Here is a 72,089-nt window from a genome sequence, read left to right as displayed (position 1 = left end):
ATATACCATTTTAGTAATCTTCACTTGCATAGTGCTTAGTGGTACATTCGGTGATTAGCGTAGGTGCTTTGCGAAGTGCTTAGGTTAGTTAGACCACCGCTTATGCGCTTGCTCTAGGTTTAGGCCTAGTGTTTAGTGAGGTTTGCACATCTCTTACCACTCGGTGCTTGTGTGCACCATTGTTGTACATCGGAGGGGCTTGTAGTCTTACGAGATCACACCAACCGCATTTATGGTGTGGCCACCACCGTGTACCGAAGGGAACAAGGCCCATGGCAGTTTGATCGGAAGCTTGATAGTGAAGACAGCGGGAAGCGGTCCGAAAGGCACACCGGAGACCCACTTGCGCGTGGGGAATGCCCGGGGCTATCCATGGAGTTACCCGACTGGGAGCTTGGCCCTTGCGAGGGGCTCTAACGAGGACTAGGGGGAAGCTTGCACGCTTCTCGATACCTTACTCTTTGGCTTCGCATTTACAATGCAATCTTGGTTTGTTCTTTACTTTCCTAGCTTAGTGATAGGCTAGTTGATAGGTTTGGAACCTAGGTTGCATAACTTCTTTTTATGGTAGAGATAGCAACACACTAGCAAAATCGTAGTTGCACATTTAGATAGTTTATTTTTTGCATAGGTTTTTGCTAAGGATAGAAAAAGAGGCCATAGTTTAGAGTTAGAGTTTTAAGATGCCTAATTCACCCCCTCTCTTAGGTGTCACAGTCCATTACAAGTGGTATGAGAGCCGGTTGGCTCAATTTGGACCTTTGGCTTCTCCGCCATTGAGCCGACGCTATTTAGAGTGGTTGGGATGGATACCTCTAGGCCTCCGCACTTTGACGGCACTAACTTCCCCTACTATAATGTTAGAATGGCTTGCCACCTTGAGACGGTAGATTTGGGTGTTTGGAGAGTCACTCATGACGGGATGAAACCCATTAAGAATCTCGATAAACCCACAAAGAGTGAAGAAAAAGAAATTTATTTCAATGCTAGAGCTAAAAATTGCTTGTTTGAATCTTTTAGCAAGGATGTGTTTAACCAAGTGTTCACTTTAAATACGGCATATGAAATTTGGTTAAAACTCCAAGAGCTCCATGACGGCACAACTAATGTCCGTGAGCAAAAACATTGTCTAGCTAAACAAAATTGTGATTCCTTTAAAATGAATGATGATGAGCTTGTTCGTGATATGTATTCTCGTTTGAATCTAATTATCAATGAGCTCCATTCAATAGGATTAACGAAGCTAGATGATGTGGACATCGTGAGGAAGATCATCTCCATGCTACCACAAAAGAAATATGCAAGCATCATCACCATTCTTCACAACATGGAGGACTTGAGCACCATGAACCCAGCCATAGTCATTGACAAGATAGTGGCATTTGAAATGTCATGGAAGATGGGTCAAGAAGAAGCCTCGTCATCAAGCAAAGGCAAAGCTCTCACATGTAGTGAGAAAAAGAAGATGAAGGGCAAGCAAGTTGAGACAAGCTTAAGCTCAAGCTCCTCAAGTGAAGATGAAGAAGAAGATGGGGATGATGATGAAGAAGAAGATTCAAGTGATGATGATCAATCTTCCTCCTCCACCTCTGATCTTGATGAAGAATCAATCAAACTTATCAACAAGGTGGAGAAGATGATCCAAAGGCTCAATGTCAAGGGTGTGCCCATCTAAATTCAAGATTTCATCTTCACCAATCAAAGAAGTGAGCAAAGAAAGAAAGGATGCTATGGATGTGGCGAGTTGGGGCACTTTGTGGAAGTTTGTCCAAACAAGCCCACACCCAAGACAAAGAAGAAGACGTGCAAGGACAAAGCCCTCACATCAATAAGGTCATGGGATGATTCTTCAAGTGAAGAAGAAGACCATCACAACAGACGAGGCTAGAAGCACTCATCATCAAGCTCTTCTCGTGTGTGCCTTATGGCACGGGGTAACAAAAGCTCATCCTCTAGTGAGAGTGATAGTGATGATGAAATGTCTTCTCTTAATGAACTTGTGCAAGAAAATCTTAAATATGCTAAGGCTTGCACTAGCCAACAAAAGAAGCTAAAAATATTGCAAGAAAAGCTAGATAGTTCACAAGAAGCATATAAAACCTTGCTTGAACAATATAAGACATTTGCTAATCTCAATATTGAACTATCTACTAAAATTGAGCAACTTGAGGCTAGTGCAACAACAAATGCATGCACAATCAATGATGAGCAACTTGTAAAGAAAAATGAAAAATTAAAAGAAAAGTTAGCTAGCTCACAAGATGCTTATAAAAGTTTGCTTGCTAAAATGGAAACCATGTGCAAACATTGTGATGAGCTAACTAATAAAGTTGCTAATCTTGAAGCCGTCGGTACAACCCTCACCAAGGCACCTAAAAAGAAAAGTTCTATTTTTGACATGCCTAAAAAGGATGCTTCTACTTCTTGCAATGATTTTTGTTTAGACTCACCCTTGTGCAACCAAGTTTGTGTTGAGAAAGTTGTTGTAGATACATACACACAAGAGGTCTCAATGGAGAATGAGCAACTCAAGCAAGAAGTGGCTCACCTTACCAAGGACTTGACTCAAGTAAAAGGCAAAATGGAGCAAGCCCAACATCATCAAGATAACACCGTTAAGGGAGTGAAGAAGCTTGATGAAGGACAAACAGTGGTTTGCTACGTGTGCCACAAGGAAGGCCATAAGTCCTATGAGTGCAAGGTGAAGAATGAGGGAGGAGCTAAGAAGAAAGAGAAAAATAAAAAGGAAACAAGCAAGCTCTCCAACACCTACACAAACAAGGTGGACAAAAAGGCCTCCACACCTTATCTCTTGAAGAAGAAGAAAAATGACAAGGTGGTGGCCATCAAGGTGAACAAGCAAGTCAACAATGGGGCCAAACGCATTTGGGTGCCAAAGGAGATCATTTCCAACATTAAGAGCACCAAGAAGATTTGGATCCCAAAAGGAAAGTGAGAAGTCCGATGTACATTGAAAAATTTGGAGACTTGGCAAAGTATGGGTGCATTCGATGGGGTGCATCATTATGGACAAGGTAATTGCCAAGTGGGTTAGTGAATACTATGAACCCAAATTACCCTTCCCATGTTATGTAACTAGATTCAATTCTTGCAATTTCAATTAGCATCTAGTTCCTTTTCATGCCTAGGTTTGCATTTGCATGTTTAATCTTTTGTCTTGCATACACTAGGTATATATTGTGGTAGGCTTGCTCGGTTTCACTCTTAACCCTTGGAGCAAAGCTACATGGTTTAAATTGTTTAGAAGCACATCACATAGCTTGTTTTACAATTGTTCATCTAATATGTGCCAAAGTCCAAATTGTAGATAATTTCTCCTGAATATTACTTTCAAAAATAATTCTCACATTCATATGATGTCATCTTTCAAGTGGTATTTTTATTCTAAAATCAATGTGCATGTCTCCTACAAGTATTCCATACTTGTGTGCATAAATTTAGGGGGAGGTTACTCTACAAGTTGGATGCCTTGAGATTAACACCTTTTCAAGCTTATCATGTGTGTAGTAGTCTCATTGCAAGGAAAATGTAGTCCCCGGAGTTAAGCATCACACTTCAAATATCCACCACCTATTGCAAGTGGTATAAATCAAATTGGTTTCCACATATGGTATTTCTAAACTGATATCATCATGTTGATTTCACTTTGGTATTTATATGCTTTCTCCATGCATTATATTGATTAAACTCCCTTGAGCACTAATTTGCCAATTATGCATAAACTACATTCTCCATCATTTGTATGCATATATTTATGGGGAGCTTAGTCTATGTAATGTGAGAGTCAAATTTTGTGACCTATTTCACCCCACATACAAAAGATTACAAAGTTTGATCCTCCCTTGTGCTACTGTCTTCCTTTTTGATGTTTTATTCCAAAGGGGAAAAATTTGTATGACCAAAAGCAAGCCCGATCATAATAATTTACAAGTGGTAATGGTCCAAGAAAGGAAGGATAGTGGATTATGGAGTTAGGGGAAGGCTTAAATCCATAATGCCACATGGGAACATTTACAAGGGCAAGATAAGTTTCCAAAGATATTTATATGTGGTATCTTTTAGCATCATAGAACCTTGCCCTTTCCATTACATCCTAGCAAGTAAATAGTTTTTAAATTCCAAAATTTTTATTATTTGCTTGCTTTGGTCATGTTGTCATCAATCACCAAGAAGGGGGAGATTCTAAGGAAAATGGACCCTAGGCCCATTTACTTTGGATTTTGGTATTTGATGACCAACACAACCAAATTGGACTAATGAATTTGCAAGTAATTGTTTTGTAGTTTACTTGGGTGCAAGCTGTGACTTAGACGAAGGCGACATGTTGATCCCACAATCAACACCATAAGACCCTAGAAGCACAAGAGAAGACCCAAGATATCAAGCAAAGTCCAAGCATGAAGATGGGAACCAAGCCGAATGCAAGATTGCGAAGAAATGAGCTCGGTAGAGGTGATCGGACGTGGCCCTATGAGGACCGAACATGTTCGATCAGTTGCTCGGCAATAGCAGGCGTCAACAGTAGCGACCGGACGCTAAGCGAGACAGTGACCGGACGCACAGATTTCACTATTCATCATCAACGGCAATGTTCTCAGCGTGACCGGACGCGACGGCAGGACGACCGGACGCACTAAGAAGTAGCATCCGATCATGTCCAGAAAGGTTCCAGAGTGGCACCAGCGTGACCGGATGCGTCCGATCGAGTGAGACCGGACTCGGCCCAGAGTCTGATCAACGCGTGCACTCCAACGGTCGACAGGACCGGACACGTCCGATCGGGATGTGATTAGCGTCCGGTCACTAGCAAAAAGTTGGGTCTCGGGTCCAATGGCTAGTTCTCACATGTGGGGCTATAAATAGACCCTCCTAACCAGCCATTTGAGGAGTGGAGAGCTAAGGAAACATACCAAGGGTGTTGATGCACCATTTTAGTAATCTCCACTTGCATAGTGCTTAGTGGTACATTCGGTGATTAGCGTAGATGCTTTGCGAAGTGCTTAGGTTAGTTAGACCACTGCTTATGTGCTTGCTCTAGGTTTAGGCCTAGTGTTTAGTGAGGTTTGCACATCTCTTACCACTTGGTGCTTGCGCGCACTGTTGTTGTATATCAGAGGGGCTTGTAGTCTTGCGAGATCACACCAACCGCGTTTGTGGTGTGGCCGCCATCGTGTACCAAAGGGAACAAGGCCCATGGTGGTTTGGCCGGAAGCTTGATAGTGAAGATGGCGAGGAGCAGTCCGGGAGAGGCTTGCCGGAAGGCACACCAGAGATCCACTTACGCGTGGGGAAGGCCTAGGGCTATCCACGGAGTTACCTGACTAGGGGCTTGGCCCTTGCGAGGGATTCCTTGTGAGGGGTTCTAACGAGGACTAGGGGGAAGCTTGCACGCTTCTCTATACCTCGGTAAAAATACTAGAGTCATCGATGGGAGTTTGCATATCTCTACCTTACTCTTTAGCTTCCGTATTTACATTGCAATCTTGGTTTGTCCTTTATTTTCCTAGGTTAGTGATAGGCTAGTTGATAGGCTTGGAACCTAGGTTGTGTAACTCCTTTTTGCGGTAGAGATAGCCACACACTAGCAAAACCGTAGTTGCACATTTAGATAATTTATCTTTTGCATAGGTTTTTGCTAAGGATAGAAAAAGAGGCCATAGTTTAGAATTAGAGTTTTCAGTTGCTTGATTCACCTCCTCTCTTAGGTGTCATGGTCCCTTACAACCCACTCTGGAACCTTTGACATTGTATAGAAGGACAAGCTAAGCCTTTGAAGGTTATGTGGAGGAGGAGACCAACAACTCAAGAAGTCACAAGTAGGGCTTATTATCAACTTAGTATCATCGATAGAAGAGACATAAAGAGAGCAGAGATTGGTGAGCTTTCCCAATGAATCGATGAGAAAACCGATCTTAAGTTTCTCACAAGGGCCATGTGCTTTCACAATGTGTTTTGCCCAGATGAGATCTAGATCCATTAGATTTGTTAGTTCACCAAGGTCCCTTATATTGTCTATGGAATTCTCTGCGATATTGAAGAATCCCAAAGCACGTAGGCTAACCATTTTCCTATTCCATCTAGAAGCTTCACATCAATAGGAATATTCAGATGACGTAACGACTTTAGATGAGGAACATCCACTACTACACTCGCACCTTTCACAGCCACATCATAACCCCCATCATAGTCCAATTTTGGGCTCGGCAGTAAGCTGTCGGCAGTGATGATCATATCCCTCACCGTCGCTATCTGAGACTGATTGCATTGTACACTAACACCGCCGTATTGGCTTATGATCCGTCCGTGTTAATGTCCTTACTTCCGTCACATTAGAGCATGACCTGGCTATGTGGGTGTACACTAACACCGCCGTATTAGCTTACGATCCATCTACGATCAGGTCCTTATTTCTGTCACATTGGAGCACGACTCGCCTGTGAGGGTATACACTTACACCGCTGTGTTGGCTTATGATCCGTCCATGATTAGGTCATTGTTTCCGTTGTGTTGTACCATGACCCACCTATGTGGGTGTACACTAACACCGCCGTTTTAGCCAATGACCAGGATCACAGTCGCCTTGCATAATGAGCCAATTGTGTGCAGTACGTGTTCACTGTCGCTTTGGCGGCCGACGCGTCTATGTCTAGGTGGACATCACCGTCACTTCACTGTATGAATCATCTAGTCATAGGTAATGATCACTGTCGTGTTGTAGTATGATCCGCCTCTGAAGATCTTTTAGTCAGCGTTGGGTTACAAAGCCATTCGGCGGTGATACACTATTGACCCCTGCCGCATGAGATAGATAGCGGCGATGATGAAAAAACAACCAATGGCCTTTACATCCAACGGTCACAGAATTGAATCCAGTTTTCATAATTTATTTACTAATTCAGTTAGGCCTTAATAACTTACTAAACACAACATACAAATATAATCATTACACACCATTCATCATGTCCACAACGAAGAGTACTTTTTTATAATAACAAGTGACACTAACATAACAACTGTGTCAACTCAAGAATTAATACAAGCGGTACATAGATAGGAGAATAAAGGTTCTGCTCCATATAGACTTACATAATGAAAACGAGGTAGATGTGCTCTGCTCCTTTAGATTGGCACTCCTGCTTGCAAGGCAAAGCTTCCTTCAGCTTGGTAGCCAGTGCACCATGGAACCCCTCTTCTTCCTCCCTTAGCCATTGTAGGAAAATTGTTCAAAAGCACTTAGACTCCACAACCTGCACAAAACAGCAGCATTAATAATATTCAACATTCAAGTGCTTTAGTTACCAAGGCAAAATTAGACTGTATATAAAATCAAAAAAACTCCCTACCTGAAGAAAGAATAGTATATGCAACTTTACTGTTCTCCTACTGACTCCATGAACAAGGGAACATAACGAAGATAGTGAGGTCTCTCCGGACATAACCTCTAGGTAGGTCTAGGATATCGCACGACCTGGGCAGGGAGGACAAGAACTTTTTGAGGTTCAGGTCATATGCGATCAGTGTTCTATCCTCGCCAATAGGGAAAATCAAATTCCATTCTAGGTGAACTGCAATCACTCTGTAGTCTGCATCACAAACATCGTAACCAAATTGAATATTGTCCCATCCAAATATCTCTAGTGTGGTCACTATATGCTTTAATGTCCAGTTATCAGCACCATAGTCTTCTATGATCCAGAATAAAAGCTGATCCTTCCTGAACATACTAGCAGTACATATACACAACTGGCCCTGAGCTTCGTGGATAGAGATTGCTTCACCACGTGGCCTACAAATTTTCTTCCATGCCTTTCCCTGCATATCAACAGCAACTATCTGGGACAACTCCAGCCACTACATAGAACCATTAAGGAACACACTTGTCGCATATGTACATACAACACCCTTACCTCATTCAGATTCCTCAAACATCCATGCTTCACTCTTAGATGAGTAGATGCTCACACCTACGGACTCACCCATCCTCTTCTTCCCATGTTCAATCACATGGAAGTGTGAGGAGACTATCGGATCGAACCCCAAGTGAGCTGAACCAAAAGAATGGTTGTTATCCAGTAGTAACCACCATTTGTTAGTCACCAGATTATAGAGAACATAGCGAAACCCAACGCACCAGCAGAGGATGAGCCTGCGACAACAATCTGAGATCACAACATCCTTAATGGGGAAGGGCAAGAATCTCAAGGAGGGGTATTCACCGTTGATGCTAGAGAAGTTGCGTTCGCCTTTCCAGCTGTGATAGAAGAATCTAGCGATAAACTGGGGCAGCTTCTTACAATACTCGGATTCGAAGATGAGGTGGTTCTAGGAGCGATAGACACACTTGTAGCTGCACAAGGAGCGGGCGGTGAGGCATTGGAGGATGAGGTCGAAGACATGGTCTATGAGGACGGCCACTTTGTTCCTCTTGTTGGGGGCCTCCTCCTCCATCTTGAGTTCTTGACTAGGATCTGGTGGAGTGGGGCCAACGATGGAAGTGGTGGCATTGTCACCTTGTTAGCTCCTTAGTAAATAGATGGAAGCTTGCTTTGTACTCAGATGAGTGAAGAGGGAAAAAATCCAAGAAAGATGGAGGGAAGTGTGAAAGCATTACTATTGCCTTTGGATCTTGTGGGATTGAGCTGGAGCAGCCACGATGGTGATGAGTACCAGCCTAGTCACCGGTGGACCTATGCGGGCCTTTGATGGTGCAGCGTACTGGCACAGGGTACTAGCTTGTCAACAGTGAGTGGCGGCTTGCACCCCGCTAAGTAGGGGCAGTCACGCAATTCAGCACTGGGGAGCAAGGAGCGGCGATGAGGAACAAAAAGCTATGGGCGAGGAGAAAGACACAGGGTGGGGATCATGCTTTGTAAGCAACCGTTTTAGACACAGGAATGGAAATTGTGTACAACTTTGTAAAAACACACGGGACTCCACGTGCGGGCTTGGAAATTGACGAAAGTGTTACCATCTAGACCGTATGTATGCAGGCGGTGGTGAAGGCTACTGGTGGTGGTGAATGGGTCCTACAAAGATGTTCCAGGAGCCATCGTGCCACTTGTGCCTCAGACGACAATCGTTCTACCCGATTGTAAACCGTCACTCGTTCTACCCGATTGTAACTAGAAAAATGTTAGATTAAGTATGAAATAAACTAGAACTGAGTCCAACATTCAAAAGTAAATCTTGAGATTTCATTAATATCTTATACTATACATATAATCTACGGGTATAGGAAATATGGCATTACAATGATCCTCATAACTTGCTTTGCTTTGGATAAGGGTAATTTGCATCTATATCCTTAATACGTTCAATAAATGATTGATCTAGATGCAACAACATTCTTCCATTTGCATCTATCTCCTTAAGCCATACCTGACTAAATAGGAGAATGGAGATGGGGAATAGCCTCACAAAACTTCCTCTAACATCCCCCTAGGAGCAGTGGGAAGAAGAGGAGAAGCAAAGCAATGAGGATATCTATTCCCACATCTAGATTGCATTCGTGAGCCAGAAGCTTGGGCCCTTGCTCTAGTGAAAGCTCCGAAAGATCCACCGGTGCCAGGGCCCTTGCTCTAATGAAAGCGCTCCATGGTTTTGATTCTGCATGCTCTAACCATGGATGGCGATCAATATTGGGACCATACCATGGAGGCGTTCCTCCCTACCTTCATGAAACATCCTCTAACACCTAGGACGAGTAGACATAGCCACGCCCAGGTGATAGCAGAAGCTGATCATGAAGGCCTTCTCCCAACAGTGCTAGAGTAGATGGAGGTCTAGGGTAGCCATGGCGATGGGAGACTAGGAGCAACTGAAGGGTTTCTCTGGTTTGTCCGATGGTAAGGAAGGAAGAAGGTTGGGATCAGAGCATGCTTAAGAAGCTCGTCTTACCTTTGCTTAAATAGACTCACCACAAGACTCGAGCGGGGAAGGAACCATCAAGATCTGTGACTCGATGGTGCGACAAAGATGATGGGAAGTGGAAAACGAGACGGTTTACATTCACTTGAACATTTCATACTTCATCTACTAAAGGCTAGTCTCAGTGGGACTTTTATTTTCATTAAATAGGCCATGTCTCCCACGCTGTCTTAGTGGAGCATGCTTCTCCCAGAATGCTTCTCCCATAAGTTAAGATGACTTATAATAGACTATATGTACAATGGTTGTCCTTTTAAGTGTCTCATAGTAACTCACAATTCCTTAATTAATCCATAGAATAAAAATAGGAATGTGAGTTGTGGGCTTGGAAACTGACACAAAAGTGTTACCATCCACACCATCTACAGACGACGATGAAGGCTACCGACAGTGGTGAATGGGTCCTTCGAAGATGTTAGCACCTAATAATGACGGTTGTGTCATACGGTGTCATATGTCTCAAAGGTGCACAAATGGTACATCCACCACGGCCGCGATCGGGGGCTGAAAGTAGACGACGAGGTCATCTCGATCGTGAAAGGACAATCATGGTGGGAACCCTAGCTCTAGCCCACATAGGCCCCCACATCGAAGATGTTGCTCCATTGTTGCCCCCGCATGTAGGCACCCCTACATAGACGATGGCGACTACTGCCTGGTTGAGGGCATCGAAGCGGCGGCTGTTTTCCGCCGACAACTGGGCGGCGACATGGGCGTTGTCGTCGACATCCTAGCAAAGGAGGATCGCCTTTGTCGTCTACTAGGCTAGGTCATCATTGGCCCAACGCAACTCCGCCGCCTTGGTCGACGCAGTGTTGAGCTGCTCCTCGATGGCTAAAAAAGGTGATAAGAAAACCCTACAATAGAATACATGACGTTGCATCGCACGAAGTGAAAGAGCAAGATTGTGCCCAATATGACTTACCAGCGAGCCACACCTAGGCCTCGGCAGCCGCATCCTCTACCATGGCTGTTTCACGCTCTGACATAGGCAAAGCTACACCGGTGGGTCGTTCTGCTCATGAATTCTGTGGGCGGTAGGCCTTGCCAACCACATCATGGCTTAATGGCGCCCACCCATGAGCAGTCGTGTGCCACGGAATGTGGGTGCGTAAATCAAAATGGTATGGAAAAGATGGGAATGCTTAAGGCTTACTTGGTTCTCGCCGGTGCGTGGGCAACCGTCGCTCCACCTTTCCTCCGATCGCTTCACCTACCTTAGGTGTCCATCGTGGTTATAAATACGCTAGAGGGGTATGACGAGGGTGGCATTCGCTTTAGGTCACTGGCTCTACTAGTTCCTCATTCTTGTTCTTATGTGCTTGCAGCCTCTTCTCCGCTCGCCGAGATGGATCGCGACAAGCGTCCTCAAGAGGAGTCACAAGAGGCCAGAGGGCCACCACCACGGGCAAGGATAAGTTTCTTGCAATGTTTTGAGATTATGATTGACCTATGCTGATTGGTGATGTTTCCAGGGCAATTTCCCATGCCACATCCAGAGGAGCCACCAATGCCCCCTGTGCCATGACCCCACCAATGGTAGGGTCAAGTTCATCCTTGTCATCATTGTCTTGCTCGGATGACCAATGAGAGTTCCGTGTGCTCGTCTGTGCGGCGGACGAGGCCCGCCAGTGCTACTTCGACACCAACCATGGCTGGAGCGCTGCCTAGACGCTATCAGGGTGGTGCTTGTCACCTCAGAGAGGAAGACTGCCACCACGTAAGCAGTGACCGCCGATGCCTAGGCCTATATCATGGGTGAGGGTTCTCTCTATCTTATCGTCCTATCTAACATCCGTAGCTTCTGATCTTCTCATCGTCTTGTTGCCAGCGCTGGAGGAGCAGCTAGCAGCCTCTCTCCATGAGATGGAGGAAGCCCGCCTCTAGGAGTATCTCTTGATGGAGGACTTGGAGAGGGCTATGGTGGTGGGAATCTAGTAGGGAGCTGGCGTCGCCCACACCGCCATGCAACTCCACACCGACCAGGACTTCCGTCGGGTGGAGCCCAGGTTCCCAGGTGACGTCGAGCAAGCAGAGCGAGCTGAGCTGGTGGCTGACTTCACTGTCGCCGCCATCGTCATGGCCGCTGTGAGTCTGGAGGACATCCTCCACGGCAGTGGCCAAGGGCCTTAGTTTGTACCTAGGGCCTTTTTATAAAGAAATCTTCTTAGCCCATGTTTCTTGATTTCTTTTCATTTGTGGAGCATTGTCTTGCTGTGCTTGCTAATGATCTGATCGTTCGAATGCCATAGTCGTGCAACCTTGCCTAGGGATCGACCCCCGAGGCTTAGCCTAGTGCAACTCAGTTTTAGTGACCGAAGTGTCGTAGGATAGATTTGGCGGCATCGCACCCTCCGTCAACCTCTTTTCTTTAGGTCGACCTACCCAAGGGGAATGGCCTAAAGTCCGAGTATGACTCCATGGAATAGAGTATTGGATGGCCGCATCACTGCTCATGATAGTCCCATTGCGTCATAGGTCTCAGCGTAGAGGAGGTTGAGACTGCTCTTGCCATCCATGAAGACACGAGATAGGTGGGTCTTGTCGATGATTGGGTCGAAGACAAGAGGGAAATGTCCTAGCTGCGGAATGTGGTCGAGGTGATCCTTTCTGTTGAAAGTGATAGCAGCCTTCGACCATTTCAGGAAAGCTGGGATGACATCACCCAAGGTGGCTATGTTGACCTCCCTGTCCATGAGCTTTTGTCGGCATTTGGACTCATGTGCCACTGTCCCACCAATGATCATGAGGCACCCTTTTGGGTCAGGATGTGCATCCCTCTTTCCCTCATTGCCGGCGGATCCGAACAGCGCGCCCATGCCGGTTGCCTTGTAGTCGCCCTTGAAATAACGTTTGATGAGGTCGCACTCTTCAAGGGTGTGTTTGACCAGGTAGCCATGGTTGCGTCACGGCAACTTGACTATCTTATCAAAACTGACATGGTTGAGCTTGCCAGTCTTCTACTTGTGCGGTGCTTATGGACCCTGTCGACCACCGTGATGCCTCTAGCTGTCCTTCTTGCCTCTCCCTTGCTGATTATGGTCCTTAGCCTCATACGTAGTTTGTTGTGTCCGAGCTCATGGATGAGTGCTTCATTGGTTGTGCCGAAGATGAATGCTCCAATCATGTCCGCATCCACAATGTCGTGAAGCTCATTGCACTGCTTGGAAAAGCGATGGATGTACTCATTGAGATTTTCTCCCACTATCTACTGGTAGGCTTTGAGATCCTAGGAGTGGAAAAGAGGCGTGAGAGGTGCAAGGATGAAGACAAAGCACTTCTTGGCAATGAGGACAGATACACTAGCTCATGAGTGTATGGATTCAAGAGTGTGTGGATTGAGCCCAAGAGGTGCATCTAGACCTTGGTTAAATAGGTCAACCTTGAAGATGGAGAAGTGTAAGTAATGGTGATGCAACTATGTTGTGGGTATTTGGGAAATAACTCACGCTGACTTCACCGCTGAAAGGCCAAATAGTCGTGGGGGGCCGATGGCCATAACACGTATCATAGTCGGCTCGGCTTTTCATATGACTGAGAAAATACAACTGCCGCATCTATTGTTAACCCATCGATGGTAGAAGTTTTGACTGTCAATTTCCTTCCGTAGGTGTAACACCCTAAAATTTGATTCTCTTGAAATAGAGCTAAAATGATTTAATTTTATATTTTTATGCTCATGAAAACATGGGGAAATAATAAATTTTCATTAGATTAAAATTTATCTTAAGGTAGAAATGTGTTTGTTGCATTCATGCCGGTCGCACCTTGTGTTTCTATGTGCAAAATGTGTTTTTTTAAATACGTTTAGGAGACGAATATCTATCTCTAGGAATTTTCCAGCTTCTTTCTAGAATTTAATTCCTACCTCCTTCACCCTAATCTTTATGTTCCAAGTTTCCAACAATATTTTCATGATCTCCAAATACTTTATTTGGGTTCATCATGTTCCATAGTGTCTCTAGAAAATTTCCCAAATTTTCGGAGGTCTCGGAGTATTTTTTGTGGCTTAAATATTAATTCTGGACTTTTCTAGAATTATTTTATTTATGAAATTAATTAATTCTAAAAATAAATAATATATCTCATTTTCCAACCAACTCTCAAAGCCCATGTGTAATAATCCTAATAAATCTCAAAGGTCCATGCATTTATTTACTAATGGGCTTTAATGATTATTTAGGTCCATTAGTAAATGGAAGGGTGCAACATTAATTAGTACCATATTGCTAGTTGATGTAGATATGAGGAGTTTTTCTCCTTATAAATATGTACCAACCCCTTGGGCAAAGCACATTAAAACTACCGTAAGGGGAACCCCTAGTTTAGTAAATCCCCCGTGTAGTAAATTAGACTTTCTCTTCCATCTCTTGGCGTCGCTGTCGCCGCCGTGCTGCCCAACGCTGTAGGCCCACCGTCGACCACAAGAAGGCCCTAGGTGAGTTCACCATCTTCTCCTCTTATTCCCTGTGCTCTCGGCTCGTCAAACCGTGGCCTCTAGGGCCCAAACCAAGTGCTCTGGGGAGTTTCTCGTCGCCGGTAATGGAGCTCTATCGCGCCGGTTTTCTTCTCCGGTTGGTGACTCTCTCTCCCCCTCCTTTCTAATCTAGGCCATCCAAATTCAATCCAACGGTCCAAGATCGCCCGTACCCCTTCACCGGGTTTATTTGCAAAAGAGCCTCTATAGCTTCGCGTAATATAACCCACAGTCCATGGCGCACTTCCAGAATACGTTTTCCTATTCCGAAAGCGTAGTTTCCTTCTAATAGATTCAGAATATGTTTTCTCTTTCAGAAAGCATAAAATCCCTCTGTTAGATTCAAAATATGTTTTCTTCTTTTGAAAACATAGTTTCTTTGGTTCGATCCAAAATATGTTTTCATCTCTTTACAGTTTTGCCACTAATCTTGTTTTAGCCATAAAATCTTCGTTTTAACTCCGATTTGACCTGTTCAAGTTGCGTTAGATTTGTAATTGTGTAATCTACATATTTATACTACTATTAAATATATTTTCAACTTTTAAAATTTGAGGTTAAAATTGAATCTATTATTTTATTAAAGGAAATCTTGTTTAGTTCATAACTTTTCTGTCATAGCTCCGGTTAGCGTGCTTTTCACGTCTATGTGTTCGTAGTAATGTGTAGAATATCTTTAAAACCTTTTTACTTGTTGTTTTATATGTTTGGTGTACTGTTCTAATTTAGTTCTATTATTTGCTTCATGTATGATTGCATGGATGCTTATGTGGTGCTTTATGATCATGTCCAATCGGTGAGCTTTACGTGTTGATCAAGGAGTTCCATTGAAGGTTTGGACTAGAAGAAGAATCTGAGTCTAAGGCAAGTATAGCATGGGATCTTCCTTGTTGTCCTATTCACTTTAATAATTTAATCATATACATGTGTGTACCTTGGCAACCGTAGTAAGTTTCCTAGCTATTTAATATCCTGGATTTCTTGTTACCCATGAGTTATTGCATTGGGTAGTATGATGCTAGTGCTCAACTAAAGCCATGATCTTGTAACTTGACTAATGGTATATGAAATCAACACTAAAAGATGCTTTTTAGCGACATGGAACAAGGGGGCGAGAGCATTGGGCTATTTTATGGTGCTCTAGATTCCTCTCCATAAGGAATTATCTATAAGTGATAAACCGGGACTTATAGTACAGCTATGAGGGCTACATGGCTCTAGCTTTAGCTCAGTATGAGATCCTTTTCTAGCTTGTTAGTGGTTACCTTTATTAGCGTAAGAATGGTTTGACGAATCGGGTATAGTGCGGACTCTGTCCCCTTGAGTATAGGCTACGCGTTATTGTGCCATCGAGAAGGGGGGCTCTATATCTGTTTGCTGAGTGAATCTAATGGCCATAACTTGTTAGACAAACCTTTGAAAGGCTTCATAGTGAACCCTGTCGACCTTCCTTGGCAGTGAGTTAAGAGGCTCGTGACCTCGGGAGAAAGGGTAAATCATGACTTATAGTGAAAGTGTACAACCTCTGTAGAGTATAAAACTGGTATATCAGCCATGCTTATGGTCACGAGTGGCCTTGGAACCCTTATGGAATAGATGATGAACACTGATGATACTAATGATAAAGATGATCACTAATGATTACTGTTTATGCCATTCATTATTCATGTTTACCTGATCATGTGTTTATACGGGCTTATGATAAATTTGATGCTACTCAACTGCTTAAAATCATGACTCATTAAAAGCTAATCGCAGTTAAAACAGTGTCAGCCTTTTGAGCCTCACGAACCCCATGTTATATTTGGTGAGTACGACATGTGCTCACCCTTGCTATTTCCCCACACCCCTAGACTTTAGAAAAGTTGCTCCGAAGATTGATGGAGTTACGGAGGAGTTCCCAAAAGACTAATAGAAGTGCTAGGCATATGTTACCCCAGTCAGTCGTCCCTGTGAAGAATGGAGCCTAAAAATTAGCTACCATTCTGCGATACTCTGATGTAAGTATTAAATATGAGTATATTTCATTATATAATAAAGCATTGTCTCTTGATACTATTGTAATTTGTCGCTATATGTGTGATTTGACTTCCTGGGCACACATATGGTGTGTATCTGGTTTTGTTCTTAAAATTAGGTGCTACAGCAAGAGGCCTCGCTATCGGTCCAACCGACGGTGAAAGTATAACACCGTCGCTTTTATTGCTATGACAGTGAAAGATCAATCTGTAGTAGTGATCTGATGGAATAGTATGGATAACTGCATCTCTAATATCCATTGTTTCCAAATTCTTTAGGTCCCCTATTTGCTTGTGTAGTTGTAATTGGTGGCTATTGGTCCTCAAATATCTTAGATGGAAGAGTTTACATATGGCTAACAAGTCGAGGAACTCATTTCCATCAAATTTATCACAATAATATAGATCCAAAACTCACAAGAGTTGAAATCTTGGAAGGTAAGGCATACAATTTGGATATCCAAAAATGGTAACTGAACGAATCTGTGAGAGTTTCGTGTTTGCAGGTAACAAGTGTGCATTTTTAATTGGAAACATAGCCTATGAACCTCATGAGGTTCTTTTATGCTATGTTGCTCATCCATTCTGGTGATGAAATTCTCTTCAATGAACTTCAACATAATAAAGTCAAGCAATATATCATGGACTTTACAATATGTTAACTCACCATATTCAAATCCAACAGGTTGGATAATGCTTCTATTCACAAGTTCATTAAAGTAACTCTCTGCAACTTCCTCTGGACCCCAATCATGTTCATGACTAACAAATCCCTCAGCTATCCAACGTCCTAGCAAATTAACCTTCTCAATTTTATGATCTTCTGGATATATGCCAAGATATAGGAAGCATGTCTTAAGGGAATGAGACAAATCATTATAGCTAAGGTTTAGCACATATCGCACCCACCCAAGATCATGACTAGTTTCCAATTCAAAAACTAGTGATTTTTGTTTCTTCTCCCACTTTTCCTTATGCAAGCATTCTTGACCTGCCAAAAGACTAGCTATGCTTATTATCACAAGTGGCACCCCTCCACATTTCTTTAAGATTTTTTCTGAAACTGCTTGTATTGCTCAGGGCAAGCATCTTCAGAACCAAATATTCATTGAAAGAATAGTCTTCTTGAATCAAGGTCATTAAGGGGTTTCATCTTATATATGTGGTTGTGGCAATAAGAGCAACATGTTGTAGCTACCTGTTCAATTCGTGTTGTAATTATAACTCTGCTTCCATCACTGTCATGTACAAAAGCACATTTGATGATATCCCATGCTTGTATGCTCCATATATCATCTACTACAACGAGGTATCTGCAAAATTATTTTTCATTAAGAATCTGTAAGTATTTTTATATGACCAAAAGGAAGGATGAAAAGATAATAAGACAATCATCTATTATGTTTTTATCCTCGATCCTATGCCTTGGTAGGGATCTCTCAACATTGGTTTAGCTTGGATTGTGTAAAGTTAAAAAGAGCTCTGTATTTCAAGCATACATCACACAATAGGAATGTTGTTAGTGGAAGTTTGAGCTCCTCTACTTTTGACAATGATTCGCTTAGTCCCATGATTCAAATGGATCTATCGAAGATCTATTGAGCAAAGCTTGACATAGCTTTGTAACTCAGGTTTATCATGTGTTAGTCACACAACATAAAAATGGCTAACTGAGTGTTAAGCAAATCATCCCTGATCATAGATCTGAGAACATGAAAAAGTGTCGAAGTATGAAAAGTATGACAGTGAACCAAACATTTGCCATAGGAATTATGTCAAAGTATGAAAAGTACAATAGTGAACCAAATGGATCTTTTGAGCTGTAAGGGCACCCTCAATAGTATGAGCTAGTTACTAGCTCTAAGACAACTTCTCCAACGGTGTTGGCTTTTAACACATAGCTCATAACATGAATAGTGCCACATGACACTCTCACATAATCTTGAAATGTGTGCATGAGACTAGCTTTTGACCAAGAGATAGCTAGCTTTCCTCTATCTTCTATTAAAATATGAAACATATGCTTAGAATTAGCTCATAAGTCACCATTGGAGCTGCCCTAAACATACATGGCACATATAGCATAGCATGTACCAAAAACATGCAGGAGGTTTGCATCATGGTAGATTTATTTCTCCTTCCCTGCCCTCACCCTAACCCCCACCCCCACCCCCAACAACCCTCGTATGCCATATGTAATCACCTATATTTTTGTTTGTTGGGACTGTGATGCCCTAAGAGGGTAAGAGGGTTTAAATTAGGGTTACTAAAATTTACATCTAGTATTGCACATATAACAAGCTACATGATTCCTATCTAGATGTGCACTAGGTTCCTTTAAGTGTTGCTATCTCTACTATACAAAAGTTTTGCATCATACTTTCCAATTTTAGCAACTGAAAATGCAATAAGTAAAGCCACAAACAGAGTGCATAAAGGTATTGTGGAATGCAAAGAGTAGGCTACAACGGACCCGCATGATGACTTTTTAGTGAGGTACCAAAAGAACTCGTGCTTTCCACTGGTCCCCATTAGAACTATTACAAGGAAGCCCTTGCAAGGGCCAACTTCCTAGTCAAGTAACTCCATGAATAGCCTACAAGCCTTCCCCATGTGCAAGTAGGTCTCTGCCTTGCTTCTCGCAGAATTTTCTCCATTGTATTCACCCAATAGACATTTAGCTAAATACCAAGGGCCTCTCCTCTCTCACACAACACTAATAGTCACTCCACAAACGTGATTGGAAGCTCTCACAAGACTTACAAGCCCTAGATTACAACTCTTGGTGCACACAAGCATCGACAAGTAAAGTGGTATGCAAACCTTGCCTAACTCTAGTCTAACACCTAAAGTACTAGGCTAATAGGCCTAAAGTAGCACTAAACCTAGCACTAGCTGAATTCTTCTTATCTTGACCAAATTTGGATAGAGCTGTCAAATACGGGTGTGAATCTTGCCTATAACATCCAACTTCTCTAACCTCCTTCAAAATCCTAGTGAGGATATATTTGTACGCCCTCACACTCAAGTAGTCATTGCAACAAATGGTGCAATTCCTATGTAAGTATTTCTAAGTACCCATCACTGAAATCATTCAATGAGTGCAACTGACCATTACGTAGGTATTTCCCTATCCACATCACCAAATGGTCTAGTGGACCATCCCAATGGGTGCTAGAATTTATTGTGCCTCTTGCACCATCTTCTGCCCTCTTCTAGAATCACTGGACAATAGTGGTGGCCTTCAATTTCTCATCATCCGAACATCTAGTGAGCCTAGTGCTTCTTCTTCCTGAGCCTCGAGACAAAAACTCTAGTGATTTCATCTAGCGTTGCACCGAAACATATGGTGACAAACTTTCACCAACACAGTATCGAAAGTTTAAGCTTTGGTGTGTTCCTCATTAGCGTCGCATCATCCAATGAGTTCATGACATTGGTCTTGACTTTATATGCTCTTTGTTGACACCGGATATATGCACTAGATTATCTTGTGACCTATGGTAAAAGCTCACGTGCAGTGTTTTGCTTTGTGTCTATTTGAACGTTTGTTTAGGCTTCTCTTCCACGATGTCTTGGGTTATTTTCACACCTTCTATGGTCTTCAGTTCATGCTCTTGGTCTTCCTTGGAGGTTTCTTCACCCAATGACCCAAATCCATCTATTTGCATCCCTATGACTAAAATTTAGTATGCTAGCAAACTTAGTTAGTCCCATTGGATATGGTCACAATTTAGCCATAACAATGGTACTTCTTGGTCCTTCATGGTTCATGAATCATTGCATATTCAGTTCCAAGTTGCTATGCTCTAGGTAGTCATGACTTCGAACCAATGTATGGCTATTCCCATAAATGAATCTCATAGAAAATTTTGTTTTTGAACTAGAGAGTAATTTACTAACTGAAGAACTTGTTAGCGGTACTAGAATGAATGTGAGGTGGTCAACGGATCTTGTTAATAATTCTGGCTTGCTTGGATCACAAAGATCAGAAAATTGGTTCTATTAGGAAGTTAAGTTCATACCAAATGTTAGGTTGTTCTAGTGAAAATGAGTTCACAGAATATCTCATTTACGGCACTGGGTAAACTAAAGTGGTTGCATGTAGTCGTCACTACAGAAGCTACTCTTACACGGTCAGAAAGTAATAACTAATAAAATACATTTAACGAGTACATGGCATCCAAATTTTGGAAAGAACAAGTTTTTATCAAAACCATGAATTTCATGTCAAGAAATTTGGGTCCAACACCCAAATCAGTTTGCAACATCCAAACGAGATTATTTTTTTCAAGGACTAGGTGAAGACTACTTTTTGTGACCTCATCTATTGGTAGATGAGATCCAAACAAATTGAGTTTCATTTGTTCTGACTTATGTGCATGCATGTGAGTAGTAAAATAGTTCCATAAACATAAACATAAACATAATGATTGAATCTAATATTTTTACACATAACAGCGGTCAAATTATTGTCAATCCTTCCACTCTACAATAGTAGTTAGCAAGAGAAGCGAGTTGGTAGAAAGAATGTTTTAGTATTTAAGTTCCATAAACAGATCAATCATAGAAAACTGAACAAAATAGGCGTACCTTTTGCGGGAGAGGCGTTCCCTAATCTTCTCTATAAGCTTTTGCTGATCATTCAGGTTTCTCATCCTACAGCACCCAAGTTGAGACAGCATATCACTCAAAATTCTCAACAAATCAGGATTCTGGGACACGGACACGAACGCCCTGCATTCAAACGAGTCCTTGATCTTGCAGTACACCTGGTTCGCAAGTGTTGTCTTGCCAACACCTCCGAATTAATCCAACGATTGATACCACAGTGAGCTGTTTCCCCTCTTTCTGATCTGTTAGCCAATGGATGATTTTGTCTAGGGGACTGTCAATGCCAACAAGGCTTTTAGGCAGCCGGGGATCAATCTCCACCAGCCTGTTCTTGCTGAAACTGGGCACGTCGTCCAGCTTGTACCGATCGCGTCGACCGCTCTCCTCCACAACACGGGACTTGAGTTCTTGGATTTGGATGGCGATTCGGATCTTCATGGTGAGCTTGCGGATCAATCCAGCCTTCTTGCTACCACCGCCAGGACGAAGCTGATGCATGAAAATGTCGATGCAGTCTTCTATGTCGTAGGCCATCTCACGTACCTTGTTCCTCCACTCCTTTCTCTGGAAATCAAGCTCATCGCGGAGCTCTGAGAGCTTGTGCAGCAGGGAGTTCATGCTGCTGAGTTCGTCCCTCAGGGCTCTGATCTCCTTGCGGATCCCCTTGAGTAGCTTGTACTCGTCACCAAGTAGTGTGACCAGCCTACAGAGGAGTGAATTCATTGGCCCTGTTGAAGCGCTCACTAGAAACTCTGTCATGCTGGCTGGCCTATCAATCTGCTCTTCTTCTTTTAGTTTGCGGTCAGACCATTTGGTGGCCCAAGGTGAGATACAAGGAGGCCCTAGTTATATATATAGCTGCAGGGCAATGGTGATCAAGAGGACCAAGGTGAATGGGGTTGATAAAAAATACATCAACGACAGCACCAAATTAGCTATGATATCTATATTTTGATAAAGCATTTATTTGAATCCATAGATGTTAATACATTTTCCCCAAAAGTTTGCTTAAAGTTAGCACGATTTCAGTTAGGATAAACCAAAGTGAACTACTCCCTCCATTTTAAATTATAAGACGTTCTGGTTTTTCTAAGTATATAGCTTTTACTATATATTTAGAAATATAATATTTATCTAGGTACATAAAAGCTATTTATCTAGAAAAGCCATAAGTCCATAACGCTTCCTGCTGCTTTTCCTTTCTTTTCTATTTCATCCTTGAGTGCGGCAACCCGCGGTTTGCCTTGTGTTTGTGATGCTACCCTCTAAATGAAATACATGCTAGTTGGCGCAGTTGTGAAAAAAATAGAAAAACCATAACATCTTATAATTTGTAACGAAGCAAGTATAATTTTAAACAGATAAAGTAACTAACAACATGTGCACTTAGAGTTTATCAAGTGTATCTACCTTCCCACCCATAAAGAGTTTTGCAACCTATAACAATCCTACCAAGTAGCCAGGGGCGGAGCCAGCCCTGTTCATTGCAATTTCCTGAGATTTTCATTGCAAATTGATGCTCATATGTGAACTTAAGCCACGACGTAGTACTTATGACATCAGTGGAATTTTGGCTGGATCCGCTACTGCAAGTAGCCTTAGCTACTCTCTAGAAATGGTAAATGCACATAGACATACAAACCGAAGCATTGGGTCGGCACTTGTCTTTTGTTTTTGTTCGTCTAATAAAAATAGCGGCAAAGCTTTTATCGTCCTTTTAAAAAAATGCAACAATGCATCTTGTGGTATCCATGGCGTACTCATCTCTAGATCTCGTTGGAGATTTCACAAAAAACATGCTTAATTCAGTCTAAAAGATGCTCTAGGAGCCCAATCAATCAGGCATTTTAGTCAATGGGCTAGCTAACCAACTACAATAAGTTTTAGTAGTTTATGTCAGAAGTCGCGGTATAGTCTCTCGGCAGAAATTTCTTGCGAAGAAAATCTCTGCGGGGCGTAAGATCCTTTGAGACGGACCAACACGAGAAAAAGTGGCAAAGTCATATAACGACGATGGGAACTCAGATGTGTTAGGATCGAAATGTATGGTGTACCTTTCTGTGTGTAACCCGTAGATCCGAAAAGCCTCCTTGACGTTTCTCTTTGCGGCACAGCAATGTAGACGCCGGTGCCGCGGTCTAGTAGGAGTCGTCCAGCGCGGTGGAGAGAAGTCCAGTGACGTCGGCGATGTCCTGCAGGGGCGAGGCAGAGGCGGCGGTGGTTCGGGCACATCCCGTCGCTGGCAGCATCTCTTTAGATCGGTATTAGGGTTTCTCTTTGGGTGGGTGTGGCGGCTCCGGTCAACCTCGTAGTCCGAGCCCTCACCCCCACCTTCCTTTTATGTGTGCTGTGCGACAGGGGCCCTCCAACCGAATTAGGGTTGGGCTCCCCCGATCAGGGAGCAGAGATAGAGCCCAATAGGCCGTTGGGCCTATTGGTGGAGATCAACTAACATTCTCCCCCTTGATCTCATTCCATCTTTCACTTTCATATCATTTGCTTTTGTTCATTCCATTACAGATTAGCTCATAGAGCATGTCTCATCGTCACGGTCCATTGCCGATAGACTTAACAGCTACAACTCACTACTTTGTTCTGAAATAGATACTTATCTTTGGGCCTTCTTTTGTCCAGGAATATTTTAGGCTTTCCCTTAAACCCAAGCTAGCTACATGTTCTCTGAACACCACGTCCTCTGAACATGTTGGGTGATAAGCCTTTTGTAAGCGGATCCGCGAGCATCCTTTCTGTTCTCATATGCTCAAGACTTATGACTTGATCCTGGACTTATCTTTCACAACATAATACTCTATGTCAATGCGTTTGGCAGCACCACTTGACTTATGTTGTGAGCATACTGTACTGCCAGATTATAATCGCAGTATTACTTTAAGTGGTCCATAGATGTCGTCAACCACCTTCAAACCGGGTATGAACTTCGTTAGTTAGTTCACCTGCCCGTTGCCTCATAACATGCTACAAACCGTCATACATTGTGGACGATATAGTGACAGTTTGCTTTGAGCTTTTCCATGAAATAGCTCCCTTTTGCGAGATGATAGAAAATCCACGTCTAGATATGCATTCACTCTCGCATAATCAGAATCTGAATATCACACCATGTGGAGTGAATCAGATCTTCTATATGTCATCATGAGGCCTTTCGTTCCTTGCAAATAACGCAAGATTTTCTTTATCAATTTTAATGTTCTATTCCAGAGTTCCTCTGGAATCTGCCAAGTAAAACCCGGTAACAAATGCCAAGTCAGGGCGTGTTCATACTTGAGCATGTTGCAAGCTTCCGACAACTAAAGCATATGGAACCACTTTAACTTTATCGATTGAGCTCATATTGGTTCCTGGGGCATTTAAAATCCCCATATCTGTCGCCCTTGACTATAGGAGCAGGTGAGGGACTACATTTGTGCATACTGAATTTCTTTAAGATCTTTTCCATGTATGCCTTTTGTGACAGTCCTTATACCCTTTTTTTCTTCTATCTTGGTGAATCTCGATCCCTAGAACGAACAAGGCTTCGCCAAGATCTTTCATATCAAATTTCTTTATCTCCAGTAGTAGACTGACATCACTACTAGCAAGTAAGATATCATCTACATACAGGACAAGGAAGATAAACTTCCCATTCTTAAACTTTGCATAGACACAATTGTCCTCTACATTCCGTTTAAAACCCAAAATTCTTTATTGACTAATCAAACTTCAAGTACCACCGTCTTGAAGCTTGTTTTAATCTATAAATGGATTTCTTTAGGCGGCATCCCATTCGTTCTTTTCCTTCCATGACAAAACCTTTCGGTTGTGCTATGTAAACATTTTCCTCCAAGTCTCCGTTGAGAAATGCCGTCTTTACATCCATCTGATGTAATTTTCAATCGTAATATGCCACTAATGCCATTATGATTCTGAAGGAAACTTTACATGAGACTGGAGAAAATGTCTCATTGTAATCAATTCCTTCTCTTTGCATATAGCCTTTTGCCACAAGTCGCGCTTTATATTTCTCTATATTCCTTTGAGAGCCAAGTTTTGTTCTGTAGACCCATTTATAGCCTACTGTTTTGACTCCTTTAGGAATTATTTCCAAATTCCAAACTTTGTTGACATTCATTGTTTTCATTTCATCTTCCATGGCTTCAAGCCACTTTGATGAATGATCACTTCTCATGGCTTCTTCAAATGAGGTGGGATCATCCTCCATTTGAAATTCCTCAGTGTTGTACACTTCATAATCAGCAGGAATAGCTGATTTTCTAACTCTTTGAGACCTTCTAGGGGCCTCCACATTTGGCACATCTTCTGTTTGAGGCTGTTGTTGCTCCCCCTCATGTGTGGCAATTGGTTCTATTGAATCCTAAAGAACAGGTTCCTCATTTTCATTCATTGTTGCCACAGGTGGGATAACAACTGGTGCTGGCACCACAGTATCTAGCACTGTCGGTGCAGCTACAGCAGGTAGTGAGAAAATTGGCTCATGAATCATTGGAGTGGGCGCTTGCACCCGCTTCACTTCAAGGTCAATTTCTCGAGCTACCATGCTCCCCCTCATTAATTCGTCCTCTAGGAAGACAGCATGTCTCGTTTCCACAAACTTTGTATGTCTCTCTAGACAGTAGAAACGAAAACCTTTTGACTTTTCTGTGTAGCCAAATAAATGACAACTTACTGTTTTGGGATATAACTTCCCAATGTTTGGGTTAAACACTTTAGCCTCAGCAGGGCTCCCCCCCACACACGCAAGTGGTTAAGTGAGGGTATTCTTTCTGTCCACAACTCATACAGTGTTTTGAGCACCGACTTTCTTAATACTCTATTGAGAATATGAATAGAGGTTTTAACGCCTCCATCCACAGGCTCAACTATAAGGTGGAGTAAATTATTATACTGCCCACCATATCCATCAAGGTACGATCGATTCTTTTAGCTTCTTTATTCTGCTGAGGTTCGCCCGGTATTGAATACTAGGCTACTATACCATTCTTTTAGGGTATGCCGACCGTAGTACTCCACCACGGTCAGACCTGACTGTCTTTAATCTTTAATATCTTAAATTTATCCAATACATCTTTTCTTTCTTTGATTGGATAAATATAGTCATAATGGGAGTAATCATCTGTGAATGGATCATAACCATCCACACTCTTTACAGGAAACTGACCACAGATGTCTGTGTGAATAATCTATAAAATTCCTGCGCTTCATTTAGCATCTTTCTTTACATACTTTTCTTTTATGCATTCTCTGCATTGTTCTTAATCTGAGAGCTCTAATGGAGGAAGAACATCATTCTTAACTTGTCTTTCTATTCTCCCCCTCGAAATATGGTCTGAACGATAGTGCCATAATTTTGACAACGCATCGTGAGCTCTCTTATGCCACCATTTCCAGAGTTACACTCTGTCACCAGCTGCTTTATCAGCTGAGTAGCATATGTCTTTGAAGTGTCAGTGAACTGACTCTTTATTCTATCGAGGTACTCGGTGACCGTGTCACACTTTGAGATTTAGCCTACAACTGCAGGTTCAATCATGTTCTTTATCACAGCCAAACTTTTTCTTGTTGGTAGTGATTCATTTCCTATGCCTAAGGAGTCATAGGATATCTTTTTGGGATTCAAAATCCCTCTCTTTAGTTGCCCAAATGACATCATTCACTTTTGTCTCCCTCACCGGTGCCACAAACTCAGTGGAATACGGTGAGGTGACTACCCAGTCCACCTTAGACAAGATGAGAAAACCAGGTTAAAACTTTTCTTAACATAAAATAACACATCATTTGCATGATCAAAACATACAATTATTCTTATACACTAATTCTACATCACCGTTGGGCAGAAATAGAATTAATGCATAAATCTTTAACTTTCACAAGTGTTCTTACACACTAATTCTACATCACCGTTGGGCAGAAGTAGAATTAATGCATAAATCATTAAAATTAACATCTGTTCTTATACACTAATTCTACATCACCGTTGGGCAGAAGTAGAATTAATACATAAATCATTAACATTACGATATTGTTATTATCAACGTTGGTCAGAAAATAACAACATCATAATCATGTCAAATCTCTTTTTCTCTCCAATTAAATACCACATTGGTTCAAAATAACTGGAGAATCAACGTTTTCTTTAGCAGCGGAATAACTTTCTTTTTCTCCGATTAAATACCACGTTGGTACAAAATTAATTGGAGAATAAACAATTTCTCTTTAGCAGTGGAAAAACTTCTCCTTTTCTTGAATTTTACTCACAGGGAAAATTGTAATTTTCTATTTCCTTTAATCCATTAATCAATTTCTAGGAAATAAAGATTTACTGGAAAAACTTTTCTTTTCTCCAGTTAAATACCACATTGGTATAAATAAACTAGAGAATATACTTTTTCTTTAGCAGTGAAAAAACTTTCACTCAATTAAAAGATACTTTTTCTATTTTTCTTTTGAGCCAATTTATTCATTTTCTAGTAAAGTTGAAAAACCGAAAAAAAATGACTCATATGTTTCACTGTTCTTTCGGCCCGGCCGCCAAAACAGCCTGGCCCAACTCCTTTGACGCGATCACTGTGGCTCCCAGGCCACAACCTGGGCCTGGGCTGCCAAAGCTGCGTGCGGCTCGCGCCCGCCTGGGCTGAAAGCCGGCCCATGCTTCCATCGCCGTCAGATTTCATCCGACGGCCATCCGATCGATTTGGCCGAACAAAATGGCTAATCCGGCCGCTGTCCCGAACCCTAGAGGCCATTCGCCCCCTGCCCTTCTCTCTCTTTGCTCGCCGCTCTCTCCTCTGTCTACCTCAGCGCAGCAACTCGGCTCCCGAGCGAATGACCGAGAGCAAGACGGCGAGAGCGAGACGGTGGAGCAGCGAGCCACGGCGCCGTCGCCGGCCCCCTCGCCGGCGCGCGTGCTCCCCTGCGGGTGAGCACGCCGTCGTCGAGCGGCCTGGCCGCGGCGCCCCCTTGACCGAGCCCGGCGAGCAACTGCCCCGCTCGGCACTTCTTCTCCCGCGCCGGCGAAAAGCCGGTTCGGGTGGGTTTCTTCTCCCTTCCCTTTCTCCTTCCCCTAGTTCTTTTTGATTTGGTTGTTCTTCTCTTGTCCGAACTGATGTGGGGAATAGGGTTAGGGTTAGGGGTTCGTATGCTGACCCCCGTTTCTCTTCTTCTTTCTGTTTTCCGAACCGGAGAGTTCATCCGAATCGAATCGAGATCTAGGGTTAGGGTTAGGGTTCGGTTTTCTTTTCATTTCATTTCTTTTCTTATTTGTACCGAATCCCTCTTTTCCCCTTCCTCATCGCGAGTTAGGGTTAGGGTACTTTTGAACCTTCCGAATCAAATCGGGATCTAGGGTTAGGGTTCGGTGCCGAGGGCCCTTCCTCAAGGCCGAAACCTTTTCTTTCTTTTCATCCATTCTTTAACCCAGTTAGGGTTAGAGTTCAAGTGCCGAGGGCCCTTACTTTTCTTCTCAAATCCGAACTGGATTCTTTTCTTTTGCCGTGCGCCGTCGAACGGTGCGGCTCCTTTCCCCCACGCGCGGTGGCGGTGATAACCGGTAGACCGTGAGCCGGTCTTTCTTTCTTTTTGCTTTTACCCGGTTAGGGTTACGGAGTCCACTGGCTCTGATACCATTGTTAGGATCGAAATGTATGGTGTACCTTTCTGTGTGTAACCCGTAGATCCGAAAAGCCTCCTTGACGTTTCTCTTTGCGGCACAGCAATGTAGACGCCGGTGCCGCGGTCTAGTAGGAGTCGTCCAGCGCGGTGGAGAGAAGTCCAGTGACGTCGGCGATGTCCTGCAGGGGCGAGGCAGAGGCGGCGGTGGTTCGGGCACATCCCGTCGCTGGCAGCATCTCTTTAGATCGGTATTAGGGTTTCTCTTTGGGTGGGTGTGGCGGCTCCGGTCAACCTCGTAGTCCGAGCCCTCACCCCCACCTTCCTTTTATGTGTGCTGTGCGACAGGGGCCCTCCAACCGAATTAGGGTTGGGCTCCCCCGATCAGGGAGCAGAGATAGGGCCCAATAGGCCGTTGGGCCTATTGGTGGAGATCAACTAACAAGATGTCGTAGGAGACCAGGACAATCACCACTGCTTCCAAGACTGAAAATAACAGCTAGAAAAACTAATGCTCCAGTATGGAGACTAAGCTAAGATTAGTGTGTTTTGGCCTGTACGGAATGTCTTCTTTCATGCTTTCTTGAAATTAAAATAAGAGAGTTTGTCTGAACAAAACACATTTGAACAAAGATATAATTCTTTTGGCATACTTTAACACACACTACTACAGAAAACTTTACCGAGACGGGCAGAAATGATTAACCGAGGCGGGCATCACAACCGCCTCGGTCAAAACGTCACGGTAAATGGAATCTTTTCCGAGGTAGTTCGATGCCCGCCTCGCTAAATCGAATAAAAAACCAAAAAAGGAAAAACCCGTGGACAGGCTTGCCGAGACCATCCACGGGCCCGCCGAGCCCATCCAAGCTCCACCGCCGGTCGTCGTCGTTGCTGGATTCACCGCCGGAGACCGCGCCCGCCCTGGATCCACCGCCGGAGGACGAGAGCGCCCTGGATCCGTTGCCGGGAAGCACGCCAGCCCTGGATCCGCCGACGGGGGGGGGGGGGGGGGGGTGGCTCCGGCCTCCCTCAATCGGATCCAGCCGCCGGGGGGCACGCCTGTCGTGGATCCCGCCGCCCTCCACCGGAATCCGCTGCCGGGGTGCGCACCCGCCATGGATCCGGCCAGATCCGGGGTGAGGGAGAGGGGTCACGCCCGCCATGCCGCTGCCAAAGGAGAGCTACGCCCGCCGCGCCGGAGAGCCAAGCGAGGAAGAGGGAGAGGATAGCGGCGCTGCTCGGGGAGGGGAGGGGGCATGACACTGCTCGGGGAGGGGAGGGGTGCGGCGCAGCTCGGGGTAGCGATGGAGGGGGCGCGACGCTGAGAGTCTATGTTAAATTATGTTTTATCACAAATATGTTTGACTATCAAGTCAATACAAAGAGCAACTCCAACAGCTTGGCTATTCTGGTTGTAGAGCCTATTTTAGAATTTGTATAACAAAAGGTAGGCTCAAACAGATGTGCTATCTGATTTTGTAAAATACTCCATCTGTCCCTAAATATCTGTTGTTTGGCTTCTCGAGAAATAACTTTGACTAAATATATATTAAAAATATTAATAGTTATGGTACATAATTAGTATTATTGGAAAGATCTTTGAATCTAGTTTTTTAATAAATTTATTTTGAGATACAAATGTTGCACGTATTTTCTATAAATCGAGTCAAACTTGTGGCATGTATACCAACGACGACATTTATTTTGAGTATAAAGCTAGCTATCCCTTGATTTTCGGTGGCTATATAAAGCCAATCACGGGTGCTCGCTATCTGACTTTGTAAAATAGCAAGACTGTTGTAGACCTCTTTTTTTTTAAGAAGTTTTCTATTTACAAAGTGGCTAAACAATAGAATTTGGCTATAAATTTTAGCTAAGCTATTGGAGTTGCTCCTATGGATACGTTACTGGATCCCAACATTTTATACTTGGCGGTTGGTCCCAAATGTCAACGTGTGAAGCCCCACATGTCTCTTCGGAGGAAGTTGTCCGTACAGTGTGATATCAGTGTGTGAATAAAAGAAAGCCCCCAACATTTTATACTTGCGGTTGGTCCCAAATGTCAACGTGTGAAGCCCACATGTCTCTTCGGAGGAAGTTGTCCGTACAGTGTGATATCAGTCGCGAGGGATGGGAGGGGGCGCGGCGCTCCTCGGTGAGAGGGAGAGGAAGAAAGAGAGGGTGAGCTTTGAGTGAAACCCTAGGTTAGATATTTATACTTGAGTGTCTATCGGGTCTCGGTCTGGGCCTGTTTGGACCTAGGTCTTTTCCAAGGTGGACAAGTTAGGAGGTCCGTCTCCAAAAATAGGGGTATTTTTGGAGGCGGTTATTTTTTTTAACCATCTCCGTAAATCGATTTTGCGAGGCGGTTGATTGTGACCACCTCGGTTAATCGTAGGCATTAACCGAGGTAGTTCAAATGTCCGCCCGCCTTCAACGCCATTTTTCAAACACCTCGCATAATTTTTTTTTTCTGTAGTAGTGACAGATAGAGTGAATGAACAGTATAAAAATGGGGGAATGTGAACATAGGCATAAACAAACGTCCAAGGACCTTCAGGGTCAAGTGAAGTTGTCAAATACTTTTACTCCCCTATGTAACCTAGTGGTTACAAGAGCTTGAGTAAAACCTAAGGTCCTCGGTTCAACTTTCCGTGGGAGCGAATTTAAATATGTCGGCTTACAAGTTGGTAGCTCATGGCATATGTTGTAGAAAAATTATCCCTCAGTGACAAAAGCCGGGGTTCGAAGATTTTCTCGGCCAGCATGATTGAGTCTCCTACCTTAATTACAATGTCCTGGGGCAGGTTATACCTCCGGCTGGTCGAGTTTTTTTTTTTTCAGCCCAAGACAGTTGAAAATTCTATCTCTATCAAGTGACCTCCGCACTAACGTTGATTGAAGATGTATTGTCTGGCACGAAATTGTAGAATAACTAAAAGGCAATAGAGCCTGAAAAGGGTGGCATATCTTTGGTATGAAAAATTGCGAAGGGTGAAATGTATGTGCACGTTCTTGAAGCCCTAAGGTTCATATCCTTTCGCTTTTTCCAAAATTTAAATTCTGGTCGGCGTTTACCTCCAGTTTTGTTTATATTAATTATTGTCTTGTCACTTGCGGTCTCCGCAGAAATCTATCGAGAGGAAAATCTCCGTGTGAAGATACTTTTAAATTAGACCAATAAAGATGTGATAAAAAGTTGGAAAGTCATATAATCATATATATACTACTGATGGGAACTCAGAGACAAGACCAGGACAATCACCACCGCAATAGACTGAAAAGGATAGCTAGAAAGACTTATGACTTGGCAAGTTTCATGGAGACTAAGGCCCTGTTTGGTTTCCATAAGTCAAGTGACTTATTAAGTCAGGTGACTGAAAACCAGTGACTTATAAGTCATGCCTGTTTGGTTGTAGATGACTTATAAGGTGTGGACCCCACGCGGAAAAGGGTGGCTTATAAGTAGGGATGAAAACGGTACGGATATTTTCCGACCGTATTCGAAACCGAATCCGTTTAGAGGGGTTGAGATCTGTCCGTATCCGAGTCCGGATATCCAACATCCGATACCGTATCCATATCCGAATACTCAAATCGCATATTTATGATGTCGATATCCAATCGTATCATATCCGACATAGTTGACACTATCCGTATTCGAATCCGAATCCGGACAGAAATATGAAAACAAATATAATATTGGTGATATCCGATCCGTTTTCATCCCTACTTATAAGTTTTAAGCATGGGTGAACCAGCTTAAAACTTAAGCTGGTGGTGTTTGGCAAAATCAGTCACTTATTTTACTTTTTAACTTATAAGTAGGTGACTTATTTGGAACCAAACAGACCCTAAGGTAACTTCGGCTCTGTTCAGCAGGACTTATTGTGGCTACGGCTGATTTGTCGTCAGAGAAAAACAGTGTTTCATGGTTAAAAAGTAGAGTTGATTTTGGTTGTTTCGGTGTTTTAGCCAATGATTATATGCCATGCTGGCCTTTTTCCTGAAGCTTGTTTTGTATTTTCCTCATCATGCATGTCATTCTAGTTTTTTTTTTCATAAAACTTGGTCTATCTATAAAGAGAAGAGATCTCGTCTCTCTCTCTCTCTCTCTCTCTCTCTCTCTCTCTGTGTGGGGGGGGGGGGGGGGGCGCTCAGGCATTTAAAATATATGGGAGAAAAAATCGTGATCATAAAATATGCAAAAAAAATTATCATAGATCAAACCTTCTCGTTCCTGTCTGGCTCATCTGTGATACTCTCTATAATCTATGATAAAATGCTCGTGTTGTAGAACCATTTGATATCTATGTTAAATTATGTTTTGTCACAAATATGTTTGACTACCAAGTCAATACAAAGAGCAACTCCAACAGCTTGGCTATTCTTGTTGTAGAGCCTATTTTAGAATTTGTATAACAAAAGGTAGGCTCAAACAGTGATTTTGTAAAATACTCCATCTGTCCCTAAATATCTGTTGTTTGGCTTCCCGAGAAATAACTTTGACTAAATATATATTAAAAATATTAATAGTTATGGTACATAATTAGTATTATTGGAAAGATCTTTGAATCTAGTTTTTTAATAAATTTTTTTTGAGATACAAATGTTGCACGTATTTTCTATAAATCGAGTCAAACTTGTGGCATGCATACCAACGACGACATTTATTTTGAGTATAAAGCTAGCTATTCCTTGATTTTCGATGGCTATATAAAGTCAATCACGGGCGCTCGCTATCTGACTTTGTAAAATAGCAAGACTGTTGTAGACCTCTTTTTTTAAGAAGTTTTCTATTTTACTAAGTGGCTAAACAATAGAATTTGGCTACGAATTTGAGCTAAGCTATTGGAGTTGCTCCTATGGATATGTTACTGGGTCCCAACATTTTATACTTGGCGGTTGGTCCCAAATGTCAACTAACGTGTGAAGTCCCCCCCCCCCCCCCCCCCCCCCCCCCCCCCCCCCGGCTAGGGACAGAAATAAAAAAAAAACTTGACCCCAGGGGGATTGACTTCGGACGCGTCTACAACACATAATAGATAGTGCCTTTTTTCGTGAACCCTAGATTTCAACCTTGGTTTGGCAGCCTCCGAAGGAGGGGACCTACCACTGCACTATTGATGCATTTGTAGCTACCAGCTAGGGACACAGATATGGACATGAGGAACACGTAGCAATACTACCTGAAACACAACCCATACTTCTCTATTTAGGTAGCTACCAATTTTCATACTACTCATAATTTGTTGTTTACTCCAGCAGCACTGCCTAAAACTGAGCCCCTAAATCCATCCTCTATAGAGGATGACATGTGGAACCCAAATGTCATACTCTAACGGCTTCTTCCCTGCACAAACGGGATTGGTGTGATGTGAGAAGCAGCGTCGGGAGGCCAGCCGCACACCGGGAAGCCCCACGCTGGGGAAGGTGTGACCGGGGAAATGGGAAGACCGCGGCGCCTCCGGGGATGGCCGCGCCGGGGTTGGGGATGGCTGTGCCGCCACCGAGGATCAATGGTCGTGCCATAGGGAGGCTCGATGCTGGGCTCCTGGAGGCGCACAAGGCGGCGAGGTCCAGTCCGGCTGGGGCGAACGGAGGCGCACGGGGAGGCGGGGGACCTGCCTGAGCGAACACCGATGGCCACAGGGCAGCCGGTGGTGGGCCGATGGAAGGTGTTGTTGAGGGCTCGAGGCCGCTCCAGTCTAGCGTGGGGAGAAAAAAGTGTGATCCATTTTTTGCATGGTGGAGCAGGGGCCACAGGAATAGAGGGTGGGAGAGGGAAAATAGGAAGCCAACAAATATAAGGGGTGTGCTGCAGTTGAGTTTTTAGCCTCCACTTCCTAAATCAGGAGTAGAGGGCCAAGTAGGGGGCATTGCTGGAGATGCTCTAACCATTGTGTTCTGAAGCTTTTGGCATAACGTCTGTGTTTTGTTTTTAAGGCGAAATGAATAAATAAACAGCAAAAGGAGTACCCTGCCTCTCCAATGTTTGGTTTAATCGGATCAAGAGGAGGTGGAAAATACATTGTTTAAGGCCTTGTTTGGAAGCATGTATATCCACTTCAATCCACGTGTGTTGGAGTGGATTGGAATGGAACTTAATTCAGTTTCACTCCAATCCACTTCAACACATGTGGATTGAGATAAATACATGTGCACCCAAATAAAGCCTAAGGGATCAATTTTTCTTGGGTGATACAAGAAGCAAACTAGTGCATGGCCGGATGGTGTAAGGTCGAGATGGCGGACTAGAGGGGGGTGAATAGTCCTTTCTAAAATTAATCACGTCAGCTAACCGAAACAAGTGCGGAATTAAAACTATCGGTCTAGCCAAGACTATACCCCTCTATTTATGTTCTCTAGCACCTTCCAAAGATACTAATTAAGCAACAAAGGTGCCGGGCTAGCTAGAGCTCACATAACCAATTCTAGAAGCAAGGTCACACAAACCTATGCCACTAGTACTTTAAGCAACAAGGGAGCTCCTACATATGTTAGTAAGCAAAAGCACAAAGACAACTAAGCTCACTAGCAATGCTCAATAACAAGGCAACCAAAGCCAAATTAGAGAGCGCAAATACTTAGCTATACAAACTAAGCAATGTGACTAACAAGGTTACACAAACCAAATTAGCCACGCAAGGGAGCTATTTCTATGCTACACAAATAAGAAGGTAACTAGTGAGCTACACAAGCTAACTAATTACAAGAGCAACTACACAAGCACAATGTATATAAAAGTAATCACAAGCTTGTGTAAAGGGATTCCAAACTAATGGGAAGAATAAGGTTGACACGGTGATTTTCTTCCGAGGTTCACGTGCTTGCCAACACGCTAGTCCCCGCTGTGTTGACCGCTCACTTGGTGGTTCAGCGGCTAATTGGCATCATCCGCCAAGCCCGCACGTCAGGCATCGCAAGAACCTACCCTAAAAGTGAGGGTAGCTCAATGACACACTCAACTAGAGTTGCTCTTCGTGGCTCCCGCGGGGTGAGCACAATGCCCCTCACAAAGCTCTTCTCCGAAGCACCGCACAAGCTTCTTGCGGGCTTCAATGGAGACCACCACTAAGCCATCTAGGAGGTGGCAACCTCCAAGAGTAACAAGCACCACTGGCTTGCAACTCGATCACCTAGTGCCACTTGATGTAACCTCATGATGCAATCACACTAGAATCGCTCTCTCACACAATCGGATGATCACTATCAAGCATATGTGAGATGGAGGGCTCCCAAGCACTCTCAAGCATGGACACAAAGTCCCCCGAGGTGCTTAGCACCAGCCATGGCCGAGACCACCTTCTATTTATAGCCCCAAGGGCTAAACTAGTCGTTATCCCTTCATTGGGCGTTTTTCGGGTTGACCGGACGCGCCGGTCATATCGACCGGACGCTGGACCTCAGCGTTTGGTCAACGGATGCTCGTCACGTGTCACCTCCGTTCAACCTCAGTTGCTTGATCTCAATGGTCAAGTGATGATCGAATGCAGCTGCTCAAAGTGACCGGACGCAGGATCCCAGAATCCGATCATTTCCAATAAGGTTCCAGTCGCGACCGGACACGTTCGGTCGGTCACGATCGGACGCAGCATCAGTGTTCGGTCCTTCTCCAACTTCTCTGTGTCGCCTACGTCACCGTACGTCAACCTGACTGGATGCACCCTGCTAGCGTCCGGTCACTTTTAGCACCAGCGTCTGGTCGAAGACCGATACCTGCGCGCTCACTACTGCCACTAATCGGATGCAGGACCCTAGTGTCCGGTCACCACGTGACCAGCGTCCAGTCCACTCTGTGAGACCATATCTTTTCTATATAGGGCGCCGATGGCACCGTCGAACTGGCCGCACTCTATGGGCGGACACTCCGCCGGTGGAGTTACGAACCCTTACCTCCGTTCCTTCACCGAGTTGATCCACATCAACTCCAACTTCATTTCCTTTATAAATGTGCCAACACCACCATGTGTATGTGTGTTAGCATTTTCACAATCATTTTCCAAAGGATTAGCCACGCCACTCAATCCTAGCGACGATGCAAAGTTAGATCACTCAAGTGGCACTAGATGACCAATATGCAAACAAGTTTACCCCTCTTGATAGTATGGCTATCTATCCTAAATCCAGTCATAAACTTCTCTACACACCTATGACCGGTGAAATGAAATATCCTAGGTTATACCTTTGCCTTACGCATTCCATTCCATCTCCTCCAATGTCGATGCAACACATGCACCAACACAATCAACAATGATATGATCCACTTCATATCATCACATGATCATATTGGTTCATCGATCTTGACTTCACTTGTTTTTCATCGTTGCCTTCGTCCATCGGCGCCAAGTCTTGCTTAAGCTTCACCGCCACGCGGTCCATCGCTCCAAAGCCTCCAACTTGCCCTTCACGCTTGCAACCGGTCCATCAAGCCAAGTCTTATCTTGATTTTCTCCACCTTGATCACATGACCCAATGTCATGTCTCATTTGCAATGAGCTCCTTCATCATCACATGTGTGAGCTTTGCAACATTTCTATGCCATTTTCACCTTCATGGCATATGTTGCTCACACACATGTACCTATGGACTAATCACCTGTGTATCTCACATAAACACAATTAGTCCACCTATGTTGTCACTCAATTACCAAAACCACACAAGGACCTTTCAGATGGCTGGTGTGCATATGGGCGGATGGCATCTCATGGTCCGTGTGCATAGTGGTGCATGGCTCGTGGTGTGGTCCTAGCAATTTCCCCTTCAGTACAAATAATAAAACGACAGTGCTAGCGCTCGGACATCTACGCCTCACTCTATTTTGCATGCCCACGTGGTGCCCCGTGTCCATCCGAACGTCGCCCGCGTCTCCTGGCCCCACACGATCTACTTTTGAAATATCTAGATTAAACATTTATGACATATGTCTGAAGACAGGTAAAATACTTGAAATATGCGTCTGAAACACTTGCAAAAACACTTAAAAAGCCATTGCAAAATCATATGCAACATCCAGATAAAACACTTGCAACATATGTGTGAAACATATCCAACATCCAAATAAACACATTTGCGACATACTTTGTCTGAAAAAACAGATGCAACATTTGAAACAGATACCTGCAACATACGTGTATAGTCATTGCAACATATGCAATATCTCGATCTACTTTTGCACCATTTACATGAAACACTTGCAACATGCATATGAAACCCCTGAAACACTTGAAACATACGCTTGCAACATGTCTGACGCGACACTCTAGTGGACAACGACCACCATCTCTAGCAAGCCTCGAGGCGGTCGCGAAGTACGGCATGACCACGACGCCCTTGTCGTCTCTAGCCGCAGGAGGAGGTGATGAGGAGGATGCCGACACCGGCGCTGGCAATGAGGCGGCGGATGTGCGGGAGAGGGACCTTGTACTGGTACCCGAAGCGGAAGCCATCCTAGGATATGAGCAACACCATGGGCTGGGGGGAGCTTGGAGAGCGGACGCTGCAGTCACAACGGTGAGGGGCGGGCAAGGTCGTGGCGGCGGCGAGGGCCACGGTGAGGAGCAGGAGGTGGGGGCGAATGAGGGCTGGGGTGCGGCCACAGAGGAGGAGAGGAGAGCGACGGTGGGCAGCAACGAGTCACCGGGGGTCCAGACCTCGATTGAGTGGGGCAGAGACGCCATCGGCGGGCGGTGCTTCGACTGCAGGACTTGGGGAGAGTGGGAGTGGACTGGGTCTGGCAGAAGCAAAACATGCGTGCGGCTAGCTGCTTGCGGAGTGGGGGAATTTTTTTGAGGCGGTATGGGAGTATCAGATATTTGTGAATATGTGGATAACGTAAAGCCACGTAGCGTCCGGCGTCCGGACGCCCTAATCTATGAAGGCGGGCAAATAATAATGCCCCCTCTGAAAATAGTATTTCATATGTAGTTAATAGGAACGTCTATGAAAATAGTTTTGGAGGAGTTGTGACATAAATAAATATATAAATTTTTTATTAAAATAACTTTTATATTAAAATTACAAAGCTCAACGAGATCTAAAAGTTTGTAGTTCATAACATTTTAACTTCGATTGTTTAGTGAACTAAATATTCGTTTTAAGTTCTCAGATTTTGAAATTCGATTTTAAAAAATTTCAAAATACCCTAGATGAACACAAGAGCTGGACATTAAGTCATGGCTGGGAACAATTTGCTTTCTTTTCAGTCCTACATTTCTTAACCTCGCATAACTTTTATACAATTTTAACAAAAATGGGCTTCCTTTTTGTCTGTTATTATCAGCTTGTCCCAGTCAACTTGCTACGGCATTTCATCTCTATATACTTTGAATGTTGATAAAAGACTGTTACAGTCGAAAGGCACAGTTCTTTTTAGTATTTTTAGTATTGCATTTGTAGCACATATATACACAATATTTTCTGTGAAGTAACACTTTCTAGGGCACCTGTTCAGACCCAACATGTACTCTGTAAAAACATTTCTTTATAACTGGAACCATAGATTCAGTATGCACCAAGCACTGCCTCCGTCCGGTGAAAAATTATATATTCCAGAGCATGACATGATCCGTTATTTCCCGTGGCAGTAAAAAGATTTTACTTATTTCATGAGCTGGAATAAACAATAGCAGAATCCAATCTCCTGTATGGCTGTATTGATGACCTTTCTCCTTATATCGCACAAGTAGATTACAACTTCGACCTAGCTAACTCGGTCTCTCGCAACTGTGCATACATATCTGAGATTTCTTTTGCAAAGTATGCTTTAGCTTGCGGTCTCTTAATCTACAGATGCGTTGAGATCGAGTGTCAGCAGCTCAGTAATTTAGTATTGGAATCGCCTCTAACAGAGCAAATGAGCTTTACCTTGAATGTTGGGGTGAGGAGACCATTATCCAATGTGAATGGTTCAGCAACAAGAGCAACCGCTTTAGCAAATTCGAAACCTCTTAGCTGGTACAATATTATGGATAAAGTCGTCGATAAGAAGGCACATCTGTAACAGACAATTCATTTGTGGAGAGAATACTCAAGGAGAAGGGTCACATGTGAAGAATTATACCTGTGCTTCCTTCCCAATGGAATCCATATCAGTCAGGACAGCAGCTCTTGCTCTAGGATCAGCACAGAGCTGTCTCAAGTCCTCGTACTACATGTTACCAAGGGCAATTTAGAAAATAAACATGAACTGCAACTCCAAAGCATTTTATTTGTGGCTCTAAATTATTTCAAAGCTTTGATGTGATGAGATAGTGGTAAAAACCTAAGTACTTGTGCTTGGTTTACATTCTAAACTGGAGCAGTGTGAAAACTGCTTTCATGAGCTCAAATAAACAGGGGACAACTGCAGTAGTCCAATACTTTCACCTGAATTCCTTCTGATGCAGCCCAAGCCTTCAGCACCTCCAGTTCGACTGCTACAATGGCAACTAGGAAAGAGTTGAAACTATCACCTGCATCCAGATCAACAACTTTAAGATGTACATGACGGTACTTGATGCTTTCAGCTGATATGGATTCACGAGTATTATATTACCATATATAAAGCATTGAGCAATGAATTTGCACTTAGCATAGACATTCTCAATCTTCTCTGGAGCTATGTATTCTCCTTGAGCTAACTTGAAAATGTTCTTTTTCCTTGAACCCAGAAAAGTACAAACAATTAACAACACAAAAATAAAACTTAGCATAGACATTCTCAATCTTCTCTGGAGTCTGGAGCTATGTATTCTCCTTGAGCTAACTTGAAAATGTTCTTTTTCCTTGAAAATTTCTTGACATCTAGGATGAATTTCAAACTGAATTGTTATGGCTATACTTAACTTCATGTGTACTACATACATGATTTTTGTGATGATTTTTGAAACATTGCAACATGGTATTTTAGCTAACGAGGGCGCCAAATCTGCACTCAAACTGGAATACCAAAAGACATTGTTCAGCTTTACCTATCTATAATTTTCAGACGCCCTCCAGGCAGCCACAAACCTATGTCTCCAGTATGTAACCAACCATCCTCATCAATGACCTCTCTTCTGCAGGTTTTCAAATACATTTATCAAAGTTTAATGGATATATTTATTTAAAAGATGTAAATAGATGTGTGATGACAACAAGTTACGTTTGGACTTCATCTTTATAGTAACCGCGGAATATTATAGGCCCCCTAACACAAATTTCTCCACGAGGATATGGTTGATCCTCCGAAGTATAATTCATTTCTGGGACGTCCACTAGTTTAACCTCTGAAGAAGAAAACAGAATGCATATTATTAAAGACTGAAAACAATGCATATAGCTTAGCATCAAGCAAATCTTTCAAGTTTGTGTTGAACCTAGTATAATTTGTGCAAAAAGAGAAAGAACGGTGACATCTTTTTCATAGAACACCATAATTTCACTCATGGACTACTGTATCTTGTTAACTGGGCAGCCTCAAACAAAATTGAACATTGAACATAAAAATAACCCTTGAATGTATGTAAGAGACAACTCAGGATAACATGAAACAAATGCAAGACTAACCCAGAACAGGTTTCTTCAGTACAGCTATTCTCAAGTATCACCACAATTCAGTATGAAGGTGAGGAACATAAATGTAAATCAAAAGCATGTAATAGCATAAACACACCATTATTGGAAGATGGATTCTCTCTGTGCTATTTATGTATTAACAAGCTTTATGAGGAATTACTGTTGACATAAGAGCAAACTTTACCCAAAATTAATTCTAATCTTAAAAAACTAAATCCAGAGCTTACCACAAGAAGGATTTGGAGATCCAACATGTCCAATTGATCTGTCACCAATATTCATTGTACTGATGACACACGATGTCTCTGTCATTCCATACCCTTCAAGAACTTCACCGAAGCATCTAGAGAAAAGAGTTAATAGTGTTTATTATTTAGGGTCACTTATTATTAACAGAGCCAAACTTGTTTCATATAATCATCATGCCACCAACTTAGCACAGACGAATGCAGCTTACATTCTTAGAAATTCCATGACATCTGGTGACAAGGGAGAAGCGCCTGAAGTCATAAGTCTCATTCGTCCGCCAAGTCTAGCTTTAATTTTGTTAAATACCAACTTGTCCCACATAGGTGATGGGTTTGTACCTAACAACAGAAAACACAGAAGTAACATTTCATTATCATGTAGGGTATGGAAATCTGATCTGTTGGTGGAGCATGAATGAAATTTTGCATCTTTCAGTCCAAATGAAGTTCAAGCTATTATTTTTCCTCGGGAGAGAGGCATATCAACTCCGCCTATGGTGGGGCGCCTTTGGTGTCCCAGCATAGCAGGTCCCAAGCCCTGGTAAAGGAGGAGGGTTGTGTTAGGTGTGGCGAGCCAATGTAAAAACTTAGCCACTTAAATGGAGATGAAATCCGAAAGAAAATCGTTGGGGCGTAACCCTCTTAGCGACGCGCCATATCGGAACCCGGGTATGGTGTTAAATGGGCAAGGGCCGGGTCGTCACCCCCGTGACGCGCCGTGTCGTGATCTGGGCATGGTGTCAAGTAACCAAGGATCGGGTCATCGCTTCCTTAGTGGCGCGCTACATCGGTGCCCGGGTGTAGTGAAAAATGAGCAAGGGTCTTCGCATCAGAGTCGACGGGTGCGAAGGGTAAGGAAGCTAGTCGAACCAACTAGGATCCGTTTAGGTAGTTGGAATGTAGGGTCACTTACAGGTAAGTTAAGAGAATTAGTTGATACCGCGACTAGGAGGCGTGTAAATATATTATGCGTTTAAGAGACTAAATGGAATGGTCAGAAGGCGAAGGAGGTGGACAATACAGGTTTCAAGCTTTGGTATACAGGGACAGTCGCGAATAGAAATGGAGTAGGAGTTTTGATTGATAAGAGCCTCAAGAATGGTGTGGTGGGAGTGAGAAGGCAAGGAGATAGGATTATCTTAGTCAAGCTTGGCGTTGATGATATGGTCTTGAACGTAATTAGTGCGTATGCCCCCCAAGTAGGCCTCGACGAGAGTGCTAAGAGACAGTTCTGGGAAGACTTAGATGACCTGGTTAGAGCTATACCTAGTAGTGAGAAGCTTTTTATAGGAGATCTTAATGGGCATGTAGGTACTACAAGCGCAGGTTTCGAGGCAGTTCATGGAGGTTTTGGGTATGGTAGTAGGAATCAGGAGGGGGAGGAAGCTCTAGACTTCGCGGTAGCTTTTGACATGATGATAGCCAACACTTTCTTTAGAAAGAGAGAATCTCATCTAGTGACCTTCAGTAGCGGACAACACTGTAGTCAGATTGACTTTGTCCTCGCAAGAAGAAAGGACAAACGAGCATGCTTGGATTGCAAGGTGATACCAGGGGAGTGTGTTGTTTCTCAACATAAGCTTTTGGTGGCAGATTTTCGTTTTCAGATGCGTGCCCGTAGGGATAAACAAGCTAAAATTGAAAGAACAAAGTGGTGGAAACTAAAAGGGGAGACGTCAGAGGTATTTAGGGAAAGGGTTATCAAAGGGGCTCTTGGAAGGAAGAAGACGACATAAACAATATGTGGGACAAGATGGCAACCAACATTTGGAAGGTAGCCTCAGAGGTGTGTGGAGTAACCAAAGAAAGGGGACGTGAGGCTAAAGATACTTGGTGGTGGAACGAGGAAGTCCAAAGGGCTATTAAGGAGAAGAAAGAATGCTATAGACGCTTGTACCATGACAGGAGTGTGGACAACATAGAGAAGTATAAGGTGGCAAAGAAGACTGCAAAGCGAGCTGTAAGTGTGGCAAAGGGTAGAGCGTACGAGGATCTTTACCAACATTTGAGTACGAAGGAAGGAGAGAAGGACATTTATAGGATGGCTAGGGTTCGTGAGAGAAAGACACGGGACTTCAACCAAGTTAAGTGCATTAAGGATGAAAGGGAGCATCTCTTGTTAAAGGAGGATGAGATCCGACATCGATGGCAAGAGTATTTTGACAAATTGTTCAATGGTGAGAATATGGACACAACCTTTCAGTTGGATGACTCTTTTGATAACACCAATAGGCGTTTTGTGTGGAGAATCCAAGAATCTGAGGTCAGAGAGGCGTTGAAAAGGATGAAAGGAGGTAAGACGATGGGACCGGATGGTATCCCAATCGAGGTGTGGAGATGCCTCGGGGACATAGCTGTAGTATGGTTAACCAAGCTGTTCAACCATATTTTTCGATCGAACAAGATGCCTGATGAGTGGAGGAGAAGTATATTGGTACCGATCTACAAGAATAAAGGGGATATACAAAGTTGTACAAATTACCGAGGAATTAAGTTGATGAGCCATACTATAAAGCTATGGGAGAGAGTTATCGAGCATCGCTTGAGAGCAATAACGTGGGTCTCTATGAACCAATTTGATTTCATGCCCGGAAGGTCAACCATGGAAGCCATTTTCTTAATAAGACAAGTTATGGAGCGGTATAGGGAGAAGAAGAAGGACCTACACATGGTTTTTATTGACTTAAAGAAGGCTTATGATAAAATACCAAGGAATATTATGTGGTGGGCGTTGGACAAACATAAAGTCCCAACGAAGTACGTCGGGCTCATTAAGGACATGTACAGCAATGTTGTAACTAGAGTTCGAACAAGTGATGGAGACACGGATGACTTCCCGATTAGGATAGGACTACATCAAGGGTCAGCTTTGAGCCCTTATTTGTTTGCTTTAGTGATGGATGAGGTCACAAGGGACATACAAGGGGACATCCCTTGGTGTATGCTTTTCGCGGACGATGTAGTGCTAGTTGATGAAAGCCGGACAGGAGTGAATCAGAAACTGGAGTTATGGCGGGAGACTTTGGAGTCCAAAGGTTTTAGACTTAGTAGAACTAAAACTGAGTATATGAGATGTGACTTCGGCACTACTACTCGGGAGGAGGAAGATGTTAGTTTGGAAGGTCAAGTAGTGCCTAGGAAGGATACCTTTCGATATTTAGGATCAATGCTACAGAGGGACGGGGATATTGATGAAGATGTTAGCCATAGAATCAAAGCAGGGTGGATGAAGTGGCGGCAAGCGTCTGGTGTCCTATGTGACAAAAGGGTACCACAGAAGCTAAAAGGCAAGTTTTATAGGACGGCGATTAGACCTGCTATGTTGTATGGTGCAGAATGTTGGCATACGAAAAGACGACATATTCAACAGCTAAGTGTCGCAGAAATGCGTATGTTGCGTTGGATTTGCGGTCATACAAGAAGGGATCGAGTTCGGAACGATGATATACGGAAGAGATTAGAGGTAGCGCCAATTGAAGAAAAGCTTATCCAACACCGGTTGAGATGGTTTGGACATGTGCAACGGAGACCTCCAGATGCACCGGTGCGTAGTGGAATCTTAAGTCAGGATAATAACATGAAGAGAGGCAGAGGAAAACCGAAGTTGACTTGGGTAGAGGCAATAAAAGGAGACTTGAAAAGATGGAATATACCCAAAGACTTAGCCTTAGATAGGAGTGCTTGGAAGACAGCTATTCACGTGCCTGAACCTTGATTGCTTCTGTTGGGTTTCAACTCTAGCCTACCCCAACTTGTTTGGGACTTAAAGGCTTTGTTGTTGTTGTTGTTGTTGTTGTTGTTGTTGTGGGAGAGAGGCATATCATATCATTAAAGAAGAACTGAACTTCAAGCTGATTCAGTTGTTATGGTCAAAGTAATATCCATGTAAAAATATAGGAAGGACTATGTAACAAACTAATTAGGTAGTTCATGCCAAGGACAGATGACTCACGAGTCAGGACTACCAGTTCATACATAGTCCATGAACAACATTGCGATTTACCATGACCTAGCAGGCTACATAAGAATTCCCGTACTGATTCTATGCACCTCAGGAAAGAAATCCTGTTAATTGGTTTCCGAGGTAGAATTGTAGAAATTACAAGCTCAAGCTGCAAGCGAATGTAAATGGACTCCACAAAGTTGTTAGTCTGTTACCGTTTATCATAGCATGTCGCTTGGCATTGTATGCTGTATGGTACAACCTTTCTCTCAATCCCCCAGACTCCTTCACAGCATTTGTAATTCTACAAGGTGATTATGCAATCAAGTTATCAGCACCAAGAAAGAAGAAACAATAATCTTAAAAGAAATGACCTGCAATAATTACACCAAACATGAAAAACAAAATCTGGATTACTGATATTGTCTTACACAGCATAAATTCTGTTATATAACCGGGGAACACTTGCGAATATTGTTGGTCTCAAAGCAGCCAAATCATCCATCAGCTTCAAGTTATCCTGGATGTTAATGTAACATAAACATAATTACCAAAAAGATGAAAAAAGAGCACAAAACTAAAGGTAAAGCAATAATTATGAAAAATAGTAAGTAAATACGCCACATTCGCTATTTGATAAGGGAGGAACATAATGTTCAGTGGACAATGCAATGTGTGCCAATATAATAGATTGTTAGAATATTAATCTCAGAGATCGAATGGCCCAAAGGTTTCATAAGTCATTCAAACTAGAAACAAACATTGCATTAATGAACTATTCAGCGCCTCTCTTTTATAATTCTCCATATTATTTTATCCATGCCATTTTGCTCACCTTGTGAGCGTTTGGCCTAGAAGCCAGACGACTGTAGCAACAGTAAAACAGCGGCTAGGAATAAGCTCAAGCGAACACATGACGACCATGAACACAAATACAGTTTTTCTAGAGATGGCATGGTTATTCAAACATAAAGAATGCAATGTACTAGTATAAAGCTATCATCCTAGATAGTTTCAGATCTGCATACCCCTTGGTAGAATCCAATGGCAACACCATAGTGAAGCAATGCAATCTGGTTAGCCCTCTCATAGATGTGAGCCAAAGGTAGATATGAGATGTACCTGAGGAGTGATACAAATAGCTACTTTCAATATTGAGTGCTGACATAAGCAAAATAAGCTACAGAAGAAAGAAACAGTTAATGATTTACTCACACGTCAGAGGGGTAAAACTTAATGCCTAAACTTGACCCTGCTACATTGGCAATTAAGTTCTCATGAGAAAGTACAGCTCCCTGGGCAAAGATTGACAATCCAACTTCACCAATTTGAAAGGTAAATGCAGAAGACTCTGCTAGTGGAGCAAAGAATAATAAAAGCATTGATGATTTACCTTTGGTGTGCCAGTAGTGCCACTGGTGTAGCAGATAGTAGCTATATCTTCAGGTTTTGGAGGACGAAAAGTTTGAGGACTCATCCTTCCCTGAGTTGAAGAAAAAAGAGGAGTTCATAAAACAAGTGAACATGGTAAAGTAGCAACTAGAACGGTGGTAGAACATTTTATTCAAAACAAGAACATGAGAGACAGTTTGTTGATACAGGAAAAGGGCGTACCCAGTGCAGAGAGCTCCCGCTCTGTGCGGGGTCTGGGGAAGGGTGTTAGTGGCAAGCCTTACCCTCGCCTGTGCAATGCGAGGAGACCGCGACTCGAACCCGGGACCTTCCGGTCACAGGCGGTAAGACTCTACCGCTTGCACCAGGCCCGCCCTTCTTGTTGATACAGGAAACTCCTATACAAAAGAAAAAAATGCCAGCAAGTGCATCATGGGACCAAAGGCTTTTGTTGTATGCCCAGCATGTGCGTGCTTGGGGCTAAGGCGTTTGTTGTTTTAAGCCCAGGATGTGCATAATATGTACGGCAATAAGCATTTAACACGTGCCCGTACTATTACTATAAACACAGAACCATGAGTTTAACAATAAGAACATGTCCATCCAGTAGACCAAAACTTGTTGCTATGTAAGATTGTTTCTGTGCTCTCGTGTTCAAGGGGGACACAACATAGCAACTTGTAGTTGGCACATAAAGAGTGTTGGAACCTTTTCAAGTATATCAGCAAAGCATTTGTAGACAATAGACAAGAAAATAACAAGAATAGAGCAAGTGACCAAAAGGAATGACAATTTTACTTTTGAGGTGCTTCAAGAGAAGCTGATTTAGCCTACTAAAGATTATTGACAGTAACAATGGCTATCATGTACTTGATATCTCTCAAAACTCCTTAACGTCACATATACAAACAATAGAGTGGTTGGCCGTATAGTATAATCTGTAATTCTGAGGGTTGTCTGTTGCCGCCTTGGTGGGTTTGCGCCTGCTTGAGCCTTGCAAGCGTCCAGACCGATCCAAGATGGTGAACAGACTTGTAACGTTTCAAACAAAACTCCTGTCTTCTTAATGAAATACAGGCTCCCACCCGCTCGCGAAAAAAACAAACAGTAGTGTGGTTTATGGAAATACGTGCTCAGGGCTCAGGCACGTTTATGTAAACATAGTGTGGTTTACAGGAACCAAAATGTACAGCAACAACCACTATGCAGTGCTAAGGATAGGTCTCCATAGACAAATATTTTTTTATGAGAAAACTCAAGGATCATTTAGCAAACCCACCTCGTTGAGTAGTCTGTTGTATGTCATAATTTTGCATTCAGTAGTTGTTGGTGCAGTTGGCATATTTGAATCATCTCCACCAACCACCTATACAGAAACATGTTATTGAATACAAAGGAAGGATACAAAGCACATACAATTGTAAACTGTCCAACTTACCACAATAAGACGAACACACAGCATTTGAGTTATAAAGTTTAAAATCTGCAACCGATAGATAAACCCAAAGAAACAGGTTGAATAATCAGTTTACACTTTGTCATTATATATCACGATACAGTACAGAAACTAGTAATTATTTAATGTTGAGGTAAGATATTGAAATCTCACAGCGCTTAGAGTTTGTGGCACACAGAATATAACTTCTACTGTTGCATGGTTCACTATAAACTGAACTGCATCTGGACCTGAAGATAGTGTACAAAAAGACGTTATTACACGAATGAAGAAGGGATCAATGGTCATTCTTTGATGTGAACATACCGAGAGTATCATAAAGTGGTACAGATACATATGAGTATGCCGCACAAGCATGGTCAAGTATGATCCACTCCGGTCTGTTTATAAAATATAGACCAATTCGTGCACCCTGATTAAGAAAAAGGAATATTTAAAGTAAGTTCAAATAATTCACCATTGGATACTAGAAGTAACCCCCCCCCCCCCCCCCCCCCCCTACTGTTCTTACTAGTGCTACTACCTCTTTTTCTAGATCTTCCCTGAGGCATTTGCTGTGTTTTATGTCTAGCCTACCCCAACTTGCTTTGGACTAAAAGGCTTAATTGTTAGTGCTGCTGTTACGAATGCTAAACTTTATTTACAAATATATCCATGTGTGGCAAAATATATGCTTATTAAATTAAAAGTCAAAAAAGAGGAACAATTCTTGTTGAGAGCATGATGGCTCACTTCAGGTATTCCGTGATAAATAAGACCAGAACCTATTGCAGTTCTGCTCGTGCTAGCTTCTCCATATGTCATCCACTTGTAGCTGCAATATTTGTTGACTCAAAAGAGTAAACAATGCTAGAAAAAAAGGTAGCAGAAAGGAAATAATTAGGCATGCATCAGGTAACTGATCCTTACTCTCCAACTGTTCCATCTGGGCAGATTCTTGTACCCAAATATCTACAATCTCGGAAAGTTTTGACTGCATATCTGTGGAATATGGCATACATAGGTCATTGTGCCTGACAGATGACTAAAGCACTAAGCATTTTCTTATGAATCATATAGTCTGCAAAAATAAGCATATTTTAGCAGGTTGCATAAAACCAGCAGATAAAAAACTGTCATTCAACTTTTTTAGCTCTTCCTTTACAATTACAATTGCTTAAAAAGTTACAGGTCCACTTTGCCAAATTAATCTGACCCAAAAAATGGCGATATATTTTTTCAGATCCGAGTCTTCCACAACATAACTAGCATTTGTTTACCTAACTCCTTTTTTCTAGGAAATCTTTCATAAGCAATGTAAAACTATCACATCAATAGTTTACACTCTTGAATGTGCAAAAAAAAAGAAAAAAAAGAGAGTTGAAAACAAAGGTATGCTCTCATGTTACCGTCCACAGTTGCGTATATAAAAAGGCATGATACATTTCAACAAAAATATGGACATACATGTGAATTGGACAATTGGTGTGGGCGCAACTCTTCATGTGTGGTCTGCAACCCACACCCGGTGTTACATGCACACCGGTGAGGGTGCCACTGTCCAACTCGAGCACGAGTATCTGATTTGCCAGATTTTTTGGGGACATGCTACATAGCACTTGTAATAGCATAAGTGTCGGAAATCCGACACAGTTGTGGGGTGTCTGACTTGGTAAAAAAAAGGTGTCAGGGTAGCATTGCCCGCACCAATTCACATGCTGATTTCTCTTTTTTGTTTCTCATAGCATTTTTTTTTATTCAAGCTCAAATTTTACAAGACAGAGACGGTTGCATGATCTATCTGTCCATATTTTTGTTGGATTTTTTCATGCACTTTTTTACATTTGCAAACGTGCGCCAGGAATATGGGAGCATAGGGTATGTTCTCAAATCTCATAACCAAGCATCCTTCGAAGAAGTTGAGATGGGAATTTATTACAGTTTAAACAGATCAAGTAGGTTGATGGTGCTGGTCATCCTTTCTTTCGCACAACATCTCACTCCCATCTCATCAATCAAGGAAAAAAATGCCAGAAAAGATCCTGTCAAAAACGTACTCGTGCACAATAACAACTCTCCCAGCTCTACTAACGAACTTTCCAATCTCAGAGGGTATTTGGCAGAGAAATTAGTTTCTGATGACTGGTAAATAAAAAAAATAGCGCCATCATTTGTTCGATCTGTTGAAAGTCATGGGCATTCAATTGAAGTCAGATGAGAGAGATTGAGAATTCTTACACAAAATTATCATGCAACGTTCCAATCTCCGGGTTATCAGGGAATTTATTTATTAATCTTAGAGGCGAGTGTGCAGATCTGCAAGACAGGAAGAGGTAATATAAACCACCAAAAAAAGCAAAATGCAGCTTAACATGTAAGTAACCTACCTGTACACATTCCACTTTCCAGTTTGCAGCTTCTCAGGGAGAACAACACTGTAGCCCTGTTCTGTTTAAGAAAAAGGTATGAGAAGTCAACTGCTAATGGAACCTTTGGTTTGCATAAGCTAAAATCGCAAATATATACATGTTGCCTATAAGAAATGGTCCAAGTTAACTGAAACATGAACAGTTGAAATTGGGATGATATATGGGACCAATGGGTCATGCACAGGTAAGAAACAGATTGCAGCAAACTATTCATGCCCATATTAATTAACTATAAAAATTCAGTGTACTCTACGGATTTGAACTTGGGATGACAGGATAGACTCGTAAGCTTGCCACTGCATTAACTAAATAGTTTATATGCTTCCGATTTTTATACTGTGCCATCTGCCATACTACTGAAACATGAGTTGGTGAGTTGGACCTGGACATGAAACAACCAGTGTCCTGTCTTGAGCACTAAAGTGGGTGTACTACCGTGATCAGCTATTCAGCAAACACAGGACAATAGGAGTAGCAAATTCCAAACAGGCTAACTGAACAGAACAGCACTCTTTTTCATTCACCGGTTTCTGCATCAAAACTGCAGGGTTCCCACTTCCCACCCACCCAGTGACCCAGACATAGTACGGAATATCATCAGATAAAGAAGAACAAAAGTAAAAAAGGGAGAGGCATCCGGTCCAATCCAATCTGAAGAGCAAAGCAACACCCCCGATCCAGTGCAAAAAGCGACGGTTCCATTGTTATATAAAAAAAGTAGAGCGGTCAACCGAACGATCAGCTGATACGTGGCGGCGGCCCGCCGGCACGTGCGGCTCGGCAGCCGACGCTCCCATGGCCTCGCAAAGATCCCCCGACCCCGACAGGATTGCGACTACCTCTAGAGGCAGGCCTCCGTTAACACTTTGGATCGGCATAATTCGACGGCGGCGGAGGGGAACCCCGGAGGCCTCACCAACAGGCGACAACGTAACTCCGGGTGGGTAGTATTGTAGCAATAGTATAGGGCGGCTGGCTCTGAGCCTGACACCCCACGCCACGCCGTCGCGGCGCCGCATGCATTCCGGACGCCGGAGGAGAGGTGAGGGGGGATCGGGGAAGGGGAAGCGCGGCGTGCCGGTGTACGTACCGTGGGCGTACTCGGCGGCGACGGGGTTGGCGGCGAGGCCGCATCCCCCGGCCTTCGGCGGCGGCGGCTGGTGGTGGACGTGGGCAGAGACCGCGCGGAGCCGGCGCTGGGCGGCGCCCATTGTGGACTGCTCCTGCTCCTGCTCCTCCCGCGCCATTGCTTCCGTTCCGTGCTCGGCTCGGCTGGAGTCCGTCAGGTCCTTGTCCCTGGCGTTGCGTTGCGTGGGGACGATGCGATGTGGGGTGGGATTGTGGGAAGGCGAGGAGGTCGAGAGCTGCCCGAGGTGGCGGAGGAGACGGTTGGATTGTAATAGTATACGCGTGTTCCTGCCTTCCTGGCGTGGGAATCGAGAGGCGAGAGAGAGCGATGCGTCGCCGTCGCCGTCGCGTCGGGGACGGCTGAGTCGGGACGGGGACGGGGACGGGGACGGACTCCTCCTCCTCCTCGTGGTCACCAATCGCTGGCTTCGCTGCGTCGCGCTCACCACAGATATGCGCTCGCGGTTGCGGGGTTCAGGCCTTCGGGGTTTGGATTTGGACGGATGGACACGGACGGACGGATGGATAAACTGCTCGAGATCGAGACGGTTTCTAGACGATGGATGCGTGCGTGCATCGGTGTTCTCGACGCCTTTTGGAGTCGTCTAGGGAAGGAACAGCTCACGGATATATAATATAAAAATTAAGATAAATAAATGGATAATTAGTCGTGTTCTGTTCTCAGCGTCAGTTTGCTTTTGCTTGCGTGGCCGCGTGGGCGTCTCTCTCGTCTCGTCGTGCCGTGCGGCGGGGCATGGGGGCCTGGCCGCCTGGGGCCCGTCGGTGGGCGTGGGCGCGGCGACCTCGTCTTTCCTTGGTTGCTATTGCTATTGTACGTACCTGACAACGGCTTCGACGTGGGATGTGCAAACGCAACGTAGTAGTCGCAGTGAATTTCTACGTAATAATAATAAAGAAAAATTAGTTCTATAGCACTAAAAAAAACTCTGCTTCTGTAAAATACCATTGAAAGAGGTTCGTCACGTAAAATACCACTTAAAAACATCACTGTTGCCTCTGACGTCGTGAAATCCACCTCCAGAGTCTAGATGCCTTGAAAGAAAAAAAAAACGCTTGGTCCTGCTCCTCTCGGCCTCCTGGGTTCGATGTGGAGTCCTGCTCCTCTCGGCCTCCTGGGTTCGATGTGGAGTGCCAGCACCTGCTCATGCTCCTCCTCGCTGCCGGCGGCGGAAGCTAGGTGGATTTCCAAAGTTTCGTCGCTAGGTCACGCGAGATGGCCGCGACCACGAGGAGCGTGGCAAGCGACTTGTCTCGTCGTCTGGGTCGGCGTCCTCACGCTCGAAGCAGCCCGCACGGTGGCGTCAGCCTGAGCGGCGAGGCAAGGTGTGCGAAGGGAGGTAGCCTCGCTGCCGTCGGTGGAGGCCAAGTTGAAGTCGTCGCCACTTGCCGGGCACATGTGAGGTGGCCTCGAGGAGCGTGGCGAACGTGGTTGGCCTCGCGTTCGAGGCTGCCCACGCGGTGGCGTTGTCCTAGAGCTCGGAGCGCATGAAGGGAGGAAGAGCTTGCGCCCATGGCGATGAGCACCAGCGCGCTGTTGGCATTGTCCAGAACCTGACACTCCAGCTCCCCGACGCTCTCTTTTGTTCCATGGCAGTTCTCTGTAGTCCGTGAGTCCATATCGGAACTCCGCTGTCCTATCTGTTAGCTTCAACTAACTCGAGAACGAACGAGCTCGCAATAACTGAGAAGATCACAGCGTGAACAATAGAGATTTTTGGTGTTGCTCAAGAAGCGCAATGTTTATGATGCTCTTATTTGTAGCTCGATCCTGTACAAGAGTGAAAGTTCATTACGGCTCTACTAACATGAGCACCTGACTCTAATATCCTGAAGACTTGGACTCGATCACAATACATGATTACACGAGCTTGCTAACATGCTAACTGACTAAACTGAAACACCTGAAACTAAAGACTTGCACTGACCAAACTAACACCACAGCTAGGATTACATCCTTTACTGTCCGTTGGCAGACTGGGAGGGCTTTGCGCCCGGTGGCTTCGTCGTGCACTCGTGCGCCCCCACGCAGCCGTGCTGTGGAGCTCGCGCCGGGCGGCTGCATCGCCCGCACACGGCCGGTGCTTGCTCCTAGAAAAGCCTGCGCGCTGCAGACGGCTGGCGCTTACACTCGGTGGATGTCGATGTTTTACCACCGATAGCCTGCCACGGGGGTTTCCGGGACAGTATTGTTCGGGCTTCAGCGTATGCGGAACTCGATGGTGAATGCAAGAGACAGTCGATTTATCCTGGTTCAGGCCCTCGACTGTGGTTGAGTAACAGCCCTACGTCCAGCCGGCGTTAGCCTCTGCGTTGGATTGATTGTGTTGTAGAAATCGTGATCTCCCTTCTCTAGGAACCCTGCCCTCCTTTATATAGTCAGGAGGTCAGATTCCTAATCGGTTTACAATGAGAGTTTCTAGTAGGATTACAAAATAATACTACTACTAAGGTTACATGGGGTGAATCCTAGTTAGACTAGATTTTCTCTCTTCCTTGCGGGGCATCATGTGGGTCCCGCACCGATAAGCCCCCGAGCACTTCATGGTTGTACTCCAGAAGCCTAGTCTTGTTCCTCCAGGTCTTGCCGAGCAGGGACAAGCGTCGTCCGAGTGCTTTCTTGAGAGAAACCATGTAGCGCTTCTTGGAATCTTCGAGTGGTGTGTGCTTTTTTGAAAAAAAGGTACTCCCATCTGAGTGTAGCCCCCAAGCCTCTTGCTTTTTGGAACAAGGAGCTGGAGGGTCTTGTCCTGAAATTGTTCTGATTCTTCGTCGAAGGGCTCTTGAGCATACTATATCTGAGTTCTTTTTGGGTGGGTGCAATTTTTCGTAAAAATTGCACTCACTGAGTGTAGCCCCCGAGCCTCTTGCTTTTGCTTGCAAAAGTTGGAGGGTCCAGATTCTTGTCTTCAAAAAATTCTGGGGCTATGTATCCCGCAGCCCCGAGCTTTCTCCGAGTTCTTCTCTTTAGAAAAGAAATCGGATAAAGAGTCTTGATGTGTTGTCGTCGTTGTAGTCTTGAGTTTCTTGTATTCTTGGTCCTTTGTCTTTGGTTCCGAGCCTCCGGGAGTAGTTGAAATGAAGGCCGAGCCCCCTAGCTTAGTGTTGATTAAGCCATGATGCTGGCCGAGCCCCCGAGCTTAGTGACATAATACATGAGAGTTTGGGTATAGCTCAGTCCGGCTTCTTTTTGTCGTGAGTCCTTGAAGTAGTTTTGTCTTGAAAAAGTCTTCTTGGTGAACACTCAGTGAGTGTAGCCCCCGAGCCTCTTGCTATTTGGAACAAAAAGTTAGAGGGTCTTGAATCTGAGTTGTTTGAAAGAACTGTATATCCTTCCTTTTGCAGCCCCCGAGCGTATATCCGTGTTGTTTTGTTCAGGAAGAACTCGGATGCGAGGTCTTGGCGTATTCTTTGATAGTCTGTTGTTGTCAGATATAGTTGTATGGTGGTGGTTGAGTGTAAATGCCTTTTATTCACGAGTTGTACTGTGTTGGTATATTCTTCCGAATATGCTCGTCTTCGAGTACTGTTCCCTCTCGCCTGAGTCTTCCATTATTGAGTCCTGTCTTTTCAATGTGTCCTTTGTTAGGCTTATTTTGTTGGTACTTCTAGTCCATGTGCACCGCTCCTTTGATCTATAAATACTCTCCCGGAGTGCTTGTTTTCATCCATTGAACATTCTGTTGAAACCTTCGTGGCCATGAACATGGTAGTTTGTGAAGTAGAGCAGCCCCCGGGCATATTTTGTAGTTCCTGTGTGTCTTGTCGTAGCTGGAGGAAGTCTTGTGATAGGGATTAGAGGTAGGCTAATCCCGCGGCAGCATTGTACCAGGATGTACATGGCAGTAGTTGGAGGAAGTCTTGTGATGTGGGCTTCGTTCCTTCATTTGGCAGTTCTGGGTTGATCCTCGTCGCCTGTCCTGAGACTGTCCGGTGCAGATCAATACCATATCCAGCATCACATCGGTCTTGGGTAGACAGATGCCCGCCGGCCTTCTCTGCTCCATGTTGTTCTGCCGTGCTGCTGATTTCTGCCTTGGATGCACTGCGTCCGTCCTTTGAAGAAAACAGTGTAGCTGATGGCGGTTTGTCCTTCCGAGTAGCAATTTGGGACACGTAGTCGTTCCAGAGCCTAGCCGTGTCCGTGTTCCTCTTTGCTACTTTGCTTTTCATGGTACCGAGTTCATTGGGTCTTGTAAGATTTGTAATCTTCTATTTTTGAAGTCGCTTGTAATGGAACGAATCTTGTCTTCTGAGTTGTCCTTTTACTTTTCTGCTGTGATCCCTGTTGTTCATGAGATTACCGAGTTCTTTCTTAAATAACCAGGTTCTTTTGTTCCTTGCGAGGTAGCCCTTTCTTTCTTCTTGGTTGACGGGTTGTTCTTGTAGTGATCTGATAACCCTGCCGTGGTGCTGGACAGATAAGTCTGAAATATGCCCGTTAAATTGTACCGTTGTGTGGATTTGTGCCATCCGTCATTTTAGCTGTATCTGTAAATGGACCGTTGCGTTCCCACACCATGCTTTAACGGGCCTTGTGGGCCGTTTTTATCACTGAAAAATCTATTTAAAGACCTTTTATCTTCCTTTCCTTTGCTGCCCAGCTCTTGCTTTGAAACCCTAGCTTTCAGAAATCCGCCGCCGTCATCGTCGCCGTCTCCCGAGCACCACCATCCTAGCTTCATCTTCCCCAGTACCTTTTTGCTTCCGCTAGTTCATGGGTAAGAAGAAAACCGTGAGCAAGTCCCAGGCGACCTTCGTGGATGAGGAGTCATCTCTTTCTTTGATCGAGAACCAAGAGTTCATGGCCATGAGGGCTGCTTAGAAGGTGTGGCCGGCTCCAACAACAAGCGAAGATCAGCTGCGCGAGCTCGTCAGCGACGGCTTGATCCAAAGCAAAGACATCACTGAATGGAGAATTCCGGGCGAGCATTGGGTTCCTGCTCTGGGTCCTGGTGAGATTGTCCTTTTCGTTTCCTTTGTCCGAGCCAGACTTTGCCTTCCTGCTTCCGCCTTCCTTCATCAGTTTCTTGGTTATTTCGGGGTTAGTCTGAACCATCTAACCCCTAATGTCGTTCTCCATCTTTCTATTTTTGTTCATCTCTATGAAGCTTTCCTTGGAATCTCTCCTTCTCTATCTCTTTTTCGCTACTTCTTTCGTCTGAAACCTCAACCCCGTCGCGAAGAGACCAATGTTCTCGGCGGCTGTGGGATCCAGTTTCGCCAGGGTCTTAAAAGCAAGTTCTTTGACTATGACCTGGTTGATTCTATGAGGGATTGGCGTGCTAATTGGTTTTATGCCGCAAATTTGATTCCTTCTCTTTCCATACATTCTGGGTCTGGTCCCTTGGTTAATGACCGGTGGGATAAGAACCCCGTGTCGCCCGCTGAAGTCCAGGCAATCCAGCCACTCCTTAATAAGATTAGTATGCTGAAGCAGCAGGGTTTAACCGGTTTTGGGATTGTTTTGAGTTTCCTTCGTTGCTGAGTTCAGCCTCTGAAGGAGTGTGAGCATTTTAGCTTCGAGTACTCTGGGGCTAAGGATCCTTCACGTATGGTCCCAGCTCTTGAGCTGACCGATGAGGAGGTACTTGAGCGTCTCCAGAAGATGTTGAAAGGAGCGAGCGTCGTCCCACTTACTGTCTCCGAGTTCTCTGCTAACAACTCGCATCCAGCTGTAAGTTGTTTATCTCTTTGTCCGGGTACTTTGTGTACTCTTGTTGTATCCATTTTTGTTTAACTTTTCTCTGCCTTGTTGTATAGGAGTTAGGGCGCAACTTTGTTGACCCGATCCCCCTAGATGTTCTCCCTATTTTGGAGAAAGCTGGGGAGAAACTTGCTGGAGCTTCCGCAACTAGTAAGTTCCCGTTCTCCACAGTTCTTCCTGGAGTTTCTTCTAGATTTGTTGACGTATATGAAGAATATGTTCCTCATCTAGTCCCTCGCGGTCCTCGTAGTGTCCCGAAGAGGGGGCGAACGGATGGGTCTTCATCTGGCCTGCCTGCTTCCAAGAAGTCTCGCAAGCCAAGTACTCTTCCAGGTACTCCAGTTGTAGCTAGCATGCTCTTAGGTGAGCATATTTAATACTCTTTGTCTCTTTGTCTTCTCCTTTCTTTTTATCTTGAACCGGGTACTTTTACCTTTCCTTCAGCGGGCGGTCTGGTGGCCTTGGTTGAAACCGAGGAAGAAGATGATGAAGTTCCCCTCATCGTGCGGCGGTGAGTTGCTTTTATATTCCCTTTCTACTGCATTCCTCCTCTTTGTCTTGATTTTTAGTCTTGATCTTTTTGAAGGAAACGGGCGTCGGGTATGAGTTCTTCTGAGGTCTCTGCGCCGGCTTCTTCTGAAGCTCCGGTGTTGAGTTCCTTGGTACCAAGCTCCTCCGCACTTTCGATGCCTAGCTCTTCCACGGCCTTAGCTCCGGCTTCTTCTGAAGCTCTGGTATCAGCTATACCGCTCCTGTCGCCAAGCGGTGGGGACGTTTTCGCCGCCGTAGTTCCCCCTGCGAAGCCTTCTTTGTGTTTTACGAAGAAGAAGATAGTCGGGTGAGTAACTTCTGGCTTCGTCTTTTTGCATCTGTTTCCCTTTTCCTTTGTTCTTATTGGTAAGTTTATCTATCAACTTTTCAGGCCTTCGTTTTCTCTTGACCCTCTACCGACTTCTTACTAGTTTTCTGGTGTGCTACCGAGTACCGAACCTCAGGGTTCGGAGCGCTCGGTAGGCAAAGCGGTTGCTGAGGAGATAAGGTTTCTTGGTGAAGGCGCTACTGTTGGCTTGGTTGCTTCTGAAGTGACCACGGCTATGGTGGCAGGTTCATCTGAGGGATTGGTCTTGACTTCCCGTGAGATTGTTCTGGTCGTGCCTTCTTCGCCTCGACTGGCTTCTCCTTCTCCTTCTCTTACTTCCGGTGGTCTGCCTTTTGCTGATGAGGTGGTGCAGCAGTTTGATGCCACCCATCGACTATCGGAGTTAACCGTTGCCTGGGGGAGCTTATCGACCCTCGCGACTTCTTTTGGTGAAAAGCTCCAGGTAAGTTTTACTGCCACTCCTCCTTTGTATACTCGTTTTTTCTGTCCTTACGCCTTGTTTTTCTTTGTCTCTTCTTGCTCAGTTTTTCTCTCGTGATCATTCTGGCTTTTTTCGTCTGAAAATGAGAAAAAGTTGTCTTCTGAGGTGAACGCTCTGAAAGCCGATCTTGACCTCCTCCGGGCTGAGTTGGAGACAGAGCGTCAAATGCACCAAAAGGAGGAGAAGACCCTTCGTGCCCGGGTAGTAGAGACGGAGAAGCAGAGGGATGCCGCGGTGGAGTCTGCGAAGAACGAATGCAAAGGTGTCGTGGGTTCTGCTTGTTTCCTCTTGTATTTTGACTTCTTTTTTCACTGACTTGTTTTTCGGTGCCTTGTCTAGTTCTCCGAGTTGAAAAGCAGAAGCTCTCGGAGAGTATTGATGAAATGAAGGCTCTTGTTCGCTCTAGTCATAACAAGGCTGAGGAGGTAATTACTCATGCTGAGGAAGAACTCGCCCTTGCTAAGATGATTAGGCGTGGAGCTGACAGAGATCTTATGCAGGCTCAAAGAACTATCGAAGACTTATCTGGCAAGTTGGCGATGGCTACTGAGAACTGGAAAGCTTTATGGAAATCCTTTTGTTTAGTAGCCGACGCACTCCGAACTCCAGCGGACGATGGGCAATCTTGGGCTCAGTTTATTCCCTGAATTCCAACTCGTTTTCAAGAGTTCGTGAAGAGGTGCGCCCAACTGTGTACCAAGAATGTCTTGGCTCAGGTCCGGGTTCTTGCTCCAGAGGTGCCTCTGTCCAAGATAGCGGAGGAAGCCGATAGTCAAGAGTACATTGACGCCATTGAGTGGATGGAGCCTGAGGTCAAAGATTTAGCCAGTAGAGTTGTAGATAATCTTAATGTTGTTATCCCCTCTCCTGATGATGATGTTTGAACATAATCGACCTCTGTACTTTTGATTTTTTATAGCAGGGTAGTTATATTCATTTTTGAATGAAGATACTTTGTTGATACTTCCTCTGCTTGGTTGCCTTGTTTATTCCTTGGATGAGTTGTCCATGTGATCAAAGTTTGTTTGACTCGCCAAGTACTTGGTCTTGCCTTCGTCTTTGCCATGTAAACAACCCTGCATGTTGACGACCTTCTTTGATCTGTTGAGTTCTTGTCTGGCTTTCGCCTTTGCCGTAAAAAACAACTCGGTGTAGACCGTTGCTTGACAAACTTTGTGATCTCAAGTATCCTCAGTGTAGCCCCCGAGCCTCTTGCTTTTTGGTACAAGGAGCTGGAGGGTCTCATCTTGAATTTTCCCTGATCCATGCTCAGGCTTGGTTGTTTTGTTTTTGGGTGTTAGCTTGTTAGCTACCCTTATCGGCGGGCTCAAGCATCTTTTTTAGCTATTTTGCTCTCGGCTGGTAGGCTCAGACATGTTTTAGCCATTTTTCTCTTTAGTTCGGGTGTTAGCTTATTAGCTACCCTCATCAGCGGGCTCAAGCATCTTTTCAGCTATTTTGCTCTCGGCCGGTAGGCTCAGGCATGTTTCAGCCATTTTGCTCTTTTGTTTGGGTGTTAGCTTATTAGCTACCCTCATCGGTGGGCTCAAGCATCTTTTTAGCTATTTTGCTCTCGGCCGGTAGGCTCAGGCATGTTTCAGCCATTTTGCTTTTTTGTTCGGGTGTTAGCTTATTAGCTACCCTCATCGGCGGGCTCAAGCATCTTTTCAACTATTTTGCTTTCGGCCGGTAGGCTCAGGCATGTTTCAGCCATTTTGCTTTTTTGTTCAGGTGTTAGCTTATTAGCTACCCTCATCGGCGGGCTCAAGCATCTTTTCAGTTTTTTTGCTTTCGGCCGGTAGGCTCAGGCATGTTTCAGCCATTTTGCTCTTTTGGAAATAACTCGGGGTTTAGCCATCATAAGACATAAGTTGTCGAAAAACCATCTTTATTGATTATGATCGTTTGATAAGTCATAATACACATTTTGTCGAGGGACAACACCTTTATAGGTCATGAACGTTGATCTTTTGTGTTTTGTACATGTACTCTCCTTTGAGTTATTTTCATGCGTAGAATCTTCTGAGTTGGCTGATGTGCCATGTATTACTGACGTCTTTCTCATCTTCAGCCATTAACTTGTACGTTCCTGGTCCGATGACTTTTGAGACAATAAAAGGACCTTCCCATGGACTGAATAGTTTATGGCATCCGTCAGTTTTTTGTATTCTTCTTAGCACTAGGTCCCCGACTTGTAGTGATCGAGGCTGTGTATTCTTGTTATAGTGGCATCTTAATCCTTGGAGGTATTTTGCTGATTGAAGGGTAGCGTTTACCCTGACTTCTTCTATAGTGTCAAGTTCTAATCTTCTGGTGTGTTCTGCTTCTCCTTCGTCATACTGTTCTATCCTTGGTGACGTCCAAATCAAGTCGGCAGGTAGCACAGCTTCTGATCCGTAAACTAAGAAGAAAGGCGAGTATCCGATAGCTCTGCTTATTTGGGTCCATAGTCCCCACACTACTTTGGGTAATTCTTCAATCCATTTTGATCCATAGTTTGCTAGTTCTTCATATAGTCTTGGTTTCAACCCGGCTAGTATGAGTCCATTGGCTCTTTCTACTTGTCCGTTGGCTTCTGGGTGTGCGACTGATGCGTAATCTATGCTGAAACCACAATCTTGCGCCCAACTTTTGAACTCTGTGGCTGTAAAGGGTGAGCCTAAATCTGTTATGATTCGATTAGGCATGCCAAAGCGGTACATAATGTCTTGGATGAACTTGACTGCTTTGGCCGCGCTGTATTTTGCGAGTGGTTTGTATTCGATCCACTTGGTGAACTTGTCAATCGCCACGAAGATGTACTCAAAACCGCCCTTTGACTTCTTGAGTGGTCCTACTTGATCTAGCCCCTAGCAGGAGAAAGGCCAAGCAGGTGGGATGCAGATGAGGTTGTGAGCTGGTACATGAGCTTGTCTTGCGAACATTTGACAACCTTTACATTTTTTGATGAGTTCTTCTGCGTCTTTCAGAGCTGTTGGCCAGTAGAAGCCGGTACGGAAGGCTTTGCCGACTAGTGTTCTTAAAGCAACGTGATTTCCGCAGCAACCTGAATGTATTTCGTCTAGGATTTCTCTGCCTTCTTGGAGCGAGACACATTTTAGGAGTACTCTTGATGATGCAGCTCTTCTATAGAGTTTGTCCCCCACTAGGACGTAGTTTTTGCTTCTGCGAACAACTCGGGTGGCTTCCTCCTCATCTGGTAACTTATTCTCTTTGATATAATCAATAAAGGCTTGTGTCCATGAAGTGTTGATTACCAGAATGTGACTGCCTTTGGTTGGGGATTCCGGGGTTTTCTCTCTGGTTTGTTTGATAGAAGGAGTCGATAACTCCTCTATAAATACGCCAGGTGGTACCTTTGCCCTGTCTGATCCGAGTTTGGCGAGGACATCTGCTACAATGTTGTTATCGCGCAGGACATGCATAATTTCTAACCCCTAGAAATGCTTTTCGAGTTTTCGAACTTCAGCTCAGTAAGCACCCATGTTCTCTTTGGTGCAGTCCCAATCTTTGTTGACTTGGTTGATGACTACTGCCGAATCGTTGTATACAAGTAATCGCTTGATTCCGAGAGTAATTGCCACTCGTAGCCCGTGAATGAGAGCTTCGTATTCTGCTTCGTTGTTTGTAGCTTGCCATAATATCTTAAGGACATATTTAAGTTGTTTTCCGTCCAGAGAAATTAGGAGAATGCCTGCGCCGGCTCCTCCTAGCTTGAGTGACCCATCAAAGTACATCTTCCAGTAGTCAAGGATTGTATCTGATAAAGGCTGTTGAATCTCTGTCTACTCGGCCACAAAATCGGTAAGAGCTTGAGATTTGACTGCTTTCCTCAGGGTGAAATCGATGCTAAGAGCTCCGAGTTCAACTGCCCACTTTGAAATGCGTCCCATCGCATCTCTGTTGTGTAAGATATCTCCGAGCGGGAAGTCTGTCACCACTATGATCTGGTGGCTTTCAAAATAGTGGCGAAGCTTGCGTGAAGTGATCAATAGGGCATAGAGTAGTTTTTGCACATGCGGGTACCATATTTTTTATTCAGATAATACTTCGCTGATGTAGTATACGGGTCATTGTACTTTATACACACGTCCTTCTTCTTCTCTTTCTACGACTATTGCCGTGCTGACCACAGCAGTAGTCGCTGCAATGTATAGCATCATATCTTCGTCTTTCCTTGGGGGTGTGAGAATTGGTGATGATGTGAGGTATGCCTTAAGTTTCTTGAAAGCTTCATTGGCTTCTTCTGTCCATTCAAACTTATCTGTCTTCTTTAGTAGTTTAAAGAAAGGTAACCCTTTTTCACCGAGCCTTGAAATGAAGCGATTGAGTGCCGCCATGCAGCCCGTTAGCTTTTGCACATCTTTGATGTTTCTAGGTGGGCCCATCTCCGTTATGGCTCTAATTTGCTTGGCGCTTGCTTCGATTCCACGATGACTGACCAAGAAACCGAGTAGTTGTCCTGAAGGAACCCCAAACACACATTTGTTTGGGTTCAATTTCCATCTCCACTTTTTCAAGTTCTCGAAGGTTTGTCTTATGTCTTCAATCAGTGTATCCGGGTTCTTTGTTTTTACAACTACATCATCCATGTATGCTTCTACGTTTTCACTGATTTGATCACCAAGGCATGTTTGGATAGCTCTTTGGTAGGTGGCTCCAGCGTTTTTGAGTTCAAATGACATGGTTTTGTAGCAGTAGGCACCAAACGGGGTGATGAAAGATGTCTTGCTCTAGTCTTGCTCTTTTAATGCTATCTGGTGATACCCTGAATAGCAATCAAGGAAGGATAATAGGGCGGATCCTGCTGTTGAATCAACTATCTGATCAATGCATGGCAGCCCGAACGGATCTTTCGGACAGTGCTTGTTGAGATCTGTGTAATCAACACACATGCGCCATTCGTCCGTGTTCTTTTTCTGTACTAAAACTGGGTTTGCTAGCCAATCTGGATGAAGGATTTCTCTAATGAATCCGGCCGCCATTAGCTTTGTGATTTCTTTTTTAATTGCTGCCTTCTTGTTAGGTGAGAATCGTCGTAGCCATTGCTTTATAGGCTTGGAGCTTTCATTGACATTAATTCTGTGCTCAGCCAACTCTCTTGGGACACCTGGCATGTCGGTCGGCTTCTAAGCGAAGATATCTTTGTTGTCCCAAAGAAAGTTGGTGAGCGCGAGTTCCTATTTTGCTGAGAGGTGAGCACTGATGGTTGCTGTCTTGGAGGTATCGCCAGTGCCCAAGTCGATTTGCTTGACGTCGGCTTCTTTTGGTGGTGCGATGATGCTGGGCTTTTTAGCCGGTATTTCTAATTCTTCTTGGCTCATCTCTGCAGCAATTGTGGCTATTTCTTTTCTTCCATTGTCGGCTTGTGCTTTGGCTGCGATTTGGATTGCCTGAACGTCGCAGTCAAAAGCACGCTTCAAATCACTTCGAAGAGAAAGGACACCATTGGGTCCTGGCATCTTAAGCAGTAAGTACGGATAATGTGGTATTGCCATGAATTTTGCCAGTGCTGGGCGTCCGAGGATTGCATGATATGACGAATCAAAGTCTGCGACCTCAAATTTGATAAACTCTGTTCAGTAGTTCGAAGGAGTTTCAAAAGTAACGGGTAAAGTAATTTGTCCAAGTGGCATGGCTGCTTTGCCTGGTACTATGCCGTAAAAAGGTGTACTTGTTGGTGTAATCATCCCGGCGAGTTGTAGTCCCATCTTCCTTAGTGTTTCTGAAAAGATGATGTTGAGTCCAGCTCCCCCGTCGATTAGTACTTTGGTGACAGTCATACCAGCAATAGTTGGATCTAGAACCAATGGATAATGGCTTGTGTTTCCCACGCTAGTCCATTGGTCTTCTCTAGTAAATTGGATAGGATACTGTGACCAATTGAGATATCTTAGTGTAGCCGGTTCTGCTGTCATGATAGTCCATAGTGCTAGTTTTTCTTGATGTTTGCTTCTGCAATCTGGAGCCCCTGAGAAGATCACTGCAACCGTTCCCCTGGGTTTTTGGAATCCTTTGTCCTCGTGGTTGCCTTCATCTTTTTTCTGATTGTCCTCTTTGGTGTTCTCCTTACTATCTTTTCTTGTGTATCGATCATTGAAAGTGTAGCAATTTCCGATGGTGTGCCTCCCATTAGGGTGCAATGGGCAACGTATGTTTTCAAAGTCATCATATCTTCTGGGTTTGGAAAACTTCTTTGATTTGTCGGCCATTGCCACGGTATTGTCTGGTCTACGTTTTCTTTCTTGATGTCTGCTATTTCGATGATTTTGCTTGTCCGGGTTGTCCTGGTTGCTTCTATCCGGGAACCTCTCTCGTGTTTTTTCTTCTGCAGTAATCATCTTTTCTACTGTTCATCTGAACTCTTCATTGTTTCTCAGATTTTCTTTGCAGAAGTCTTGAAATTGCCACCTAGCCATGATTTCATGAGAGAAAACTTCAATTACTTCTCGTTCGGTGATGTCATGTACTTGAGCCCGTAGTTTGCCGAATCGTCGATAGTAATTTCTGAGACTTTTGCCTCCCTTTTGCTTGAGTCCTTTTAGTTCTACATGAGTGATTGGGTGTGTAATGATTCCTGTGAAATTTTCACAAAAAGCTCTTTGCAAGTCCTCCCAATTTGTCGAACCATTGGAGGGGCATGGCTTCTAGTGCCATGGGAAAGAATAGGGTCTTGATATCGTTGTCTCCTCCAGCTAGTTCAATTGATTGTGAATATATTCTGAGCCATTGCCTTGGTTCAGTTTTACCATCATACTTAGAGTGGTTAGATGGGTTGAACTTGTGAGGTAATCGCACCGATGCAAGCCTGTTCGCAAAACAGGGGAATCTGTCGTGTGTTCCGGCTTCTTTGAATTCAGATTCGGCACCTCCTTCTGGCCAACTGTTGTTTTGATGGGAATAATTTTGCGAGGCTGTCTGAGTAGGCACCCTACTCCTAGTCTTTCTTGGTTGTTTAAATTGGTGGCCTTGATTATGTTCCTTCCTACTTTCTCCGTTATGGCTTCCACCTGACCCAAGTCTTTCAAAAGCGAACTTCCTTTGATTTTGATCTTCTTGCCTGTGGGTTATTGATCTAGCAAGTAGTCTTGATTGGGCTCTCTCTTCATGCGTTCTCGGGATCATTGATCGGAGCAAGTCTTGGAGCTGTTCGTACTTCTCACCGGGATGTGAAGTTACTCTGAGTTCTTCTAATGCTTCCCGAATCTTATCGTAAGGCGTATTTGTCGTGCGCCTTCCTTCGACTTCTCGTTGTGATTTTCTTCTATCGTATTCAGCCAACTCTGACTCATATCTGATCCAGGCTTCCCTGCGCTACCTAGCACGGTGTTGGCGCCCTTGGTTCAACTTGTTTTTTCTTTCTCTAGCTTGTTTCTGACTCTCAGTTTCTCCATCGTAGCCCTGGGCAAAGGGTGATATGTTGGATTCTGATTCATCTGATGACCTGACATCGGGTGCTTCTAGGGGATTTAATGGTGATCGAGGACGTCGAACCATGAGTACTTCTCGTGCGTGAGCCGATCTGTTATTGGCGTTAGTTTTCATACTGTCGAAGTTGCTGATGACTTTAGTAGATGCCTCGATGTCGCAGATCGAGTCTCCTTCTTGGTAAGGTAGAATAGCCGTCATCGTCGTGTTGTCCAGTCGGGTACTGTTATCCTTAGGAACAGAGTCCAGCCAGTGGACGATGCAGTCTTGAGATGTTATAGTCAGGATGAGACCTTCCTGAGCTCCCTTCAGTGGCATTCTTAGTACTAGATCGAGGACTTCTCTAAGCCGTGCCTGATAAGATGTTGCCATGTTTAGGAGTCCGAGCGAAGGAAGATCCGACTTCTTGAAGGGATTCCACGCGTACTCCGAGTTGTATTCTTGATAGGTCAGGGCCATGTTCTTAAGTCCCATCGGAAAAGAACTCGGTTTCTCGAAAGGACTCGGATAAGACTCCAACTCGGATGCGGAGCTCGAATTCGAGTCGGATGCGCAAAGCTGCGGAACCTGAGTTGAATCAGACACTATGAGCTGCGCGAATCCTCCAGAGATTTGATCTGTCGTGGTCATCGGAATAGAATCGTCTTCATGGTGTTTTGAATCCTCGAGAAGACGACTTTGGAGCTTGCCATTATTGTCCACCTCGTAGATCCATGAGCCGAAGATGAAAGTTGATCCCATTGAGAAGATCATGTTGTTGAGGTCCATCGAGCTCTCGGATGCAAATTCGCTGAAAGCCCCTACCTGGCGCGCCAGCTGTCGATGTTTTACCACCGATAGCCTGCCATGGGGGTCCCTAGGATAGTATTGTTCGGGCTTCAGCGTATGCGGAACTCGATGGTGAACGCAAGAGACAGTCGATTTATCCTGGTTCAGGCCCTCGACTGTGGTCGAGTAACAGCCCTACGTCCAGCCGGCGTTAGCCTCTGCGTTGGATTGATTGTGTTGTAGAAATCGTGATCTCCCTTCTCTAGGAACCCTGCCCTCCTTTATATAGTCAGGAGGTCAGATTCCTAGTCGGTTTACAATGAGAGTTCCTAGTAGGATTATAAAATAATACTACTACTAAGGTTACATGGGGAGAATCCTAGTTAGACTAGATCTTCTCTCTTCCTTGCGGGGCATCCTGTGGGTCCTGCACCGACAGTGGAGCACGCGTGCTGCAGAGCTCGTGCCCCGTGGTCTGCAGCTGAAGGCCCACGCACATAGAAGCTCGTCCATGTCCATGGCCGCGGTAGCAGCAACCCACAGGCACCTCGAAGCACCACCGCCCCACCCGTGTCCATGATTCACACCTAGCTCTTAGAGCCTTGCGCCGTCGATTTCCTCTTCGAGCTTCGCGGCGTCGCCACTCATGGCAAGCTTCACGACCCTAACGCTAGCGCCGCTCGCAGCAAGAATGAGAGGGAGTTGTATAACAGAGCTTAGTATGGGATAAAAGGAGGATGGAGCAATCACGGTGTGATCTCCAAATGTGACGGAATGCTAGATCTAGTTAACGGGATATCCTTTCAGTGGTATTTTAAGTGACGGATATCTTTCGATGGCATTTTACGGAAGTAGAGTTTTTTCGGTGCTACAGAACCAATTTTCCCTAATAATAATAAAGGAAGATGAGAGCGATGTTCATGTTTGTACTATGGTAGGGGTTGCCATCAGCCCATTATTGCTGCAAGTCGGTAGATGTCCACATTAGGTCCCGTTCGCTTCGCTGAAAAACAAGCCGAAACACTATTCTGGTTGATTTATTGTGAGAGAAAAATACTATTTCGATTAAAAAAACAAGTTAAAAAACGAATTATAAGATAAGCGAGCATGCCCTATATATTGACATTTCGGATGGCCTGTCGGTCTGTGCAAGAGTTGTTGTGTACTAGCTGAGAGAGGTGCCCGGCTGACAAACCAAACACGCTCGAAATCGATAGACAAAGGCCTTACGTACAGAGAATTTCTATAAAACTAAAATGTTTGCAACTTTGTTAGTGTCGTTTTATTTTGTCAAAAGCCTTTTTAATACTATGTTGTTAGTAGCTTGGGTGCGGTTTAATATAGTATACACAGATACAAGTTATACTGATAGGAAAGGCTAGGGTCCGGACGCCCACGCCACACGTCTACTTCGTGTGGGGGTCTCGCGCCGCTCTGTGTCCCGCGCCCACTGTTAGCCTATTCGTTTGGCTGTGGCTTGTCGTAAACGATCATAAATTTTTAGCTGAAACAGTATTTTTCTCTCACACAAACCAGTCAATAGTACTTCTTCACGAACCAGCAACGAAACGAACCAGCCAACCGAACAGGCTGTGTGTCATGTGCCACTCCGTGTCCCACGCCCGCTCCGTCTCGATCTGCGCCCACACAGTTTCCCGCCCCGTCTACACCCACACGCATGCAGAAAAGTCCCAACAACTGCAGCAAGCGGTTGCTGCAGATGGGGTCCACTACAACATGTGCAACACCAAATCTATTGCAATATCTAGAGGAAACATTTGCAACATACGTCCGTACACAGTTGAAACACTTGCAACATACGTCCGAAACACGTGTGCAAAACATATGCAACATCCTGATGAAACACTTGCAACATAAGTGTGAAATATATGCAACACCCAGTTAAAACATTTGCAACATAACTACGAAAACATATGCAATACCCAGACGTGCAACATTCGTCTGAAACAACTGAAACATTTGGAACAAACGCTTGCAACATACGTGGATAACAATTGCAACATATGCAACATCCCAATGTACTTTTGCAACATCCACATGAAACACTTGTAACATGCATATAAAACACCTGAAACGCTTGAAGCATACCCTTGCAACACGTGCTTGCAACATCCGAGGAAGGAAGGGAGTGCAAGGTGCATAAAGATGGCAACGGGCAAAGAAAATCCGCGTACCCGTGGGTACCCGACCCGGTGGGTGCGGATACGGGCGTGAACTTGTGCCCGCGGGCATGGGCGCGGGCATAGAGTTGTGCCCAGCGGGTAAAGGTAAATGGGTAAAAAAGAGCATGCCCGCATTCGCAAACCCGCGAAACCCGCACTGACATGTGGGGCCACCGCGTAAGACTATATAACCTTCAGATTCTAGGGTTTCAGTTCACTCATCCGTCGTCCCAAATTCCCAATCCCATTCCAAGTCGCGCCTCCGGAGTCTGGCCTCCCCAGTCCCCATCGGCATCGCGCCTCCCCAAGCCCCAGCGGCAGGCGGCCGGCATCACACCTCCAGGCTCCGGCCTCCCCAGCGTCGCCGCTCCTCCACTCCGGCCTCCCTCAGACGGTCAGATCCCCAGCCGGCCAGTCCCCAGTTCCCTGCCGTGGAGTGTCGCCCCGCCGCTTTAAAATCCCCCACTGCTGTGTGTCCCTACAGAGATTTAGATTTGGGGGCAACAAGCTGCAGCAGCATCTCCATCGCTCGCCCACCTCCGCTCCGCCTACCGAGGAGGAGGAGTGCCGACCGGCCGGACCGCCGGATCCACGGCCGGTAAGAGTAAGACGACCGCCTGCACTCTCATCTCCTCCTCACTGGTTGCTTCCCAATCCACCACCGGTGTCCTACTCCCGTCCGTGTGCTTCCGTCCGGAACTGTCCGCCCCCGTCGCTGCCTAGATCTGCTGCTAGATTCTTGCGTGCTGCAGCTTCGATCCGTGGAGCTCAGCTGGTTGCGGAACTGTCAGGAACCAAATCCCCTGTTCCCCGTGTATACTAGGAGTAGTAGTAGTTTCTTTTCTCCATGGATGGATTCGATTTGGTACTGTACTAGCTGCAAAACGTAGCATTAGCAGTAATTAAATATTATCCTTACCACTCAAAATCCTCCAATACAAACTCTATCATATTGTAAGGAAGACTATGGAACAGCTCGCCAATTTGGTTCCCGTAGAGCTCCTTGATAAGGCGAACCTTGAACATGAAATAGAAATTAAAAATCTACTGTCAAAGACTGTATGGCTTATCTGTCTCCAGCTTCCACACTTGACCCTAGCTACAATCTTTACAGCTATAAATGCCGCAATACTTGATTGGCCAAATGGTAGAAGCTAGAAGGCAATGTCATGAGTCATGACGCATATTCTCATATCAATTCTTTTGTAATACTCAGGGTTTTAATTTCAGATACTGGAGCAGAAAAAAAAGTCAACTAGTAGCACAGATTGGTCAGTTTCTAAGCAAAGTTTTAAGACATCATAAAGTTACTAAATGCACATATATGCAAAACAGAAATAGCAAAAACGAAAAAAGTCCTAATATACATAAAATGCTCCCAACTATGGAGAAAAGAGATATCATATTGTAACTCCTTTTCTGAAAATGATAACTGCAATGTGCACAGCTCCTGCCATGCGCTGCTCTGGCTGGCTGAGAGTTTGCAGCAAGACATTAGACTGGAGGGTTCACCTTAGGCAAAGACAAATGAACAAGAAGTGCTAGAACTAGAGTTGTCTCGAGCATTTTAGATTGGGATGAATACACCTAACTAGAGATCTTTGCAACAAAAAGTTAACTGATCATCTGTGATGACATCTTTGATGGTATTGGATTCGTGATTATAAGCCTTTTCGCTTGTTATAAAACTAACTTCTGAAAATAACAATATGAAACATCATGGCTTTGTTTGGCTAGAATGGCGACCCCTGGTAGCTCCCAAGTGCAAACCTCCCATGCAACTGCTGCAGTTGGTACTGAGGAGGACAAAGCCGTGGATGTTGTGAACATATCAGAGGGGGAGGAGGACTCGGATGATGGTGGGCGGCCTTCAAAGAGAAAGCTCACCTCTGTAGTCTGGAATGACTTTGAAAAAGTGCGTGTTGATGGAGTTTGGAAGGCCAAGTGCAACCACTGCAACAAGAAGCTTTTAGCCACATCAAGAAATGGTACAACTCACTTGAAAACTCATTTGAAAACTTGTCCCTACAATAACAAGAAGGCAGGAACAAAAGTTCAAACTAATTTGAGGTTTGGAACCACTGAAAAGGGGAAAGTAGCTGTAGAAAGCTATGTGTTTGATCAAGATGTAGCTAGAAAAGCTCTTTATTCCATGATTATACTGCATGAGTACCCGTTGTCCATTGTTGATCACCATGGCTTTTGTAAATTTGTTAGTGCATTACAACCTTTGTTCAAAATGGCAACTAGAAACACTATTAGAAGGGACATCGTCAGTTTCTATGAGGGAGAGAAAAGGAAAGCTAGGATATTCTTGCAAAGGTCAAATTATCGTGTTGCTATCACAACTGACCTTTGGACAGCTGAAAATCAAAAGAGAGGCTATATGGCAGTGACTGGACATTTTATTGATGACTCATGGATGCTTAGAAGCTGCATATTAAGGTGAATATTTTAATTCTGCTTGCTGTCCAGATTGTATAATTATGTCCAGCTAAATTATTGCTTGCTGTCCAGGACATTTTATGAACTGTCCAGCTGAATTATTACATTGTTTGATGTAGGTTTATGTATGTGCCATGCCCCCATACAGGAGAGGTTATTTGTGACGCATTGCATAAATGCCTCCAGAGTTGGGATCTTGATCGGAGGGTATCAACTGTGACTCTTGCAGTGCCAATGATAACATGATTGGCTTAATGGAAACAAGGCTTGGGGCGGCTAATATGCTATTGAAAGGAAAATGGCTACACATGCGGTGCTGTGCACATATTCTCAACCTCATTGTGAAAGATGGCATGGCAGTAATTGGAACTGCGGTTGCGCACA

The 72,089-nt window shown here is 44.3% G+C and overlaps 1 protein-coding gene and 1 pseudogene across 1 annotated transcript; both read right to left on the bottom strand.

The window, feature by feature from the left end:
* Positions 1–5,850: 5,850 nt before the first annotated feature.
* On the bottom strand, positions 5,851–21,816 carry LOC136479368 (disease resistance protein RGA5-like; annotated as a pseudogene).
* A 17,151-nt stretch (positions 21,817–38,967) lies between these two features.
* LOC136483507 (long chain acyl-CoA synthetase 6, peroxisomal-like) lies at positions 38,968–52,318 on the bottom strand. The gene is made up of 23 exons (XM_066480589.1): positions 51,758–52,318; positions 50,626–50,686; positions 50,477–50,554; positions 49,169–49,240; positions 48,992–49,073; positions 48,566–48,671; positions 48,413–48,489; positions 48,242–48,286; positions 48,083–48,169; positions 46,805–46,894; positions 46,627–46,706; positions 46,440–46,533; positions 45,843–45,931; positions 45,627–45,715; positions 41,678–41,807; positions 41,448–41,563; positions 40,808–40,931; positions 40,635–40,721; positions 40,220–40,323; positions 40,051–40,136; positions 39,746–39,832; positions 39,550–39,636; positions 38,968–39,468 (listed from the first exon to the last, which is right to left on the bottom strand). Exons 1-23 carry the CDS (start codon positions 51,912–51,914, stop codon positions 39,373–39,375), a joined length of 2,124 nt encoding a protein of 707 aa, XP_066336686.1. The 5' UTR covers positions 51,915–52,318; the 3' UTR covers positions 38,968–39,372.
* Between the last annotated feature and the right edge of the window lie 19,771 nt (positions 52,319–72,089).

The sequence above is a fragment of the Miscanthus floridulus genome, chromosome 9 (assembly GCF_019320115.1).
Source record: "Miscanthus floridulus cultivar M001 chromosome 9, ASM1932011v1, whole genome shotgun sequence".
NCBI classification, from domain to species: Eukaryota; Viridiplantae; Streptophyta; class Magnoliopsida; order Poales; family Poaceae; genus Miscanthus; species Miscanthus floridulus.
The sequence above is the reverse complement of the archived record's forward strand: the minus strand, read 5'-3'. Positions and strand labels throughout refer to the sequence as shown.

Excerpts from the sequence above, each read along its gene's own strand:
- LOC136483507 (XM_066480589.1), bottom strand. The coding sequence starts at position 51,914 with ATGGCGCGGGAGGAGCAGGAGCAGGAGCAGTCCACAATGGGCGCCGCC. Across the intron at positions 49,241-50,476 it reads ACGTTGCATGATAATTTTGT|ATATGCAGTCAAAACTTTCC; the intron begins GTAAGAATTCTC and ends CATATTCCACAG. Across the intron at positions 48,287-48,412 it reads TGCCACAAACTCTAAGCGCT|ATTTTAAACTTTATAACTCA; the intron begins GTGAGATTTCAA and ends TATCGGTTGCAG.